The 72,089-nt window shown below is 41.1% G+C and overlaps 1 protein-coding gene across 1 annotated transcript; it reads right to left on the bottom strand.

Annotated features, from left to right (window-relative positions):
- Positions 1 to 27,705: 27,705 nt before the first annotated feature.
- Positions 27,706 to 61,674, bottom strand: TNFSF11 (TNF superfamily member 11). Its single transcript, XM_007186807.2, has 5 exons — positions 61,438 to 61,674; positions 54,504 to 54,671; positions 34,558 to 34,603; positions 34,379 to 34,477; positions 27,706 to 28,127 (listed from the first exon to the last, which is right to left on the bottom strand). Exons 1-5 carry the CDS (start codon positions 61,672 to 61,674, stop codon positions 27,706 to 27,708), a joined length of 972 nt encoding a protein of 323 aa, XP_007186869.2.
- Positions 61,675 to 72,089: the final 10,415 nt, after the last annotated feature.

Below are 72,089 nucleotides of genomic sequence, written 5' to 3'. Positions count from 1 at the left end.
AAATTACAGCTTTTGCAGGCCAGGTTTGTGGTTTCTTTGATCACATAATTCTTTCAAAGTTCTTAGCAGTTTTCTAGACTATTTGCTACTGGTCATTTCCATGAACATGTAAGGTTAGCCAACAATCTCGTCTGCATCAATCTTAAATTCATGAACACATTTGTTTACTCATCTCTAAACTTGGGCCATTTTCTCTCCAATTCAGTAACAACTTTGAGGCCATTTAAAATAACAGGCGTGGGTGAGACAACAATACGCTTAATTCTATATTTGCCATTGGATTGGCTCCTCTGGTCGCATTAACAACAGGCCCTGGAGAAAGGCTCCGAGACACAGTTTATCTCTTTCTGTTTATGGTGCTGAAACTGTTCAAATTTCCAGCTCCATGAGGCCTAAATTACAAGACTGTTAGTCACTTCAGACGGCAGCCCCAAGCACAGGGGACATCCCTATCCGGGCTGTATTTCCTTCTGTCTCGACTGGCAAACTGACAAATCTTGCCAAACTTCATCGCTCTCTACTAAAAGCAGCCAATAGAAACCAACATTCTGGTTTTGTCTCACTGTTTACCCCAGAGCTGCAGGCCTGGTAAGCATGTAACCTGTCTTCAAAGTTATCATAGGAACCAGTTTTACCAATGTTTTACCATGGTTTGACAAAGGTCATCAGCCTTACAGCCTGCAATATCTGTTTCCTTGCTGCCCATCCCACCATTTTTTAAGGATCCATTTTAACACAATTGTTAAAAGATCACACAATTGTGAAAGTGATATAGTGTACATTTTTTTTTAACCCCTGCAGGATACTATTTCTGGTCCCAGTTTATGTTTTTTTTTATGATTCCCACTAAGCTACTGTTACAAAGGACCCCAAAATACAGTATTGCAAAACAGATTGAATTTTCTCTCACAAATAAGGAGTTTGGGACGTGAAAGTGTCTCTGTTTATGACATCATCCAGGGACCCAGGTCTCTTCTGTATTTTGTTCCATCACCTGCTAGACCCCTGCCCTAGACACATGGTCTGTGTTTGCTCACGAGCACCACACCTGCACCCCAGCTCGGGGTGAGTAGAGAGCAAGTGATTCCTTTCTTTTGATGGGTGTGACTCTCAAGTTGCTCACATCATTTCTATTCGCATCTCAATTGTGAGGCTGGTGGTGAGACAGGCCTGGGACCTGAGACCCTTTGCTGCAGTGCTGCAAAGCTTGCACCTGGACACACCTCTCCTTGAGCTACAAAACACAAAGAAACTCTATGCAACTAAAATTAACTGTGTGCAGGCAGTTGGGGAAAATTCTGGACCAAAAGATACAAAAGACTAAAGACAAAACAAAAAACAAAACTCAATTGCCACTTCTGAAGAGCCAGGAGCAAAAACAGGGTGTTGGGAGCAAAAGCAGGGTACTGAGCATGACCCCTGCACGCAACACCACCTAAAGGGTGGGCAAAACACCCTCCAGTTGGATCCCTGGACACACCCCTACCCTCACCCCATATAAGGAACAAGCTTGTCCCCCCTCAGTGAGTGAGCAAGCCTCGGAAACTGTTGTTTGTTCTCGTTTCCCCCTGCTGCAGCCTGAATTTCTTGTCTGGCCTTTAGTCAATTTCTATTGATTGGGGAAGGCCAAGAACCCTGGTCGGTATCAGTTGGAAACCCACTAGCCTCGGTAAAACTTAGTGTGGTAGGGATCTGTTACTAAATGCAAGATGGATACAAGGTTGCAAATAGAGCTATTCCACACCCATGAATGACAAATCATTGAACATTGCTTCCCAGTTTGGGCTGTAATACATAATGCTTTGCTGATCATCTTTTTTTTTTTTAACATCTTTATTGGAGTATAATTGCTTTACATTGTTGTGTTGATCATCTTTATTTAACAGTTTTTATATACATCTCTGGATGATTTACTTAAGAGAGGTATACTTATAAATGGAAATGTTACATATGAACACTATAAAGAATTGACTAGTTTCCTACTAGAAAAAGTGTGGCCATTTGTAATTCCAGCCTAAGTATGTAAATCTGCCTCCCTATATAATCTCCAATACTTAATATTTTTTTTAAAATTACTGACATGTTTTGGCAGCACGTATTTTGTAGAATATTTTCCATTAAAAAAAATATGTATTTATTTACTTGGCTGTGCCAGGTCTTTGTTGCGGCATGCAGGATCTTTAGTTGTAGCATGTGGGATCTAGTTCCCCGACCAGGGATCGAACCTGGGCCCCCTGCATTGGGAGCACAAAGTCCTAACCACTGGACCACGAGGGAAGTCCCCCTAGCATTTTTATATTTAAAAAATTCCCCCAGAGAAGCATGATCAAGATAGCAGAGTAGGAAGATCCTTGCATACCCTCTCCCACAGACACACCAAAACTGCAATTACATATAGAACAACTCTCTGAGAACATGAGGACTAGCAGAACAGCTCTTCTACAACTAAGGATATAGAGGAAAAACCACATCAAGATGGGTAGGAGGGGCAGAGATCCCGTCTAGTCTGGATGCTCACTCCAAGCGGTGTAGGATATTACAAACTCGGAGGTCCTCCCTAAGGAGCAAGGGGTTGGAGTCCCACATTAGCAACCCCACTCCAGGGGACCTGCACAGGGAAGATAAGCTCCCATAACATTTTACTTAGAAAACCAGCAGGGCCAATGTCTGGAAGAGCCAAAGGGCTGTGGGAAACCCAAGACTCCACTCTTGAAGGGGCTCATGCACAAAATCATTCACTCCAAGTTCCAGCACAGGGGCAGCAGTTTGAAAAATGCCTGGGCTATAGTGATGGAGATCCATTGGCTAACTTTAGAATGAGTGTGGAGGAGCAGGAATCTGTTGGAACTTTCTCTGGGAACTGAATCACTAGCAGGCACCATTTTTAAAAATTCTCCCTCGACCTAGCTGGTCTGCTGCTGGCAAGTGCAATTGCTGACGTTTGCCATCTACCTTGCCAGCACCGCTCACCCTGCACTGGCTTTCCCCTGAAGACCTGCCCCTGCTGATGCCCCTACATGGTGACTACCACTCACTACACCTGGCAGGAGGTCTCAACCAGTTATGGCACCTCCTTCAAAGTGGCTCCTATTCTGGGGGGCCAACCATACTGCTGGTGCACCTGCACTGGTTGTAGCTGGGCCCCACAGCCAGCCACACCCAGGCCAGCCAAGCCCAACAGGGCACCTGCAGCAACTGTGGCCAAGCCAGCCTGCCAATCTGGGGGCCAGCCCCACCTATTGGTGCACCCACTGATGCCCAACTGTGGCATCTCCACAATAGGAGGGTGTATACAGCCCATGCAGGGAACACCCCAGGAGTCCCTGGCTCTGATGACCAGAGGGGATTGCTCTTCTGGACCCCACAGGAAACCTTCTACATAAGGCCACTCCTTCAAGATTGGGAGACTGAGCTGATATGTCTAATACATAGAAACGAACATACAGAGTTAGGCAAAATAAGAAGACAGAGGAATATGTTCCAAACAAAATAACCATGGGTTGGGGGGGGGAACTAGATGAAGTGGAGATAAGCAATCTACCTGATAAAGAGTTAAAAGTAATGCTCATAAAGATGCTCATCAAACTCAGGAGAAGAATGAATGAACACAGTGAGAATTTCAAAAAAGGCAAAGAAAATATAAAAAAAGAATGAATCAGAGGTGAAAAATACAGTAACTGAAGTGAAAAATATGCTAGATAAAGTCAATAGCAGATTAGATGATGCAGAAAAACAGGTCAACTATCTTGAAGTCAGGGTAGTGGAAATCACCCAATCAGAAGAGCAAAAAGAAAAAAAGAATGAGGATAGTTTAAGGGATCTCTGGGACAATACCAAGTATAGTAATATTTGCATTATAGGGTCCCAAAAGGAGAAGAGAGAGAGAAAAGGACAGAAAGTCTACTTGAGGAAATAATGGCTGAAAAGTTCCCTAACTTAGCAAAGGAAACAGATATCCAAGTCCAGGAAGCACAGAGACCTAAACAAGATAAATCCAAAGAGGTTCACACTAACACACATTATAATTAAAATGTCAAAAGTTAAGGAGAAAGAGAAAAATCTTAAAGGCAGCAAGAGAAAAATAACTAGTTATGTACAAAGGAGCCCCCAAAGGCTGTCAGCTGATTTTTCTGCAGAAGCTTTCAAGCCAGAAGGGAGTGGCATTATATATTTAAAATGCTGAAAGGAAAAATCTTACAACCAAAACTATTCTTCCCAGCAAGGTTATCATTCAGAATTGAAGGAGAGATAAAGAGTTTCCCAGACAAGCAAAAGCTAAAGGAGTTCATCACCACTGAACAGGCTGTACAAGAAATATTAAATGGACTTCTTAAAGTGGAAAAGAAAAGACCATAACTAGAAATAAGAAAACATATGAAAGGAAAAAAATCTCCCTGGTAAAATAAACCATATAGTAAAGATAATGGATCAACCACTTACAATGCTACTATAAAGGTTAAATAACAAAAATAGTAAAATCAATTTCAACTACAATAACTAGTCAAGGGATACTAGTTATAAATAGTATAAAATAAAAAGATGTAAAATCTGACATCAAAAATGTAAAATGTGGAGAGGTGAGTAAAAATATAGTGCTTTTGAAGTGCACTCAAACTTAAGTGACCATCAACTTAAAATAAATGGTTATATACATATTTTGTTACACTTGAATCTCATGGTAACCACAAACCAAAACCTATAATAGATACATGAAAAATAAAGAAAAAGGACTCCAAACATAACACTAAAGTCATCAAATCACAAAGGAAGAGAGCAAGAGAAGAAGAAAGGACAGAAAAGAACTACAAAAACAAGCAGAAAACAATGAACAAATTGGCAATAAGTACACACTGATCAATAATACTTTAAATGTAAATGGACTAAATGTTCCAATCAAGAGACATAGGGTGGCTGAATGTATTAAAAAAAAAAACAAAAAAAAATACCGGCAAGACCCATCTATATGCTCACTTCATAGCTAAAGACAAGAAGAACGAAACTGAAGGTATGCTTCCTGAGTTCAAACGATACTACAAAGCTGTAGTATTCAAAACAGTATGGTACTGACACAAAAACAGACACAGAGGTCAGTGGAAAAGAATAGAGAGCCCAGAAATGAATCCACACACATATGGTTAAATAATCTATACAAAAGAGGCAAGAATATACAATGGGGAAAAGACAGGCTCTTCCATAAATGCTGTTGGGAAAACTGGACAGCTACATACAAAAGAATGGATCTGGACCATTATCTTATACCATATGCAAAAATAAACTCAAAATGGATTAAAGACTTGAATGTAAGACTGAAACCATAAAACCCCTAGAAGACAACATAGGCAGTATGCTCTTGGACATCGATCTTAGTGGTACTTTTTCAGATCTGTCTCTTCAGGCAAGGGCAAGAAAAGCAAAAATAAACAAACAGGATTAAATCAAACGTAAAAGCTTTGCACAGCAAAGGAAACCAGCAACAAAATAAAAAGGCAACGTACTGAATGGGAGAAGATATTTACGAATCATATAACAAATAAGAGGTTAATATCCAAAATATATAAAGAACTCATACAACTTAATATCACAGCCACAATGAGCTATCACCTTACACCTGTCAGAATGGCTGTTACCAAGAAGACAACAAATAACAAGTGTTGGTGAGGATGTGGAGAAAAGGGAGCCCTCATGAACTGTTGGTGGGAATGTAAATTGGTGCAGCCACTAAGGAAAACAGGAGATTCCTCAAAAAATTAAAAATTGAACTACCATACAAGCCAGCAATTCCACTTCTGACTATCCCCCCCCAAAAAAAACAAAAACACTAATTCAAAAAGATATATGCACTCCTTTGTTCATTGCAGCATTATTTACAATAGCCAATATATGAAAGTAACAGAAGTGTTCATTAATAGATGAATGGATAAAGAAGATGTGGTATGTGGACTTCCCTCGTAGTCCAGTGGATAATACTTTGCCTTCTAATGCAGGGGGTGTGGGCTCGATCCCTGGTCGGGGATCTAGGACCCCACATGCCTCATGGCCAAACAACCAAAACATAAAACAGAAGCAATATTGTAATAAAGACTTTAAAAATGGTCCCCGTCAAAAAAAATCTTTAAAAAAAAAATGTGGTATATATATGTGCAATGGAATATTACTCAGCCATAAAAATGAATGAGATCTTGCCATTTGCAACAACATGGATGGACCTAAAGGGTATTATGCTAAATGAAATAAGCCAGAGAAAGAAAGACAAATACCATATAATTTCATTTATATGTGGAATCTAAAAAATAAAACAAACAAACAAAACAAAACAGAAACAGCTTCATAAATACATAGAACAAACTCGTGGTTGCCAGACAGGAGGGGAGTGGGGGATGGGCGAAATAGGTGAAGAGGATTAAGAGGCACAAATATCCATTTATAAAATAAATAAGTCATGGTGATGTAATATAAAGAATAGGGGACATAATAATATTATAATAACTTTAAATGGTGACAGATGGTAACTAGACTTATCGTGGTGATCATCTCAAAATGTATATAAATGTTGAGTCATTTATGTTGTATACTTGAAATTAATATAATATTATACTTCAATTGAAGTCAATTATAATTCAATTTTTAAAAAATAACCAAGCTGAAAAAAACCTCCCCCAATTTGATATATTCTTGCCTTTAGAAGTGGTTTTTACTGCAAGAAATGAAATCATCAACCACAAATATTTACTGACCACCTATAACAATACATTTGCTGAAGAAACAAGGTAAATAGAATGATTTTTTAAAGGTCTCTTTGTGTTTTAGCAGAATATTTAGGGAGGAGAGAAGAGTCAGGTTGGAGCACCTTAAACAAGTTTTAAACTATGTGTGTTTGCTGATAAAACTCATTTTCTAATTAAAAAAATTAATACGATCTCATTGGGAGATACTGGGGAAAAATCAGAAAAATGTAAAGAAAATGAGAGTCACCCCTAATTATACCACAATAAAAAAGCATCTTTTAACAGTTTATTGTATATCTACCTATTCTTTTTCTAACTACTTATATTTCCATTTATCTTTATATTATTTACAAATTTGTTCTCTTAATTTATGTATAATTTCACATCCTTTTTTCTTCATTTAAAAACATATTTACATATTTTCCCATGATATTAGAAATCCTTCAAAAATCTAATTTTTAGTGGCTACATTTTGTAATGACTATGTTATATGGCTATATTTCATTATATATTATATAGCCATTATATTATGCTATGGCTACATAATAGAAGCCAGCATTTATTCAACATACTAAAATAGCAGCAATTGAATTTTTTCTCATGAGGAATTCCTTCTACTAGGATGTTGGGCCTTGTGGATGGATCATTTGATTTTGTCTTCTTCTTTTTTTTAAAGTTTATTTTATTGAAGTATAGTTGACTTACAATGTTGTGTTAATTTCTGCTGTACAGCAAAGTGACTCAGTTACACACATATATACATTCTTTTTTGTATTCTTTTCAATTATGGTTTATCATAAGATACTGAATATAGTTCCCTGTGCTATACAGTAGGACCTTGTTGTTTACCCGTTCTATATATAATAGTTTGCATCTGCTAGTCCCAAATTCCCAATCCAACCCTCCCCTGCCTCCCCCTCCCCCTTGGCAACCACAAGTCTGTTCTCTATGTCTGTGAATCTGTTTCCGTTTCATAGATAAGTTGATTTGTGTCATATTTTAGATTCCACATATAAGTGATATCACATGGTATTTGTCTTTCTCTTTCTGACTTACTTCACTTAGTATGATAATCTCTAGGTCCATCCATGTTGCTGCAAATGGCGTTATTTCATTCTTTTTTATGGCCAAGTAGTATTCCATCTACACATCTTCTTTATCCATTCATCTGTCAGTGGACATTTAGGTTGTTTCCATGTCTTGGCCATTGTGAATAGTGAGAAAAAGTTAAATTTAATCCTCTGAAATCAGTATAAGTTCAATAATATTATAATCCTCACAGGAGCAGATCTCATTACTGTACCTAGCTCTTTACCTCTCCCTACAGACTAGTGGTTCTCAACCAGGACCAGTTTTGCCCTCTAGGGAACATTTGTCGATGTCTGGAGACATTTTTGATTGTCACAATTATGGAGGGGCTTCTAGTGTGTAGAGGCCAGGGCTGCTGCTGAATATTAAATGATTCATAGGACAGCCCCCCACAAAGAAGGATCATCTGGTCCCAAAGGCCAAGAGTGCCAAGGTTCAGAATTCCTGCCATGGGGTCAAAACCTTCACTGTGTGATTTGTTTTACTCCTTGACTTGAGGTTTGGTCTATGTGACTTGCTTTCGCCAGTAGAATGAGGTAGAAATTACAATGTGACATTGTCTTACGCATCTTCGCGTTTTCTTCTTGTGGCTCTTCTAGCACCACGTGAAGAGCATGCTTGTCGATCCCACTAGGATCAGAGAGAAGGATGGAGGACACATGGAGCAGGGCATCCACAAGACATACCGACCTGCGGGGAGCTGAGGCGCCCAGCCCAGCCTCCATCAGGCCAACCCCAGCCAACCTGCACATGTGGAAGCTACGATAATTAATGATTGTTGTCTTAAGCCACTGAGCTCGGGGGCAGTTTTTAATTTAGCAATAGCTAATTAATACATTAGGTGAAAAAACTAATTTGCTCCGGCTCACAAAGTTAGTAAGTCAAAGAGCTGTGTTTCAAACTCAGTCCTGGCCGACTGCAAAGTCCATTCGTAATGTTGAGACTATACTGTTTTTCTGATACCATCATTTATGTAATCATTCTTATGTTAGATAACTAAGTAATTTTCTGTATTTTGCAGTTGTAAAGAATATTTCTTTGGTTAACATCTTTTTACATATATGTGTACCCTCCCATTCTGGTTTCTCTAGGATAAAATTTCTCTGTCAAAGGATATGGACTTTTTAAGGAACTTGATGCATTTTGACTGCATATTTTTAAGAAATTTGAATCATCCAAAGAATAATACTAACTTTAAAAATTCTAGTAATAATTTTACAATACATACATGTATGAAATCATTATCTTGTACACTTTAAGCTTACATGTTATGTCAACATCTCAATAAACCTGGAAATAATAAAATAAAATGACACCTCCTCAAATTCTAATAATTAATTAAGAATTTAACATGTCCCAGAGCCAACATTAATTTTAGATAAAATATACAATGCATAAGGAATGCACTCTTAGGCAATGTTTATAAAATTTAAACTGTATGAGGAATGCTTCTATTACAGACAGCTGTGGGATTTTATGCAAGATGCAATATATCTGTGCTCTTATATTATATATCATTGGCTGCATCTTATAGTCAGATATAAGTTGATTCTTATATCTGGAAATATTGCAACCCATTTCTATAGCAATTTATTTTGAGCAGTCATCTTTAACAATGAATCAGTTCCAAAAAAAAAAAAAGTGGCCCTGTCTAAACAAGGCACTCCCTGAAGGTGAAGTTAGCAGCAACTGTGTGGCAGCAGAGGAGTTAAAGCTAGCTGAAGGGTGATGTTTTTCAGCGGTCCTACGTCTAATAAAATGCATGTCGAACTGTGACATGTGAATAATGTTACTTCTCCACTGTAAGCCTCGGTAAAAAAAAAATAGATGGATGTAAATGGCTCCCTAAAGCCAGCATGTGACCCCAGTGCGGAAGGCAGGATTTATTAGTGTTTATTTTCACTTAGCGTAACCACTTCAGCCCTAGAACACCAGTGTCCAAACCCTCCTCCCAATAGATGGTAGTCAGCAAAAACTAAGGCAAACAAAGACCATCCTTGGTCTCCCTAAACGGAGGGCGGAGGAGGCTGAGACTGTAGATCTGAGGCAGGGAACAGAATAAAACGACCCTTTGTGTTTTCAAACTTGTGATTTGACGTTGCCTTTAGAAGACCTCCAGGCAGAACCGACCCCACCTCCTCCGCCAAGCCCACCTGGCTTTGCTGCACAGAGTCTAGCACCCAACTGCGGCTGCACAGAGCCCGAGACCAGTGCGGTCTTCGCAGCCCTGCAACCTAGGGGTTTAAGACTCTGCCAGCACTGGCTTAAAGTTCTTAGTAATTTTATCTTTTAATTACTTGCTTTACAACTGAAGTCTGTTAGAACAATGGAGCGTGAGCTGGGATCTTGGAGTGTCAGCTCGCTGGCAGTCCCACCTGCCACTGCCTCTCCCATCCCTGTCCCCATCCCCTCCCCGCCCCCAACTGCTCCCCATCCTCCCCAGAGACAACTGTACCCCCCATCCTATGGCGACCGGGTCAGGGGGGTGGATTGGGAGGAGGAGAAGCTCACTCCCAGCCCTTGGCCTCTGCCCCCAGCAAGCACAGGGAGGGGAGAGAGGAGATTAACTTCCCCCTCGTCATTGTGTCCTGTCCCCTTGTGCACCTTCTCACACACTCCACCGCATTATTTACTAATTCGGTATTGTCGTGGTCAGAGGGGTCTATGTCTGAATGCTGTCTTCCTCTGGCTGGTTGCTGCCATGCCTCTCCCAGCAGTGGGGCTGTGCCTGTTCACTCTTTCTTTCTCTCCTCTAGTTCCATAGTCATGAAGATAATAGTCATCATTTACAGTCTTAGTATCTTCATCTTAGTAATGAGGAAACTTTACACTGAGAGGTCTCATGGCTTGTTCAGGGTCACAGAACTAGCAAATGGCAGAGCCTAGACTTGAGCTGGATCTTGTGACTAAATCCAAATTCCAGATACAGCCTCCCCCCACTGTGGTCACTGGGGACCTTGATTAGAGGACGTAATAAACGATGGTGAAGCCCAATTCCTGCCCGACCTCTAGAGTCTAAAGGAAATGGCTGCATTTAGCTCTCAGTAACTGCTGTTGCCTGGTGTTTAGACAGGATGTGGATAGAAAATGGAAGACAGTGTATATCTGGCCCATTGTATTGTATATAATACCATGTTGCCTAGTGGCCTATGAAATATAACTGCCTGGATTTGAATTGGGGCTTTGCCACTTACTGTGTGCCCTTGGCCAAGTTGCTGACCTTTCTTGCCTCGTTTCCAAATCTATACAGTGAGGATAATAATAGCAATTTTTTTAAACATCTTTATTAGAGTATAATTGCTTTACAATGGTGTGTTAGTTTCTGCTTTATAACAAAGTGAATCAGTTACACATATATATATATATCCCCATATCTCTTCCCTTTTGCGTCTCCCTCCCTCCCACCCTCCCTATTCCACCCCTCTAGGTGGTCACAAAGCCCCGAGCTGATCTCCCTGTGCTATGCAGCTGCTTCCCACTAGCTATCTATTTTACATTTGGTAGTGTATATATGTCCATGACACTCTCTCACTTTGTCCTAGCTTACCCTTCCCCCTCCCCGTATCCTCAAGTCCATTCTCTAGTAGGTCTGCGTCTTTATTCCCGTCTTCGTCTTACCCCTAGGTTCTTCATGACCATTTTGTTTTGTTTTGTTTTTTAGATTCCATATATATGTGTTAGCATACGGTATTTGTTTTTCTCTTTCTGACTTACTTCACTCTGTATGACGGACTCTAGGTCCATCCACCTCACTACAAATAACTCAATTTCATTTCTTTGTATGGCTGAGTAATATTCCATTGTATATATGTGCCACATCTTCTTTATCCATTCATCTGTTGGTGGCAATTATTTTGTGGGAATGTTAGGCTTAATGGTACCTGGTAATCTCTCAATAAATGTTAATTATCATAATGTGATAATATATAATTATTGTTACAATACAATCTTTCACTTTTTTTTTGCAGCTTGGCATGGGGGTGGAATGAGGTGTGTGCTCATGTGTCCTTACCGTCTTTGAACGTCAGTATTTTGGGTGCTGAAATCTGACCCTGCAGCAACAACCTTCTGACTGTTCTCCCCACACTCTTACTTTCCCACCCCCTCGTCCCCATAATCTTTATTTAGCTTCTAAAGTGACACCATGTAGGAAATTCAACCACCCTGAGGCAGCCGTGGTAGAAAGCACCTCTAGCCAACAGCATCAACTGCCAGCCATGAGGGAAGATGTCTCTAGATGATTCCAGCCAAATGGTTGCTTTATGCAACCGTTAAGTTTTGGGGTGGTTTGTTATGTAGCAATAATAATCAGAACAATGACACAAATATTGAAGTTATCAAACATATCAAACACAGATTAATCAGTTCAAAAGTAGATGACAAAAGGGAGAAGTTCAGCAAAAAACTACTTATGAAAAAAAATCAAATAGAAGTTCTAGAACTGGGACTTCCCTGGTGGCGCAGTGGTTAAAAATCTGCCTGCCAATGCAGGGAGCTCGGGTTCGAGCCCTGGTCCAGGAAGATCCCACATGCTGCAGAGCAACTAAGCCCGTGCACCACAACTACTGAGCCTGCACTCTAGAGCCTGCGTTCTGCAACTACTGAGCCCACACACTGCAACTACTGAGGCCCACTCGCCTTGAGCCCACGCTCTGCAACAAGAGAAGCCACCGCAATGAGAAGCCAACACACACAATGAAGAGTAACCCCTGCTCGCAGCAACTAGAGAAAACCCACACGCAGCAACGAAGACCCAACACAGCCAAAAATAAATAAAATAAAATAAATAAATTTATATAAAAAAAGAAATTCTAGAACTAAAGAATACAATAATTGAAATCTATACATTAAAAGGAATTAGCAGCAATAAGACACAGTAAAGGCTAGGATTAGTGAGCTGGAAAACAGATCAGTAGAAAATACCCAGACTGAAGCATGGAGATCAAAAATGATGGGAAGTGCAGAAGAGAGTGTGGGATGCACATGGAAAGAGTGAAAGGTCTAATATACGTGAAATTGGAGTCATAGAAAGAGAGGAGAGAGAGAATACTGTGAAAAGCAGATTTGCAAAGGAAAGCCCAGAGAAACAAAAAGAGGCCAATCATCTGACTTCTGCATTCAGGTTCAGTGAGATGTGAAAATAGGGGCGTTCTCGGGACCTTGTGCAGCGACATCCAAGGTTTAGAAACAACAGAGAACTAAAGAGCAGGGAAAGTTTATGAGGTGAGAAAAGAGGGTGATGAAATCTGAGGTACCCAGAAGAGAAGACTGAGATAACTAAATTGTAGACCCCTGAAGGCCATGTCTAATTCTTTTCTTTTTTAATGGCACTTGGCACATGACTGGCACGGAAAAGACTCTCAGTATAACATTTGCCGAGTGAGGAGCATCTGTTCCACAGAGAGAAGGCTGTTGCTCGCGCTGTTTAGGCTGGCTATTGAAGAGCTGCCTGGGGCAGCTAGACACCCTCCAGATGCTACCTTCAGATCTTTTCATTACCTTCAATCTTCATTTGTATTCTTGGCCAGAGATTAGACCTGAGACGGGGATGAGGAGTACTAGGATTTAGGACAGCAAGTTGACCAGCTTCCTTCATTCCTGCTCCCTCCCTCCCTCCCTCCCTTCCTCTCTTCCTTTCCTCATTAAATATTCCTTGGGCAGCCCCTAGTTGCTGTTCATCGGGCTGGGTACCATGCCCACAAAGATGAATTTAAAAAAAGTCCCTGCTCTAGTGAGGGGAACAAACAGTAAGTAAATAATTACAATTTAATCTTTGAGCACTAAACCAAAGCACCACAGGGGCCCAAAGAAGGGACCAACTGGCTGATGGTCATGAGAATAAAGAAAGTTTCATGCAAAAGATGATGTTGGAGCTGTACATTCAAGGATAAGGGACAGATATGAGGCAGAGAGGGGGAAAGCCCACCCAGAACAGCGGGCACAGTCTCAGATGTGTGAAAGGCATGTGTGGCCAATGAGGTAACAGGTGGTATTTTGGGTTTTTTCAGTTTTTTGTTTTGTGGCCACACCACGGGGCTTGTGGGATCTTAGTTCCCCACCAGGAATCGAACCCGGGCCCTTAGCAGTGAGAGTGCAGAGTCCTAACCACTGGACCGCCAGGGAATTCCCAACAGGTGGTATTTTGGTGTGACTGGAGCATAGCCTGTAGAGGCCAGGGGACAGAGGTTTCAGGAGAAAAGCTTGCAAAAAGAGGTTGATGCCAGTAGATGTTTTGCACATAGTCTGTTGGCATTGAGAAATGATGTACGGCTCCAGTGAGTGACATGACTGTGACTGTGTTTTAGAAAATCGTCCTGTCAAGAGAGGACTGTGAAGGGGGATTGGGAACCAGCAGAGGTGGGGGTCGGGTAGGAAGGGCAGACGGGGCTTTGGCCGCATCAACTGGCTGACACAAATTCGACTGTTGTTCAGTTGAAACATGTTTCTCCGTCATCTGAACGACCAATTTCTGCAGTCATTTGGGCCAGTCGTGCAGTTGATCCAAAGCAATTGTTAAGTCATCTCAGAACTCAAACTGACTACTGATCTCGTGTTCTGAGCAGCCAAACAGGTTTGGAAGAACAAGCCTCTAGCAAGCCAGGAAGGGCTCATGTTAAAAGAACAGAAAGCTTCCATATTACATCCTTAGTGTATTGGCTAGAGCAGGACATTTAAGGGGGATTTCAGATTTCAGAAAAAATGTGTGCGTGCTGGAAATCCAGCCCCAAAGCATTACTTTTAAGCCAAGTAAGCATGGAGGGAAAGGTTCAGGTGAAGGTCACACAGCTGTGAGTGGATTAGTGCTCAATGGGGTTTTGCTGCAGAGAAATCCTCCAGTTTGCCTTCTGTACACAAAAGTGGTATAAAAAATCCTTATCAATATGGCTTTCCAGAAGCTGCGCATACAGCTCTCTCTGCTCTCATCTGGCTTCTAGCTAGGAGCCGGCTTGTGGGAATTGCAAAACTTACTCCCTTCACTGCTGGGAGCCCCTCAAGGGCACTGGCTGAGACTGGGCTAGCCGTGCTTATTATTTTTTCCTCTCAACATTGTTGTATCCGGATTTGATGCCCGGAACTGCTGTGACCATTTTGCTAACACCAAGAGGGTGAAGCCAACACATGAAGGAGAACAGATCAAAGGGAACAGTAAGAAGCAGACCTGGAGCCTTGACATATTATACCTGTAGCCTGATCGTCTGCTGGATTTCTTGTTATGCAAAAAAAAAAACAATTTCCTAATTCCCCCATTGTTTGTTTAAGTCACTTTGAGGGTGACTCTCTTACTTACAGATAAAAGCATCCTGAGTTATACTTTCCAAATACACATGGACACAACACACATATGCACACCCCCCAAAATATCTCTTTTCTAACCAACCCTTGCTGTCTGAAATGCTTCTCCTTATGAGCCATTCTTTTTTTTTTTTTTTTAATTAATTAATTTATTTATTTTTGACTGTGTTGGGTCTTCGTTTCTGTGCGAGGGCTTTCTCCAGCTGCGGAGAGCAGGGGCCACTCTTCATCGCGGTGCGCGGGCCTATCACTGTCGCAGACTCTCCCGTTGCGGAGCACAGGCTCCAGACACACAGGCTCAGCAGTTGTGGCTCACGGGCCCAGCCGCTCCGCGGCATGTGGGAATCCTCCCAGACCAGGGCTCGAACCCATGTCCCCTGCACTGGCAGGCGGATTCTTAACCACTGCGCCACCAGGGAAGCCCGAGCCATTCTTTTTATCGGGGAATTTTCCTTCTATTGCAACACACATATCTCTTGGAGATCCTCTCTAAGAATTTCTATTTTTCTAAAAATTGGCTTAAATTTTGTTCTGTATTTTATTGAGTCCTTATTAAGTGCTAGACACTCTAGGCTGTGAGGATTTTAGATGGAGGTGGTCTTTAAATGCTCTATTTATTTATTTTTTTAAATTTGGCCATGCCACGCACACCATGCGGGATCTTAGTTCCATGACCAGGGATTGAACCTGCGCCCCCTGCAGTGGAAGCACAGAGTCTTAACCACTGGACTGCTAGGGAGGTCCCTAAAGAATCATTTTTTTAAAAAATGGAGAATTATCTCAGATGCCATCTCCATGGACTCCCCTCATTTTTACCGCAAGGCTGATCAGCTCCCCCAGGCTGAGAGTGAGAAGTATAGAAGTGCTCGGTGGATGGGGAGGAGAAGATGGATTTGGTCCTGAGACTCTAATTCGTTGCTACTTCAAGGACATTTTTACTTTGCCTGCAGGAACGAGAAAGTGATCCATTGTAACTATGATGAAAATGCACTCCCTTCCTGCCTTTCCTCCTTTCTCTTCTTTCCTTTAGAAAAAGGAAAGTTGGAAAGAGATGAGCTCAGCCTCTGGGATGGGAAACCAGAGCTCAACAGGAGAAAAACCACTTGAAATGTCAAATCAAAATAGGATTCATTTGAAGATCTGGCTCAACATAGAGACCAGCACATGAATTGATCCCATGGACCCCTAAAATCTTCCCCAGAAATGATTTCTGGTTGGGAGATGGTACCAAAGGGGGTGAAGATGAGCTGGACTTCAGGACAGCTCCTAGATGCCAATCAGGTCCAGTTGAGTAACTGGTCAGACTGCCTTCAAGAATTATGACACGATTCAACCCAGAGTATAATTTATTCCCTTTGACACGTTTGCACGTTTGTTTTACTTGAACTCTCAAAAACGCAAGGTAGGTGAAGTGGCTATTATTATCCGTTGGTCAAAAGGTTCTTTCGGTTTGTTCTGTAAGATGGCTCTAGTAGCACTTAGTTGTCTTTAACTTAATTTGAAACAATTTTGTTAGATTGTATGTGACAGCTGTCATATCAGCATACATTTTAAAAGACATCAAAATTGGTGAAATCTGTGTAGCCTTTTTAATATTGAAGATGAAAGAAAAAAAAGCAACATTTTCAGCATATTATGCTTTATTATTTCAAGAAAGGTAAAAACGCAACTGAAATGCACAAAAATGTTTGTGCAGTGTATGGAGAAGGTGCTGTGACTGATTGAACGTGTCAAAGTGGTTTGCTAAATTTTGTGCTGGAGATTTCTCACTGGACGATGCTCCACGGTCGGGTAGACCAGTTGAAGTTGATAGTGGTCAAATTGAGACATTAATTGAGAACAGTCAGTGTTATACCACGCAGGAGATAGCTGACATACTCAAAATATCCAAATCAAGCGTTAAAAATCATTTGCACCAGCTTGGTTATGTCATTCGCTTTGATGTTTGGGTTCCACATAAGTTAAGCGAAGAAAACCTTCTTGACCATATTTCCTCATGCGATTCTCTACTTAAATGTAATGAAGACGTTCCATTTTTAAAACAAATTGTGACACGCGATGAAAACTGGATACTGTACAATAATGTGGAACGGAAGGGATCATGGGCAAGCGAAATGAACCACCACCAATCACATCAAAGGCCAGTCATCATCCAAAGAAGGTGATGTAGTGTATATGGAGGGATTGGAAGGGAGTCCTCAATATGAACTCCTTCCAGAAAACCAAATAATTAATTCCAACAAGTACTGCTCCCAGTTAGACCAACTGAAATCAGCACTTGACGAAAAGCTTCCAGAATTAGTCAACAGAAAACACATAATCTTCCATCAGGATAACGCAAGACTGCACGTTTCTTTGATGACCAGGCAAAAACTGTTACAGCTTGGCTGGGAAGTCTTCATTCATCTGCTGTATTCACCAGACATTGCACCTTCGGATTTCCATTTGTTTCAGTCTTTACAAAATTCTCTTAATGGAAAAAATGTCAATTCCCTGGAAGACTGTAAAAGGCACCTGGAACAGTTCTTTGCTCAAAAAGATAAAAAGTTTTGGGAAGATGGGATTATGAAGTTGCCTGAAAAATGGCAGAAGGTAGTGGAACAAAAAGGTGAATACGTTGTTCAATAAAGTTCTTGGTGAAAATGAAAAATGTGTCTTTTATTTTTACTAAAAAACCTAAGGCACTTTTTGGCCAACCCAAATATTTTAATTTTGTGAATATAGAAGGTAAACTACAGAAAGATTAAGTGTCTGATCCAAAATTTGAGACAGTTATTGCAGGGGCAAGACCAGCTCTCTGATCTCAAAACATGAAATTTGCTCTGCTTTCCACTCTGTTGCATCTCCCTGCCATGGGATTTGATGTAAGGCACTATACCTGAAAAAAACGCATAAACGTGGCCCCATTGGTTCCATTCCCTCTCCCACCACTCACCCCATTCTGTGTAGCCTCAGCAGGAAGTTGGGGCCAAAATTCAAGGGGCTCTTAAGAGCTACACACACAAGTTGGGCTGTGGATGCTTACGACTGACAGAGGACATAGGTGAATTCATCAATCATGTAACTCAACAAGCCTATATCAAGTTCTTTTCACCTGCCCCCCTCCCTTATCTGCTTGGCACATTTGGGAGTACAAGAGAAGCACAGAGAACAGCCTCCCTGGTACTGAAGCAGCTCACACCCTTCTTGGAAAGCATGACCACGACTTAGGAGACAATCAAAAGTTGTAGGAGACGAGATAACTGAGTCTTAGATTTGGTTAAAACACAAAGAACAGTGCTAAATAACTCTTGGTTAAATGAATGAATTATTAGACTGGATACTCACGTTAGTTGACTTGGAGAGTATGTATATCAGTCAAGGTTAAAAGGAGAGAAGCAGAATCACTAGAATAGACACACATACCACACACACACACACGCACACACACAACCACAGAGAACAATAGGAATGCACAAGGAAAAGACGACTGATGGATTCATGGGGAATGTGGGGCTTACACAAGGTCTTGAAGGATGGTGAGAATCTGGTCAGGGGAGAAGTGGCAGGACATTTCAGGTAGAAGGAATGACAGCAGTCACATTGTCTGTGACTGCAGGAGTGCCAAAAAAAGCCTACTACATTTTCACATTCAAATCCCAAACACAAAGACACACACACACACACACACACACACACACGCACTCCAGATGTCACTTATTATTTACGAGTCTATAAAATGGGATCCTAACAGTCATTACATTGAATTGTAGTGAGGATTATAATAGATTATGTATGAAAATAGCCTAGCATAATGTTCAATATATAGGAGGCTCTCAAAACCTGAAAAGAAACATGTCTTACTACTGCCCGATTCACAGTTTTTAACCATGGGACCAATGCTGGCATGGATTTCGTAAAAGAGAAGAAACAAATGCAGGTATTTCTTAATCATTGATCAAGGCAAAGAAAAATGCATGAAAATGCATTAATAGACTTGATTTTTGACAATTGGATTACTATAGTTCATAAGCCCTTTTCTGGGATAAGAAGGGAAATTTTTTTGGGGGGGGAAGATTGGTGACTGCAGTGTACATTTTACAGAGCCAAATTGGGTGGGCTGGAGGGGCTCATGGCTGGGGCACTTGAAATGTAAGAAGATAGAGATGAAAAGGGTATATTTGCTTCTCTGTGTGCCAGGAAGGAATTCATGTTTGTCCCCTGGGGCATCCATAGTGATTTGGCTCCTAAGGGGTGTGTTCTTCTAATGACAGGGAGCTGCTGTGCTATTTACGGGGGTTCTGATGAACTTCAGGAGTCCTTTTACTGAGTGATATGCAACTTTGGGCCAGATGTGAACTGTTCAGGACAGCCAAAAGGAGGCTTAATATTGCCACCAGCAGCTCCCTTCTCTGCCTTTACATATTCATCACTCTTCTCTCTTAAATAAATCTTGAACCGATATTTTAAAATATTCTTTTTAAGTGGACTAAATTGGTCTACAACTTCTGGGTCAGGACCTGCATTCTGGTAGACCCAGGACATTAAATGACTCATTCCTTCCAGGGGTACCAATAACCACAGAAATCTCCCTAAGCCCCCTATAGAAACAAGATTATGTCATATTATGGCTTTTTAAAAATAATTTAAAGGCTATGATATTAGCAGTGCACAACAAATTTCAAAGGATTTTATTGTGAAGCACAGATAAGAAAGGCTTTCTGGGACTTCCCTGGTGGCACAGTGGTTAAGAATCTACCTGACAATGCAGGGGACATGGGTTCAGTCCCTGGTCCGGGAAGATCTCACATGTCACGGAGCAACTAAGCCCGTGAGCCACAACTACTGAGCCCATATGCCACAACTATTGAAGCCCGTGTGCCTAGAGCCCGTGCTCCGCAACAAGAGAAGCCACCTCAATGAGAAGCCCGTGCACTGCAACAAAGAGTAACCCCCACTCGATGCAACTAGAGAAACCCTGTGCTCAGCAACGAAGATCCAACACAGCCAAAAATAAATAAATAAGTGTATTTAAAAAAAAGAAGAAGAAAGGTTTTCTACCCATGTTTGCCTGTTTTCCTCCCTTTAGCCAGTCTTTACTGATGGAAAAGCAGAATTTTTACAATGGTATAGGGCCAGAAGCTGAACCCTCTTTTCAGGCCAGTACATGCTCTATAGACACCATAGCTTGCAGGTTTGGACTTCTATGGGCCAATATTTCATAATTAAATAAAAATTCCTAGGTTTTGAAACACCGAAGTTTCTGTTTTTAACAAACGCCTTTATTGCCTTTATCACCAATCCTTATTATGTCACAAACAAAAGTGTTCAGCTGACTTGTTGAGTTCCTTTTAACAATCTAGTTAAAAAAAAAAACACAACCCACACACCTTATTAAACAACCATGCCACAGGGATGCCATCTTTCCATCTTTATCCAAGGAGCTTGCCAGCTAAGGGGACATTTCAATTAACTTGTCTCTGTCTGTCAAGCTTAGTCCCTTGTTGAGGGCAGAAAACAAGGTAAACAAGTTGTCAAGTCATCTTTAAAAATTTAACTCGGAGCCTCTTGGGTTTAACACATTCAGGAAAAATTCTTCTTTGAAACTGTGCTGCTTCCTCATCTTGTCCTCTAAAATCAGGAGAATGGTGGAAAAACGTGTATCAGAAGAGAATGAGGGAATGTTGGATGATAAGCCCATTCCTGTTCCTAATTTCAACACTGGAGAAAGGTCACTTCTCATTCTAAAACACACTTTCCCCAAGTTTCTAGGGTATTCCATTTCAAAATCACAGGTCCATGGACCTAGAGATTATCATATTAAGTGAAGTAAGTCAGAAAGAGAAAGATAAATATCATATAATATCACTTATATGTGGAATCTAAAAAAAAATGATACAAATGAACTTATTTACAAAACAAATACACTCACAGACATAGAAAACAAACTTATGGTTTCCAAAGGGGATAGCGGGGTGGAGGGTGGATAAATTAAGAGTTTGGGATTAACATATACACACTACTATATATGAAACAAACAACAAGGACCTACTGTATAGCACGGGGAAATATATTCAATATCTTGTAATAACCTATAATGGAAAAGAAGCTGAAAAAGAATATATATATGTATATATATGTATGTATGTTTGTATGTATGCATAACTGAATCACTTTGCTGCACACTTGAAACTAACACAACATTGTAAATTAACTATTCTTCAATTAAAAAAAAAATAGCACACAGGCTTACATCATGGAGCTCTAGGCTTATTTAGCACCAAAAGCTTCAATGTCGTTTCTCTATTGAAAAGATCAGCTTTAATGCTCTTTATGATTGAATTCAATGGTAGTGTTATAACAGGAAAATTTTGAAATGAAGAAAATATCCCTAATTCCATCCCTGTAATACAGCAACAGTCTCATATTTGTCTGTTCCCTCTGGGATCTGTCTCCATGCAAGTCACAGATCGAGGGATTTTTGGATCATTCATTCTTTTACTTACAGTTTCCCCAGTCCCAGCCTCTTCCCTGGAAGCCATTGCCGCCGAAAGGAGGATACCAGGGTGGCTGGTCCAATTAATGGTTGGGATTTGGAAAGTTTAGTAAGTTGAATGGTGGCCCCCCGAGGACACGTCTACATCCTAGCCCCTAGAATCTCTGGATGTCACCTTATTTAGGAAACAGGTCATTGCAGATGTAATTAAGGATCTTGAGAGATCTTCCTGGATTATCCAGGCAGACCCTAAATCCAACGACAGTTGTCCTTATAAGAAACAGAAGGAAAGAAGACATGGGGAGATGGGGAGAAGGCCAAGGGAAGACAGAGTCAGAGACTGATGTGAAACAGCCATAGGGGACTCTTGGAGCCACCAGCAGCTGGGAGAAGCAAGAAAGGAATCTCCCCTAGATCTACCAGAGCAAGAGCAGCCCTGCCCAGGCTTTGATTTTAGATTTCTGGCTCCAGAACTGTGGGAATAAGTTTTTTTGTTTTAAGCGGCCGAGTCTGTGGCCATTTGTCCAGCAGCTCCAGGACACTAATATGGAGGGTAACAGCCTCTATCGGTTTCTAGGTCAGGATTGCATGGAAGCTTCCTGACCTTTCCCAAAAGGAAGCCTACCAGCCTGTCAGGCCAGTTCTCCCAGGAACATGGACACTGGGCTTTCTACCCAGCCTAGGGCTCCCCCATGTCTTGGCAGCAGGCACCGCCCGTACCTCCAGATGGCTGGGGCCAGACCCACTTCTGGGTATCCTGCCAGTCTTCTTTCAGAATTGAACCCCTGCTTGAGCCTTTGGTCACACACTACTCATCCCTGAACCAACATGGATTCTCACCCACAAGTTGCTTTCCTATTTCATTCCCATAGGCCAGACACTCCTCGCGGCTCCCTAACTATTGACTTGGGCCTAGTAGGGGATGGGACTTGCCTTTTGGATTATGGGCCACCTATTTGGTGATTTTGTAGAAGAGAAGGCAATGGAAGGTGCCGCTTCTGTTTCTAGTGTAGACCTGACACGCTGTGGGCGTCTCTTTCTTCCTCTGCTGCAGTGTCTCTCTGCACCTTGGGATTTAGGTAAACTCCTCTAGATGCCCCTTGACTATTTCATGACATGTTTCCTCACTTGGACATTCTTGGTAAGTCTCATTTATTATTTGTGCTTTCCCTAGAGTTGTGTGTGAACTTTTCTCCTTTTACTTATTAGGGTCTAGGATGTCTTCCTTCTAAATTTGAATACTCCGTCTTAAACCTGAACAAGTGTCCTCAGCACAGGTTTCCCCACCCAGAGAAGGTTCAAGGACCCTGCCTCAAAGCACCTCCACCCCAAGGTCATGGCTGTGGCCCCGCACTTCTCTCCTTTCCTGCTTCTGCAGGGTGCTCTGTTCTGCATCTCACAGTGTTTGGGCAAATGCTGTCCTTCCACTGGCTCCCACCAGAAATGCAATAAAAACAAACACATGAGGATGCTGGTAACTTACCAAAGATTTCAGGGTCCCAGGTACAGTTCTGATCTCTCAACCCCCCTGCCCTTCCTGCCACCAGCCACGTGACCATCCTGCAGCCCCAGGAAATTAATACCATCTCTCTCCTGGTGTCCCCCGCAACTCAGAGCATAGTGCTTTGCTCAACACAGGCAGTGCCGGGCAGCTAGAGAAAAAGAGGACAAACTGTGTGCGTGACCTGGGACTCGGGATGTAGCAAATGGGATGAGAGGTTAAAAACGGTGGCTCCTGTTTGAGCACCTCCCATTGCTAATCCTCACAACTCTTCAACACAGACAGAGAGACTCCTGCTTTACAAGAAAGGAAACTGAAATCCAAATGGTGGCTATCTGCCCAGGGTTACCAGGCAGCAGAGCTCAGATTCCAAGCCTGAATCTGGCTGATGCCCAAATCTGCGATCCTTCTTCCAAAAGATGTTCATGTCTCATGAGGTACTTTCATTCCACCAACGTGGGATTGTTGAGATCAGTCTTTTGAGGCAACACAGCTTCTTCAGAATCCATAGGAAAAGGAAGAAAATGGATTTTTCCCAAGAGAATGACATCCCTTGATTTTAAGACCCTGATAAGGGAGATTGAAATATCTATTATCTTTTATCGGGAGAACTTCTTGTCTCTGAAACCAGCCCTGATCCCCGGTATCTTAGCTCTGGCTGCTACAAACGGAGCAAGTGACCCCTAGCTCATTCCTTTGCCAACGGAAAGGGCTACCTCTTTGAATTTTCAAAGCAGATGATTCTACAGGATTTTTCTACAGATATGGAAAGCCAGTAGCATATGAATAATGTTGTAAGTGGTCCACATCTGATAATATCAAAGAGCTTGTCACTGCAAATAGCCAGAGCACTGGTCAAGATGCAGTAACAACAGAAAAAAATCAGTCAGCAAAGGAGAAGGGAGGTGAGGGTAGATGATTAGGAAAGAGAATTTTTAAAATACAAGACTAGAAGAGTAGCAGTATCATAAAAGTATTATTAATCAAAAGGATAGATTTTTGTTTTATAGCTAACATCTAACACTCACTGTGTACAAATTTTTTATTGTACAAAGGGACACAAGGCTAAGTCATAATAATGTGACTCAATAACTAATTAGCATTTATAAATGCAACTACTGGGGGACATATATCAATTTCATTGCAAGGAAGTTAGAGAATCCATTAACAAAGCCAAGCCTGAAGCCAGCACGTGCTTGGAGGGCCCCCCAGTGACTCCACAGGCTAAACGTGGAACTGCAGGTTGAGTCAAAGTTGGGTCCCTAAAATGTGTACGTATGACCCCAGGCCGCTACCTCTACCCCAGGCCGCATTGATAATTATACACCCAGAGAGAGGATGGAGTGTGAGGTGCTTAGGTTCCCACCTAAGTCACTGGGGAAATGGATCTTCTCTGGTTAGTTCTCTAGGATGGCCTGATGGAGATGAATGAGACAAAAGGAAGCAGGAGGAAAGGGAGGAAAGCAAATTTGCTAGACAAGGATGGCTGCGCATGTAGTGTTTTGGGAAGACGCAAGGATTCATGGACCTGGTATAGCTGTCAAAACCGACTCAAGAAGAGAGATGACTTCAAATTTGGCACGCTTCCCTTGCTTCAGATGTGGCAGGTGTTGGGAAGAAGATTGAAATGGAGTAGGTAAAATAAGCAAACAGTTCCATTTGCCCTAGCATCCAGTATGTGTTGGTTTCCTGACATATTTTGTCACTCCTCAACCTTCACTTCACCGTGCTGAGGGCTGACATGGTCGGGTACTATTACCATCAGATGCAGCAGCCTTCTGTTCCACGAGGGTCATCGGAGAAACTAAATGGTCCTCGGAGGCAAAAGCCAGGCATTAGGGGAAAAGAAAAAAAAAACAGGATTGAAACACTCAAGAGTGGAAGTGGAAAAGGGGGTGAGTGAGAAGAAAAAGCAGGAGTAAAAAGTAGCATGTGAGTGGGAAAAGTAGGGTTTGGATCCTGTTTTGGATTCTGCTATTCAGATCCTGGAAAGCCTTGAGTGTCATTAGAAAAGAGAACAAGCCTTTCCCAGACCTCCTGGCATATCCATTTGCTACAGTTGCCTCCTTCAAGGCACAGGCCAGTTCCCACCAACATTTCATTGTCATAGATTCATTCCAGCGAAGCTCTAAATACCCCTGACCTATCAGGTTGTCAACATACATGAAATTCACATTACGGTCAGGCTGAATATTCAAGGTCTTCTCTAGAGGATCTCTCTTAGCATGGCAGACCATCCACCGTGTTAGTTCTCCAGTCTGGCTAGTGCCACCATGTATTTTCTCACTAGATTCCAGGTTTTTTCCATCCCTAGGCCTTGGGTTTTAGCTTATTTTTGAGAGACTGCAAGTTAGTTGCCTCTAAGTTAAAAGTGGGAATGGATATTCAGCCCACCTCCTATCCAGTTTTGATTTCATTTCTAGACCTTCTGTGATCCCCATTATTGGGTTCAATGGCCTCCTTTCTGTTCCTACAGCATTCTGTAGATGCCCAAGACTTGGAGATTACCACACTCTTACTAGGCTGGCTCCCCACTGAAATGAAGTTTCCTACAGGGCAAGAGGAGTGCCATAGTATCCCCAGTGCCTGGTACAGTGCCTAGCACATAGTTGATGCTCAATAAATAATGTGCAGCAAACAAGCAAATGAATGAATGAATGTTATTCACCTTTGGAAATGATAGAATCATATTCTAGAAGCCAGGGTAGCTAATAAGGCTCTCTATGTAACAAGATTTTGTGTCAGTGGAGAGTAGAGAAATTCTCCAGTGGCCCCTCAAAGTTAATTTTTCCTTAAACGAAGAATATTTGGGACCAGCAATTGGGATATGTAACAGACATTTTGTACGAATCTACCTCAGATTTACTGATAATTTGAAAACAATAGGTGTATTTTGGTCAATGATCAAGTCCCACCCCAAAAAAGAATTGACAATTTTTTTCTTTGTAACCTCTGCCATTTTTCTTTTGTCCTGTTCCAACCATCAAGAAACATTTATCCACAAATGGCAAATGCCTTGAATTATAGCTTCCTGTGTCTTCCCAAGCTGTTCATTTCCTTCTGTCTCATGTGGAGTAATCAACATGGGCTAGATGGCTCCCTCACATAAATTTCCATGAGGACGAGCATCCATCCACTGTTAATGCTTCTTCACTAGTAAGAGATACAACATTCAGGGTTTCCGCCAGGTCAAATGATTGTTCTGCAGGGCCTTACGAACTTGTGCAAAGCACTATTTTTTCTCACGATATAGGCATAACAAACTTTTCTTTTTTGAGTGGTGAAACCTCTGCGTTCTATCTGGCTACATTCTTGCATACAAATCCCTTGTAAATTATTTTTCAAATTCCGAGGTTCAGCAATTTAATTGAATCGGTTCCTAATTTTTAATTAAATCTGCATTTCTCCCGGTAACCTTTGGAAAGATAGAAGCCACATTACCATATTGGAGAGAAAGGATCACACAGCAAGACAGACATAAAAGAGAAGCACAAAATCACAAGGCAGGTTTTCCTATAAATTTATTTTCATACCAAAAAAATAACATTCTAAGGCAATGTTTTTATTGTATAGTATAAAGTAACTTCCACTAAATTAAAAATGGAATTTTTTTTTTGCTATAAGCCACTGATAACTTTTCCATGAAAAAAATTTACAATTTTCAGCACCTGTAGAAAAAAACACCTGTTCAATAATTATATAAATACTCTTGACAGATCCCAGTAGCCTATTATGTATCCTTTTTGGCAATGTCAGCTTTCTAAAGTCAATTAGCTTCTAAATTTGAAAGGCACCTGGTGGCCAACATTCTGCTTATTATTCAAGGCATCCATTTTAATTTTTTGGAAACAGACTTGAGAAGTCTGAAAAATCTATTAAGTTAAAAAGAATGAAGAAGTATCATACAGTTGATATTAGCAAACAACATTTTTCCCCTTAGCTGCAAGTTTTCCCCAGGGGATTTACAAAGTGCACCAGTTAAATACGTCTGTACATTTAAAACATTAAATATGTCAACAGCAAGACATTTTTAAATATTTTGAATCAAATACTATAGCACAAATATAATTTACAATACTTTGCACAGAAAACATTACATCTGAAATATAACTTTAGATATTATATAAAAATACATATATTTTTTTCTCCTCATTAGATAAAGTATTTATTTGCAGGTTCCAGGATGACGTAACAATTCAAAAGAATTTAACCCTTCAGATGGTCATCAGTTTGCTGTTAGATGACACCCTTTCCACTTCAGCTGCATCGTGGCACCTAACCATGGATTAGAGACAGAGAATTAACCCCTCCCATAGCCCAAAGGCAGTTTTTCATAAAGGGAACCATAATTGCTCCAATCTGCTTTAATTCTAGGAATTCATTACAAAATTTAAAAACCACTGTGTAAGAAAACCCTTAGATTGTAACACACCTTGAGTCCAACATCTCCCATTGGCTGTAAATACATTCGCTCCCTACAGAGTCAAAGGCACGGGTCTTCTTGTACCCTGTGGGTCATAGCTCTTAGTAGTCTCACACACCTACATATATCTTTCTTGGCTTGTTTTTAAAGTTTTCTATACATCCTAGGAAATACGTGAAAACGCTTCATAAAATGGGGCTCAATCTATATCTCGAACTTTAAAAGCCCCAAAGTACGTTGCATCTTGATCTGGATCCAGTAGTGAAGGGTTGGATACCTCAATGCTTATTTTCTCACCAGACCGTAGTTTAAAAAATCCTCCAACGTTTATGGAGTAAAAATGGAATTCAGAATTCCCCGACCAGTATTTGGTGCTTCCTCCTTTCATGAGGGTATGAGAACTCGGGATTTTGATGCTGGTCTTGGTGACATACACCATTAGCTGAAGATAATTCGCAGTGAGGTTTCCCGAAGTTTCATGATGTCGAAAGCAAATGTTGGCATACAGGTAATAAAAGCCATCTTGGTTAACTATTAGTTTTCCATTGCTGAAAGTCATGTTGGAGATCTTGGCCCAACCTCGGTCATGGTACCAGCAGGACAGACTCACTTTATGGGAACCTGAGGAAAAGAGAGGCACGTGATTTAAAACCCACCCCTTCAAGGAGAAGGACATCCTCACAATTCTATGAGGTTGGAGAAAGACTTACTATAACAGTCATTGTTCCAATGGGAGAATAATTTCTCAGAATTTATTTTCTAAAAGGGGAGTACAAGTACATTAAGAAGTACTTGTGCTCTCTGCTAGGCACCTGAGAGGGGACAAAGACAAAATCTCAATTTTCCTGCCCTCAAGGAGCCTATAGTACACAAGGGATAAGTATGATATATGTTCAGACAGGAAGCAAGGCACGGGCCCTGATAAGAAAGGTGTGGATATTGCAATGGGAATTCAAAGGAAAGAGATTACTTCTTCCCAGAGGGCTCAAGAACGATTTTGCTGGGCTACTGAGCCTGATAACTTAAAGGAGGAATTCAGCCAACAGAAGCATAAAGGTCATTCAAGGTTGAAGGAAGAGAATCAGCCAAAGGCAGTTGAAACAAGAAAGCAAGAAACAAGTATAGGAAGAGAATATCCAGACTTCACATGACCCCACCTTCTCTTTTAATTCATGGAGACAGGTATATAGAAGGAGCTGAAAATCTGGGTCACAGCAACTTTGACCAAAAAGTCAAACTCTTAAACTCTATATTCTCATCACCATTGATTTTCCCCTCCTCCAATAGCCCAAATGCCTCCCAAGGTCACACGACTGAAAAGCTGCCCCCAGAGAAGTTCACAAAGAACATATCCTTGGCATTGCACTCCCCAGCTTCACAACTTCATGCAATCCTTTGTGCCCAAAGGATGGTAAAATCTCTTTTAATTATTAGACCAGAATTCTCCTTTAGCTCCTTCTCACACCTGAGCTTCACAACTTCATGCAATCCTTTGTGCCCAAAGGATGGTAAAATCTCTTCTAATTATTAGACCAGAATTCTCCTTTAGCTCCTTCTCACACCTGAAATGTGACAACCGATCTTCATGTCACTGTTTCTGGAGCAGCAGAAGTTTCTAGAAAATCTTCTAAGTCAGAAAAGTGTCCAACGCTTTGAATATTTCAGGTCTTTAGTGTACTTTATTAGGTCTTTAAAAATTGGGACTACCTCCATGATAAACCTCATTAATCAAATATTTATATTTATATGGCTACCTATTAGCCAACTGGAAAAGATGTCAGCTAGTGGGGAAAAAGCTGTTATACTGTGGAAAGTCCAGAGTTTTCCTCCAGAGGATTTTGTAAACACTTATGCTAAGTTAAGGTTGTCATCTGCTAGGATTTCAACAAGGCAAAACAGAGCTGAGGAGTCTCAGAATGGGGTTGGGAGTAGTTTCTGCAGCCAGGGAGAAGTTCTTTGCTGCCTGTCACCCAAGAGAAATCCCCCCACGGAATTTAGACTTAAAGTGGATTCCACGGATCCATCAGAGCTAACAACACTTCGGCTAGAGTGGGTCCTTGGGAGATCTTTGTAGAACCAGAAACCCACACTGGCTAACTTTCAAGACTGGCCTGAATCCTGGGAAAACTTGAACACCTGCATCTTTCTCTGGAGAGCCACGAAAAGGAGAATGTTCTGTTGTCCCTGGAGGGCTACTGGGCAGCTGGGATATGGTCTGGGGACCTCAATACCAGGCTGTTCCAGAACCAACTAGATGGTAGGGTAAGTGGAAGAAAAAAAAAATGCAGCGGGGTCCAAGCTATGGTGGGGCAACCCACCATCCTTAGACATGCCTGCAAAGGCAAAGAAGCCAATGGTTCCAATCCTCGTGCTCAGGGACAGGACAGATTTCCTGAACTGCACATCGTATCCACAGGAGGGCGCACGAGCGAGCCTGAGAAGCCATCACAGGCACTGCTGCCTCCAGAACCCAGCACAGCGCCCTGCCCTTTTTCATCGGAGGTCCTACCTCAGATCATCCTAGATTAAAGCATCCCAAATGTAAATATCATTCCATGGTCCCAAGTGAGTCAAAATGAGACTGTAAGACTCTATGCATCACATCCTCATGAGCACCAGCAAAGTAACTTCTCCAGGCTGGTAAACAGCCACCTAGTCCATTGACAGAGCTAAAAAAACTCAAGGTGTTTCCTTATCTCAAACCATTCCATGGTTACCTCCTTCTTCCCCTACTCTTGTACTCAATCCTTTATGCAATCAATTATCGGTCTTATAGTTTATCTCCTGTGACGGCCCTTAACAGATAGCAGCAGAATGACTAAGGTGACATCTACCCTCTCGACAGGTTGGATCAGCTAGCATTAGACCAAGGGCTCAGAGATACAGTCCAGGGAAGGCAGGGAAGGATATGAAAGAGAGAGAAGAACACAGAAACCCTGACCGCATACCACTCCCGTTGTTAGCTCAAGTCAGGTGGAATGAGTGTCCTTATTTCCTTCTAAACATGCCTATATTTATCCATTCGCTGATCAATTTAGTCATTTAGTAAATATCTGAATGGTGCTTTCTATGGGCATTCACTCTATCCACAGTTAAGAATTGCACCAAGCAGTATACCGTCAAGGCACTTAGTAGTGGAGAAAAGAAGAAATGGGCACACCAAATGAAAAATATAATTTTCATTTCTGCATGTCACACAGCACATGGTTGAAATTCAGATAAAGCACCTGCCAAGTGGAAGCTGCAGAAATTAGTGGCGACCACATGAACTCAGCCCAGTGACAGAGGGCAGGGACGACTTGGGTCAAATGTGGACGGGCTGAGAAAAGGGAGAGGATTGTGAGTGAGGGAAACTGCTCGAGCAAAGAACGGAATGCACACAGCACGCAGAGGAAAAGGGAGAAGAACCGTCAGTGTGAACTGGAGAGCTCATGAATAGCGATAGTGGGAGAAAAGACGAGAATAGCGCCCCCATCAGGTTGGAGGACCTCACACAGCAAGCCTGGGTTTCCATCACTAGACGACCTTCAGCCTCCCCAGCCGCCCCAGCCCCTAGGGTCACTGCTATTAGATATTAGAGAAGAAGTTTCTCCAGATATTTAGTCTGAGCTGCCCTTAAGAAAGCCATGAATCCTGACCTCACAAAATACTCCCCAATGCATTTTATTCAAGAAGCTCTGAAATACAGTCAGTATAAGGCAGATTCTGATTTCTTTCTTATGTGTAAATAAGTACAAATAGGTATGAAACAGAGGCCCCGAATGAACATGCAAAATTAAAGCCATCTTCCTCTGAAGTATCCAATCCTGGCTCAAACTGGGAGATAAATGGACTCAAGGAGTCATTGGCCAAGTCAGAAGAGCAAATTCTATTTTCTTAAACAGAAGCATACACTAACTCATTTCACTCTGTCTCAAGCTCAATAACCATCAGAAAATAACCAGGAGTTTTGCCTTCTTTTTGGCAATGATTTGATGCAAGGTGCCCGGAGGGAGAGCTATATAACTAAAACATGCTTGCTATTGCCAAATAGACTTTGGCGCACAGTCTAATGCAATATTTATCATATGCCATTTAAAATGAACTGAAAAGATAAATGCAGACTACATTCACAGCACACACAGCTGATAGATCAGTATTAATTTGATTGCCTTTGCTAACATGCAAAATAGTTTTCCACTCAGAAAATTAGTGTAGTTCCACCATAAGGCACACACATACACACACACACACACACACACACAGAAAGAGAGACAGAATTTGTTTATGAAGCAAATATGTGGGACGGTATAGATAGTTTAGGAAAATCTAAAAATCAAAGAGTTGGTTTCTCCTTTCTATGTCTGCAGTCAGGAAAAATTCCTTTGTGGCCCATACTATATTAGTAGCTTCAATACTGCTTATTAAAACTTGGATTTTTTTTAACTCTAAGAAGAACTTGCCTTGAATCATTTTTGTGAAACAAAAAATAGAATATATAAAATTATTTAATTAAACTTTAAATAATGACAAATTACATTCACTAAGTTCTTACTATATGCCCACTTCCATGTAAGCATTTTAGTATATAACCTCATTAAATCTTCATAGCTGCTCCATGTGGTACAAACTGTTACCACCCCCACGAAGAAGCTGACACACAAAAGATTCCAATAATTTGCACAAGGTCACCCAGCCAGGTGGTACAGTGGGACCTCAAACCCAGGCCGTCAGACTTGAGACGCCCTGCTATTAAAACCACATTCATCGGGCTTCCCTGGTGGCGCAGTGGTTGGGAGTCTGCCTGCCAATGCAGGGGACACGGGTTCGAGCCCTGGTCTGGGAAGATCCCACATGCCGCGGAGCGGCTAGGCCCGTAAGCCGCCAATTACTGAGCCTGCGCGTCTGGAGCCCGCGCTCCGCAACAAGAGAGGCCGCGATAGTGAGAGGCCCGCGCACCGCGATGAAGAGTGGCCCCCGCTCGCCACAACTAGAGAAAGCCCTCGCACAGAAACGAAGACCCAACAGCTAAAAATAAATAAATAAATAAATTTATTAAAAAAAAAAAAACCACATTCATCTACTTCTTTCACGAAAAGAGGAACATAAGCGCTCTCAATTTATTTCCCTCTGACAAAGCCAATTGGCCACAAGGTACTTATGTGATAACCTATAGTATAAAAAGCATGGGGCTTCCCTGGTGGCGCAGTGGTTGAGAGTCTGCCTGCCGATGCAGGGGACACGGGTTCGGGCCCTGGTCTGGGAGGATCCCGCGTGCCGCGGAGCAGCTGGGCCCGTGGGCCACGATTGCTGAGCCTGCGCGTCTGGAGCCTGTGCTCCGCAGCGGGGGGGGGGGCCGTGGCGGTGGGAGGCCCGCGCACCGCGATGAGGGGTGGCCCCCGCTTGCCGCAACTGGAGAAAGCCCTCGCACAGAAACGAAGACCCAACACAGCCATAAATAAATAAATAAATAAATAAATAAATAAATAAATAAATAAATAAAATTAAAAAGCTTAAAAAAAAAAATAAATAAATAAAAAAAATAAAAAGCATGGACTTGGGAATCAACTAGAGTGGAATTCAACTTCTAATTCTACCACGCTGTAACCTCGATCAGATAACTTACACTAGATGGACCTTGGTTTCCCTGTTTGCAAAATCTGAATGATAATCACTACCTTGCAGGGTTGTAGTAAGGTTTAGAGATAATGAATACAGAGCAAAATGCCTGATACAAAGTGTGTGTATAAATGGTATAAGAATAATAACAACAATATCCCATTGTCACTCCATCATAATGTTCTTTGTGATCTTTCTGATGCTCACCTAACGCAATGTGAAGTAACCAGTGGGGATTATATGATGGAAATCACTGGTACGTTAGGTAGATGTAGACATAGAGCTCTGGGTTTCCTCATTTCCAAAAGATAATGAGGTCTCCAGTCTATTGAGCTAAATTCTTAGCCAGAAAAAAACGATAACTCCCTGGAGAAGGAGTATGTCTCATTTTCCAGAGGGCTATTGCCTCTTAAATATCACTCTGTTGAGCTCCTGCCTGGAACTCTGCAGGAGATGGCTGAGTATATGACCACCTGGAGGAATTCATGCACCTCACAGGCCAGCGATGGGGATGTGTCAACTTTTGCTTGGAAAAATAGAGATGAGTATAACACGGGATTATCCTTCCTAGTTATGCAACCTCAACTAGCAGTCTTTTAAAATAAACTCACTCTGATGATCTGAAAATGAATATAGTGATGATGTCCATTCCGGCATGATTGAGAATCACTGTTTCCATGATGTGGATGACTAACTGAAGAATAGATGATTTTTCTTCTGGTCTAGAAGTTAAGGGCTCTCAAAATTTTGCTAACAGGCTAAGAATAGGTCTGAGTATTCAGATGGGCTGATAAATGACTCTTTTTTTAAACATCTTTATTAGAGTATAATTGCTTTACAATGTTGTGTTAGTTTCTGCTGTATAACAAAGTGAATCAGCTATTTGTATACATATATCCCCATATCCCCTCCCTCTTGCGTCTCCCTCCCACCCTCCCTATCCCGCCCCTCCTATCCCACTCCTCTAGGTGGTCACAAAGCACAGAGCTGATCTCCCTGTGCAATGCACCTGCTTCCCGCTAGCTATCTATTTTACATTTGGTAATGTATATATGTCAATGCTACTCTCTCACTTCGTCCCAGCTTACCCTTCCCCCTCCCTGTGTCCTTAAGTCCATTCTCTATGTCTGCATCTTTATTCCTGTCCTGCCCCTAGATTCATCAGAACTATTTTTTTTTAATTCCATATATATAGTGTTAGCATACAGTATTTGTTTTTCTCTTTCTGACTTACTCTTGAAATATTTTTCAGGCTGGATATAAATGGAACTTACCTGATGGGATGTCAGTGGCATTAATCGTGAGATGGGCAAAGGGCTGTGTCTCAGGCTTGTTCCTTCTGGCCAGATCTAACCATGAACCTTCCACCATGGCTGGAGATGAGAGAAGCCATGTTAGCTCAAAGAGGAGTCACCCTAAGGGTTTTCAAATATTTATACAGATCCATGCTTACCTTTTTCTGCTCTGATGTGTTGTGATTTAACAACATGCTGCATTTCCTGCAATAAAAAGAAAAAAGAATCTTATTTATACACTCTTTTGATAAAGCAGTTAAGAATTCAGGACTGTTGGACATACAATAAATTAATCTTCTTTCCTTCAAAATATGCCAGAAGTACATAGGCAGTAAAATTTCTTGATGTTCTAAGTAGCTATCAAGGGAAGTTCACCCCAAAGAATTATGTTGATGTGCTTAAAAAGCAGACTACACACATACCATCCAATAAAATACTCTGGACAATAAGAGGAAATAAAAGACAATGTAAATTATAAAACACAGAATCACTGAACATAATTAAACATTTGTAGCAGGTACACAAATGGAGATGAAGTTAACTAGGAAAATAACAATTACCACAGAATATATGACCCTCTTAAATCTTTAGAGTCTCTTTTTATGTCTGTTTCATTAGTGAATTCCTGTTATAATGTTGAAGCTCAGCCCATAAGAAAGAGAAAGATGTTTGGCTCCCAGTGGTTAATTTTTTATTTTAAAAAGTCACAGTGTATTTAAATTACTACATGGAAGTCTAAGAGCTTTTAGATTACCAATCATTAACTTAAAATATTGCCACAAATAGAGGTTTAGAAGTGCAAGCCAGGGCTTCCCTGGTGGTGCAGTGGTTGAGAGTCTGCCTGCCAATGCAGGGGACACGGATTCGAGCCCTGGTCTGGGAAGATCCCACAGGCCGCGGAGCAACTGGGCCCGTGCGCCACAATTACTGAGCCTGCGCGTCTGGGGCCTGTGCTCCGCAACAAGAGGTCGCGATGGTGAAAAGGCCCACGCACCGCCATGAAGAGTGGCCCCCGCTTGCCACAACTAGAGAAAGCCCTCGCACAGAAATGAAGACCCAACACAGCCATAAATAAATAAATAAGTAAGTAAGTAAGTAAGTAAGTAAGTAAGTAAGTAAGAAGTGCAAGCCAGTAAAAGAAAGAACTCAAGTACATAAAGAATGTAGGTAATTGCATATCTCAATTTGAGCCCTGACAATGAAGGGTCCAATAAGTAACTGCAGGCCCACCTGAATCAAGACCTTAGCTACCATTAAATAGTAAAGTGATGTGGATGGAACTTCAGGCTTTGACTTCAGCTCAAATCCCTTCTCAATCACCTAAAAATACTGAGGATATTAACAGCACCTTTATCATCGGTGGTTGTGAAGACTCAATGAGATCATGCATGTAGGTACTCAGCACAGGGTCTGGTAACTCCATACATCTAAATACTACTAGAAACACTCTGGAGAGATTCCTAATTTCTCTGTTATTGGGGTGACCATCCATGCTAACTACCCCACCCCCTCATGATGTTTGAAAGGTAGGCCAGATAGCTTAAGTTCTTGGAATGTCTGGAGAGAAGGGCTTTGAGATAGATGATAGTTAGATAGATAGAGGCTATAACAAAACTTCGACTGTTAACAGTTGGAAGGGTTCTAGTGGTAAAATTACATTGATTCTTCTCTCTGCCTTCAAGACCCCCAAGAGAGAAGAGAATCAATTCTATTTTTAAAGACCCTTGGAGGATAGCACAGCTGTCTTCAGTTACCTATTCTAACATCCTGAAGAAGTCACAGCATGACTGACTTTTAGAAGGAAACTTTACAGCCTCATCCAAGGCTACTTCCTGCCCTTGCCTTGACCCAGGGCACTGCCCTGCACAGCTCTGGGAGCACCTCTGCAGGAAATTCCAGGCAAATGATGGCTGGCTCTTTTGGGTTGTGCAATGCAGTGGCCCTTACCAGGCTTTGTTCCTCTCCCCACACCATCCAAGATTTATTTCTCTCCGCTGCTGACTGCCAATCTCCCAAGTCTTTTCTCATGATCTTTGGATTCCCAATGGTACCCTGATTTCTGGAATTTCCTGGTTTAGTCTTCCCTGAATTCACAACAGAGATTTATATATGCACAATGTACCTATTATACATTGTGTATACCTTTATACATTTATATATACCCAGTGTATCTTTTACCTTTATAAATACATAATACATTACATATATAATGTATATATAGTGTATCTTTATTCACTGTATATATCTTTTCACATTTATAATGGTGATATATACACACACACAATGTTTACTATACATTTACTATACATGTATATAGCTTTATACATTTATGATACAATATATCTTTATACATTGTATATCTCTTTATATACTTATATATTTGTATATAATGTAACTTTATCTGATTATTATCTCTTAAAAGATTGGAACAAATAGGAACCTGGATGACAGTAATTCAGAGATTTAAAGCTACCCCTCATTTTCCCTCTAGTCCCGATCGGCCTCATCATCAGAAGGAAGAGGGGAGAGGGAAGAAGGAAGCAAAGCAAAGTATGACATATGCCTACAAACGCCTGCTTGGTGTTTTTCTATTGAGAAAAGCACACTTATTATTGAGAAAAACAAGGTAAGATCCATTTTGCTAGCTCAGTGGTTCTCAACCTTGAACATGCAGCACGATCTCCCAGAGGGCTTGTTGAAATACAGTTTCCGATCTGCTTGGTCTGGGGCGGGACCTGAGAATTTGCATTTCTAACAGACGAGCTGGTGTTGCTGACCTGGGGCCTCCATTTGAGAAGAGCAATCCCTCTCACATCCCAAAAGATTTCAGAGATGAGCAAATCTGAGATTTTCTTGAAGCTTGAGACCAGGACAAAGGAGCAGCAGACAAAAGTCACTGATTAAGTGGGCAGGGGAAGTTTGTTCTCTCGTACCTGGGAATGAACTTCTCCTGCCCATTTAATCAGCAGGTGCTAGGTCAGAGCTGTCACAGAAACTTTTCATGTCAAGAAAATTCAATAACCAGTGCCATTCAGAAACACTTTCAATGTCTGCTTAAAAAAGAAAAAAAAAAGTGTGTCATGACCCAAGATGAATTAAAACTTGAGCTAAAGACCCATGAGGTAATGCTGCTTTCATGTTATATATTGTTGGGTATCCAAGAATTGCAATTCCTCTCAGAAACCCTATAGGGAAGTTTCCACATGAAAAGCAAAGTACGTGATGTGTCTATAGCCTCAGGCTACAAAAAATGTAGTCTCAATATCTGTTCTTATATCCCTACCCCACCCCAATCTTTTGAACTCAAGATCATTGTTATTTATGCGCACAGATATCAACCACGAACATAACATTCTTCTAAGACTACAGTTTTAGGGTACCCTGGCCCAACTCCAGCCAGTCTAACTCAATTAGTCTGATATTGACTTGGTAGCTTTTTACAAGAATCTCCCCAGGTGATCCTAATATGCAGCAGGCGTTGAGAAGCATTATTACTAATTGAGCGTTTCGGTGAATGGTTGCTTGGTGACAGCTCTATTTAGTCCTAGATTTATTATATCCTCACGATTTATATATATTCCAAGTGTTGAAAATTAAATCATCCCTTACATTTGCAGCCAACAAAAAGCCAACTATCTCCCCTTGTATTATCCTGTTTGATTCATGTTAGAATCAGAGGCTGGGTAACTACTACTAAGCTCACTTTTCAGACTGGAAAATCGAGGCCAAGAGAGAATAAAGATGCCCCTAATAACTCTGGGACTTGAGCCTACGCCTTCCAAGTCCTCTTCTAGAGCTATCAGCCCACCCCCCTTCACAACACGTGGTCATCAACTCTACGCCTGGAAGCTGGCGGGAAAGTATCAGTGGCCTGTGATGGGGTTCAGGACATGCTACCCCCAAATATGGTGCTTTGGCAAGTGGAATATTATAAGCTAAAGGACTTTGGGAAATGGCAGAGGCAGGAAGGACTACCTGGCTTTGTCCTTCTCCCCTGAAGCAGGTCACAGACCCTCACATGAGAAGTGCCTTACCACTGGGAAGAAAGGAGCATCTTTATCTCTTAAGATGGGAGAACGCCTAGAGGAATCTGAAGGAACAGGCCTTGCTCCGTTTCCCCCAGTTTACCATCCTTAGCTCAGACCCTGTCCTGTCCTGTCCTGTCTCATTTTTCTACACCTTTCCGCCCTTCATCGAACTGGGTATAAAAACCACTCAGCTTAACTATTCCTGTGGGTCTCCATTTCCTAATGAAAGCTCCTGCGTCATGTAAAACTTACATTAAATAAATTGGTATGCTTTTCTCTTATAATTTATCTCTTGTCAGTCTAATTTACAGGGCCCCTGTAAACCCCTTAGGTTTACTGGTGAACCTAAGTGGGGAGAGGGAAGAAATTTTTTTTCCCTCTCTATACCTGTCAGGAAATTCTTAGAGGGTGGTCCCCTCCCTGAAGTAGAAACTCTGAAAGGAGGACCACCTTGACCAGGGATCTGACAAAAAGGAACCTCAACATCAGGAAAGATGGACTCAGAATTCTTGGGGGGGGGGTGCTTCAGAAAACAGCAGGCTCAGAACCTGCCGAGACTTGTTCAGAGCTTGGCTGGTGAAGCCTCCAAAGTAAGCCATGAGGGCCCTGGACATGGGGGCCTCACGTCTCCAAACGTGACTCCATCAAGGCCATTCCACAGAGCAGGGCCACTCTGTTTGGTCATTTTTCTCAAAGATCAGATACTTTGCTATGTACATACCAAGCACAGTTTTCTCTTGAATGGCCCCCTAATATTTTTAATTTTCAAAATTATAAGAAACTCTTCTAAAGGAATACCCAAACTTCACCCCAACGGACAATTCCATTTATTTCCTAAGCTTTGAATTTACAACTATTTTCATCCACAGTAGTCCTCTTCTTTTGTCACATTAATTAGAATGTTTTAAAATTTGCAGAGTTCTTTAGTCCCAAATTTAATCATTCAGACATTGCTTCTGGTTTCTTTGAATGCAGAAAGTTCTGATTCATCTATTAATAATTTGGGGAAGACACTACAAAGAACATCCTAACTCCTTTCCTCTGAACAAATTATTCAGATGAAAGAGATCTTTTAAAAAATGTTATATGTGTTTGATCTTATTTTATATCCAGCTATATTAGAAAAAAAAACTAGAAAAAAAAAAAGTTAACTCTCTGGATACACATTCAATGCACTCATATGTTGTCTACACTCTCAGAATGCCCACAGCTCTGCATAAAGAAGTATAGGTAGTTCTGATACACCTCCCAGCAAACAGCCTCCAAAAGAAGCCAGAAGCAGTTTCCAGGGTGAGGAAGCTGGGCAGACAGCCCTCCGTGTGATCTTCTCTTGGCTGAAAGCTACTAAAGAGGACCCAATGCCCTGCTCCCCAGGAAGATCAGCGATCTACCTTCTCAGAATACAGCATGTTTAGCATCTGTCACATGCAAGGACAAAGAGAACTACCCCCTGGTTTCCAAAACCTACTCATGACCATTAGGATCACCTGTAAGTTACTAAGAAAAATCCAATGAATGAATGAACTTATTTATGGTCACACTGTAACAAGTAGGCTTTTCAGCGAATTTATGCATTTCTTAAATAAGCATAATTTGCGCCTAAATTATGAGAGCTTCATTTAACCCTTCAAAACAGGACAAAAAGGAAAACCGACCCACTGGTAGACAGCCAAAAAAATCGCTGCCAATTCAAGGATAGAAGAAATCCTCTGACATACTGCCACCTGGTGGACACTGTCTAACATTGCCAAGCCTGGGCTTCCACAGCCAGACCTCGCAGATTTGAAACTGCCGTTCGCCCCCAACTCCAAAGTCTAAAAACAAGAGAGATGCGGAAGTTTCACAACATTTGAAAATCTGCTCCTTGTGGTATCTTCCTATTTAGACTGCACTGACTCTTCATCTTTGCTGTCCGAGTACATTTGAACAGACAAGAAAACAACTGGTATGATTTTTCTTTCCTTTTTTTTTTTTTTTAAATTTCGACTTTTTATTTCACTCATAGAAAAACTGTTGGGATTTCACAATTTCTCCTCCAGGAAAGAAAGTACACAAAAGATCAATATGATTGTGTAACTGTGGTCTCTAGGACTGCTTCTCTTTAACTTCTCCTGAATTCAACATCCCAGAAGTACAATTCCCAGGAGTGTGACAGGGAGACTGCTGGGACAGGCTCCCTTGATCATCTTTTAAAAATATTTTTGGATCTTTTTCCAAAAGAGGGAGGAGGGAGACATCCCAGAACTGGCTCAGTCTTGATGTATCAAAGCCACTTAGGAGAGATTGTACTCCGTAAGAATAAATATAAACACCTATCAGTACTTTCAACTTCTTTTGAGTAATTACGGGAATTTTGCTCCAGGTAATTTAAACATTTACAGCAAACGCTTAAGCCAGCCTTTGCAAACTCAGCTGGGTAACTGCCCCAAACAAGACTTTGATAGCATACCAATTCAAGAGCGAATGTTATTAAATTGGCCTTAGTTTGTTTGACTGAAGTGGTTTTTTTTTTTTTTTGGTCTTAAAATATCATATGTATGAATAGATTTAAATTTCCACTGAGGACACTCCCAGCTGTAAAGATTCCCTGAAAAAAGGTCAAGTTCCTGGAGTCTGGCCTTATCAGACTGAAAATCCCTCCTGTTCATTGTGATGTGAATTGTGTGATCCATGTGGGACCTGTCAATCGGCACAGGAGAAGCAATTTGTCTAGCCAGATGCTTCCGGAAACCACTGGCACCAGATCCTACCTGGTGTCTCAGGTGGCTGGCTCCGCCTGCAATCCCAATAGCAGCTGCAGGGACATCTGGCTGGTTGAACAAGGATTTAACACCCCGTTTGCCAGATATAATACAGGGTTCATACACTTGTTAACATGTGTAATGCATTCATTTTAACATCTGAATCATACCCTTCCTTTAATTCTTCTCCAACCTACTTACAAGAATAGTGTTTTCATCAGCTGAGTTAGCACATAAATGCCACATATGGGTTGCTTCTGAAAATGAATAGCCAGTTTCCTACTCTTGCAGAGAAATCCTGCAGACTTCCACCTTGTAAATAGCTCAGAAATCCATCCTCTCCTCTCCAGCCAGAGGACCACTGCCTTCCTTCAAGCTTTCATCATTTCTCATTAGGATTACAATAATAACCTCCTACCTCCTCTCCTGATCTGCTTTCCTCCAACTGGTCCATTGCTGCTAGAGAGAGCATCAGAAAGTCCGCATGGGAGCAAGCCCCTTCTCTTCTTTTTTGAAAGGTTTTTTAAAATTCTTATTGAAATATAGTTGATTTACAATGTTGTGTTAGTTTCAGGCACACAGCAAAGTGATTCAATTATATAGATAGATGATAGATAGATATATTCTTTTTAAGATTCTTTTCCATTATAGGTTATTACAAGATATTGAATATAGTTCCCTGTGCTATATGGTAAGGCCTTGTTGGTTATCTATTTTATATATAGTAGTATGTATATTTTAATCCCAAACTCCTAATTTATCCCTCCCCCTACTTCCCCTTTGGTAACCGTAAGTTTGTTTTCTATGTCTGTGAGTCTATTTCTGTTTCGTAAATAAGTTCATTTGTAGTATGGCAATACTACAAATACTACTTAGTATGACAATCTCTGGGTCCATCCATGTGCTGCAAATGGCATTATTTCATTCTTTTTTTATGGCTGAGTAATATTCCACTGTGTATATATACCACATCTCCTTTATCCATTCCTCTGTCAATGAAGTCCCTTCTCTTCTGAAAACCCTCCAGGGGCTGCCTGCAGACTTCAGGAACAAGTCTACATTCCTTACCTGGGCTTATAAGGCCCTGCATGACCAGGCTGGTTACCATTCTGGACTCTCCAGCTATTCCTCCCCTGCACCCCCAAACTCCATCACCCCTGAGGACACTCTGGACGCTCAAGCCACACAGAACTACTTAGAGTTATTTCTCTCTGCAGGTCTCCTGCCCTCCCATCCATGCAGACTTGGCGTACAACTGCTCCCCTGGAGAAATGTCTTACTGTCTTATCGATAGCTCATCTTTAATTGTAAAGATTCCTTTTCCATGGCATTCTTGGCTCACAAGGCACCAAAACAATAGCCACCAGGTGTTGTGGAGCAACTAAAGAGACAGGATTAGAATTGATGCCTTAGCTTCGCTTGCCTCCTCTCCGAAAGCTCACATGGAACTTCCAATCCACAGGACGCGGGGAAACACTTTGTATGCACCTGGATGGAGCTGGAGGCCCCCCAGCTTGTCATGAAGAGTCAATGGTGACAGTTTGAAAACACCTCAAAGAAAAGAACTTTAAGAGCAGGAGCCATTAAAGGTTCTGTCACCTAAATACATGTCATTCAGGTATAGTGGAGCCTGTGCTTCTCAGCCCAGATACCCTGGAGCAGAGCCCTACAGGGTACTGGGTACCAGGATGCAGAGGGCAGGAGCACAGGGAAGGGGGAAGGGCAGCTCCCCCCCAATCCCCACAGGGGAGGGGGTGGGGAGAGGGAGATAGGAGGGGCCCAGGGTCCAGCAAGTGTTGGGGCAGGGGAGATAGTAGATAAGGCGTAAGCCCCCCTAATCCTGAAGGTAAGAACCATCTCGGACTTGAATTTGTAACTTTACCCTCTCATCCCTAAAATTCTTTATTTCTTACTATGAACTACTGATTTTAAAAATTCTCTCAAAGCCAAAGTCTTCTCAACAGGATTCTACCTCCCCCACCCTCATGCACCCCCCGCTGTGAATCTCCTCATCTCTTTGTCTCCTCACTGAATCAGCCACCAACCCATGACCATCTCTGGAAATTCTCAAGAAAGAGCTTTACCAAGAAAAATGTGGACCGGCCTCCTCCTTCCACCCCAAGTACAGTCAGTGAGGGCTCACTTCTTCTCAGCAGAAGAAGTCTGCTGATTGGAAAAGACATGTCTTTGCACACAGATAATGTACCCTACCCACCGAAGGGCTAAAGAATACGGTGCCCTTGTTTTCCTAAAGCAGAGTGATGCTTTCCCGGCAGGGCGATGGCTATGCTGGGAATAGAAAATTAGTTTTTATTGTTTAACCTTCATGGTTTAAATGAGGAAGTTTCGCTCTAGTTAAAGGTCCCTTTGGGTTTTCATGAAGTAGCCCTATGACAGCAATATTAGTCTTCATAAAGAGCCCAATTTTAGTGTCTTGTGCTAGGGTACTCATTTAAAAAGTTTCATCTAAGGGCTCGGCAGGGTAACTGCAGTGGGGAATCTTGGGCTAACTGCGCTATCTACCACGTCTCTGCTCTCTTTTGCCACTTGAAATGTAATTATGCCACCTCACATTAGCAGAGCTTCTGACATTCACAAAGCCCTATCTCCTCTGTAGAAGGCTTACTCTCACAGACTCTTCCCCAAAGTATTTCTGACTGCTACAAATGGAACTAAAGGGGGACAGAGGTACCAGGCCAGCCACTGTGGACCAGTGAGGCCAGGGAGGGAAGGGGCAGGATGGCCCTGAAGGTCCTCCAGACTCAAAGTCCCTATGGTGTTCATGCCCCAAAGAGGGAAGACGCTCCCTCTTGAAGATGCAGGAAAAACACCACACATGGGAGCGACCTCCACCCCTTGATGAGACTCTTCCAGGCACTGGCAAGGTGGCTAGCTTCCGACAATATTAAACAACCAGCCACCTGATGACACCACGAGCAGGGATGAGCACAGATCACTCACATATTCGTTAAAAGTGTTCTTTAAACATCAACTGAGCGCCTACTCATTGTACCTGTCATTGGCTAGAGAAACCAAACATCACATAGTCTCTGTCCTTGGAAAGCTCACATCTGGGTGAGTCAGACCCGCACCCGGCTCCTGGGGTCAATGCTATGACGGGGTGAATACAAGAAGCCCTAGGTGTGCACAAAAGGGGCCCCTAACCCCAAAGGTGGGCAGGCGGGCATCATTGGGGGACTCTTTGGGAAGTAATGCCTGAGCTAAATTTTGAAAGACAATTAGAAAACTGTACACAAAGAAGAGCCTGGAATGCCACATAAAGAACATGCACAAAGACCCATAATTCATCCATCCATTTCATCCATCCATCCATCCATCCATCCATCCATCCCACAAAGCTCACTGATGGCTGCTAGGGCCAGATGTTCTGCAGGATGCTAAGATGCTGCGTGTCCTGGACGGATATCCTCTCTGCCTTCACTGTGTTTATGGCTGTAGCAGGGGGGCAGGGGTGGGGTGGGGAAGGGCACAGCCAGGTTAGGGAACTTCTAGCACTTTCCTGAGGTGGGGCCACTGAGCACAAGCTGAGGTGGGGTGAGGAGATGGAGCCACAAGGTAATGAGCCTGGAGAGGCTGACGTTGGAAGGAGGGTTCCAGAACACAAAAGGCTTTGTGTTATGTGTTCGGCAGCTCAGACTTTATCCTGATGACTACAGGAGGTCCACCAAAGGATTTCCTTAAGTAGGAAAGTAAGATTTGAATTTGAGAAGTCACTCAGCTGTGGAGAGGATAGGCTAGAGGTAATGTGAGTAGGATGGGGTGCCCACTTGCAGTGGTCCAGATGCAAAATGGCAATGGTGATGGCGACACCTGTATTCAGGTGGCAACAGCAGTGACACAGAGTAAAGTATGTGAAGGTTTAGTAAGGAGGTAGAATTCCCAGGATGGGGGTGAGGTGAAAAGTCAATGAGTAAGTGTCTAAGACCATCTTCTGGCTTCTGATTTGGGGTGATGGAGACAATATCATAGTAATTCACCACCAAGGGGTAGATCAGATGAGAAGCAGGTACAGGCACCGAGGAGAAGAGATTCTGAGCTCACCTAAACTTTCTGATGAAGATAAGCCTTACAGTTGATAATTATCAAGATTGTTTTTACTGCTGCTACTGCTGCTATTCCCACCCAGTGTTCTCAAAGGGCAATGACTAAGGACTGGGGTAGCACCCTCGTGATGAGGAAGCTACGAGAGAATGGGCCTCTCAGACCCTGAATCTCAAAAAGTTCAAGCAAACATTTATTGTCTGGTCATCTCAGATATACACTGTTCTCTGCAACTTCCAAGACCCATCTTCTCCACAACACAGGCTGAATCCTACTTCTTAAATATAGTCATTCATTCATCAATGGCTTCCCTGTCCTCCAGTGGCCCTCAACTCTTCTTAGGATGCTTAGAACACCTCTTTGGTCAGTATCCACCCTGAAGCCTTCTTGTAAAGATGGACCAGTCCCCAGCCCTTCTAAAAACGGATTTCCCACATCACAAAGTCTACTCCTAAACTACCAAATCAGAATCTTTGTAACAGATCTGGGAACCTTTTTCTTTCTTTTGTAAACAAGGTCCCCAAGTGATTCTTAAGATCAAGCAGGTTTGGAAAATGCTGCTCTAGGGCACGCCATTCTCTCCAGTTCTACAGGCTGTACTTCTCCTAGGACGAGCCACTCCTGGTGGAGCAATCCAACCATCCTTTACCAAGTCCCCTCCAACTGAGGACCCTCAGTCTTACTGACTTCTGGAGCCTTAGCTCAAGATCCCCACGCCACATAACGAGATGCTCCTCTTTCAGGAACGTCCTTCTTCTTCTCTCTTTCTTTAAAAATGTCAAGCCAGAATATCTTTCCTTCCACCCTGGAGTACTTCTAGCACGAAGATAAGCCCACCTCTGACGACATCACTCCCTGGTTATTTCCCTCGTGCAGACCCTCCTACCTTTTGCCCTGGGTCTCCCCTGAGATTGAGCGCATCACGGCCAATGGCCCGTTGTTGGGCAAAAGGCAGTAGATGGCCTTGGTTTTGTAGGAAAATTCTGTGGGTCATACTTTGGCTTTCCCATAAAGGCAGCTTTTATAAATGCTAGATATGATTGGGGTTGATTGAATTGCAGTTCCCAAAACTGTTATGGCAGAGATGAAATCCCATTGGAAAACCACTACATGACTAACATCTTGATTTGGGAACGTCAGTGCCCCCAAACCCCAAGTTGCCTTGTGGGTTTACAAGAAACTTTCTTGGGACACATACTCTTGTATACAAAGGAAAAGAGATAATGAATGGGGTTTAATTTTCCCCCTTGTTTCTGCTGTGTGTGTATTAACTAAAAAGCAAATGAGAAATAATGGCTATGTAACAACTCCAGTGTTTACAAGTTCATAAACAGTTAAGATCTACTCAACTTTTAATTGATTTCTTATGTACTTTAGTTTTAAAAATGGGAATAGGTTTCCTGTAATAATTGACATTGGAATTCTAAGGAATCAGCTTTACAGATGAAAAAAAAAACCCACTCAATCTGATGAGCTTTCTGGTTTTAAATTAATGTTCTTGAATCCACAAAACCTACTAAAAACTGGACAAGTGAGAATCAAGGTTTATTCACAGATCACAGATGCATATGACTCAATGAATCTTTGAAAGTTCCTCAGAAAGATGCATGCTGTTCAATCTACCTTCCAATTTCTCTCTCTTCTGGAATCTAAATAATCTTAAAGTACTTTAACTTTTAGAAATAAAATCTTGACTGTTCCAATTTTTCAAAGACTTGTATATATATACAGAGTTACCTCTTGTTCATACAGTGAATCCACTTTCTTGCCTAAATAGGGTTTAGTGAGTACCGGAGACCACTCACTGTCCCCCTAGGATCCATCCTCTCCTCTCTCCAGTTAGTTATAGGCAATGCCTTTCCTCAAGCTTTGGTGCAAATGGTTGTCCCGCTAGAGACTACAATGTGTAGCCTACTTTGCGTCCATGTGTCATTCTATGAGTAAGCTCCAGCCAATAAGATGCTACTAGAAATGACTGACGTCTCAACTTCCAGGTACCACCTTGACTTTTTCTTTCTCCCTTTCCTCTGTCTGGAGATGACAATATATGGAGAAACCAATTTGGATCCAGAGATGGAAGGTACCTGTTGAGGATGGAGGTGCTTTCCTGCCAGCCCTGAACTGCCACCTCTGGATTATTGCACACGAGAGAAAAAACTTCTATCTTATCTTGTCCAATGAGTGATGAGTCTCTTTGTTAGGGCAGCATAGACTATATGAAATAACAGTGACTATATGACTGAGGATCAAAGGACTGTGAATCTTTGGGTACATCATTCTTAGTACCAGGAGACAGTTTCATTCCTATTGTGAATCCTGCAGGAGATAAGGCCAACTATGCACTGATTCCCAGGGAATAAAATAAGAATTCCAGGTAAGAATTAATTGTTCAGTGGTTATGGCTCTGGTCTTACTCCCCATTTTCCAGTAAATCTTTGGAGGCTCAGAGACTTACTGACTCCAGGAAATGGTTAGTCAAGAATATGCTAACAACATAGCTTACTGGTAGTCATCACCATTGGCTTTTCATATTCTGGGATGAAATAGAGAGTTTTACAGAAACATAAAAGAAGCCAGAGCTGTGTTTTTAGTTCACATTGTAAACCTGCCTCTATATAGTTTATAAGCTATGAAGAAGCAAATAGACCTGGGGAAAACATGATTAAAGCAAGAAGTCCAGATGAACATAACTTTCAACAAAAATTAACCTGTAGTATGATTATATGGAGGCATTATTGCTTCAGGCTATAATATTAATAATCATCAATTATAACACTGGTAAGACATCCAATAGATGAGAACCAGGCTTATAACATTCTGAATGGCTTTGTGAGTTGGTCAATGACTCATGTTTATTTAAAAATATTAGTTTACGGAGTTCAAGAAGTCATCAGTCATTTACTTGTTCTTTTCCTTCAATCTTGAGTCTAAATTAGATGTGATATATTCAAATGTGAGCAAAGTGGCTGCAGTTCTCGTCCTGATGGAACTGCAAATTCATTCCAAGATCTCTAAGCATTTCTGACTGTGCAGCTTCTTCAGGGAAAAATTTTTAATGCTCCCAAACGTGCATGTTTATTTATTTAAGTATTAAATTAAAACGTTCCTGTATATTAGCTACCTTATAAAATATTCACAAAAATATTTTGAAGCCAATAGTAAAATATACATATACATGTAAATCACCTTGCTTCCTTCCAGCAGCCTAGGGAGGTCACCTTGAATGCACTGAACACCCCACGTTCGAGAGCAAGGTGATTGGTGTGATTTGTATATTGATCTCTCTCCTCCATATCACCCTTTCAGGTACATTTCAAAGTAAGTTTCAGGAAGTCTTTCACCAACAGGTACCCAATGTGAAATCAACAAGCAGGCATACTAACATCAAGTAGAGTCACATCCCAGGGCTCAGGATGTATAAGTATGTATAAACAGATGGCTTTCCACTGAGACTGGTCGGGAGGTCTGAAGGCCAAGTGCTCCTGTTCAGGCCTGAGCCCCCCGCACTGCTCCTCAGGCTGGCAGAGGCCAGAGAGGCGGCCAAAGCTGGAGCAAGAATTGCTTTATAAATCGGACACCGTATTTGTACTAGTGTTCTCTTTATTGTCATAGACTGTTATGAGAGACTTTGTAAATTGTGGTTGGTAGGGTTGGATCACTAAGAGGCTTTCAGAGTTCTGTGCTAAAGGGAAAAAAAGCCAAGAAAACCCAGCCACAAACAAAAAAGGCGGAAAAAACAGCATTACTTGTCTGACCAAAGACGGGCTGGGTAAACACCACTTTTTGCACACATAGAATGTGATATTGTGCTTATGTCTAGCATTTGTTACCATTGGATGGGGAGATCTCTCAGTAATGATTGCAGCCACAAAAGTAATTGTGTTTTATGGGTTCACCCAATATCTATATTAGAACTGAAGCTAAGATACAAACCTGCTTATGAATGCCTGATACATCCATCCTATTTTTAGCATCAGCAAGAGAAATGAGAAATCTGATTATTCTGGCAAGATGTGTAGACTGTCACCTTAACCAATAATCCTCATCAAAGGATAACACATTTGGCATTATTTGGCCAAGGTAAGAGAAGGGTAAATCCTTGGTTAAAGGACAAGTTATAGCAAAGTGCCTAGCACAGTGTGTGCACTGAATAAAATTGCTTGAGTCTAATGATAAGATGAATAACGTGTGTCTCCTTCCTAAAGAGTCCCTTGTCTGGGGGAAGAAATGGCGTCTTCTACCTCCAAACACACAATGGTATATTATAACAACTTCTTATTCCTTAAAAAGAATGATCTGTGTGTAATATTGTTACCCATGAGTAACAATCCTATATAGCACAACAAAAACAAATATTAAATTAATGAAATAAAGTTCTACTCATCCTGTGAGTCACACTAGTCTGTTAGTATAATTAAAGCTGTGTGTCTTGGGAACTCCCTGGCGGTCCAGTGGTTAAGACTTCACCTCCCAGTGCAGATGGTGCGGGCTCATTCCCTGGTCGGGGAGCTAAGATCCCACATGCCTCACGGCCAAAAAACCAAAACATAAAACAGAACAACACTGTAACAAACTCAATAAAGACTTGAAAAATGGTCCACATCAAAAAATCTTAAAAAAAAAAACAAAACCTGTGTGTCTTTAATAAGAGCAGTTGACTATTCTTGTCTGCCCACAAATCTTTCTCCTTCTGGCTTCCCAGGCACTGAATCTCTCATAATTAGTGTTACTCATGTGGAATGAGGCACCCTGTCTCCAACAGGCTCCTAAAATAGTGAAAATTCTGTCATTATTGTTCATCAACATCTTTAAGTAAAACTGGCTTATCATACTCTCTAGACAGTCAGTCAGAAAGCTCAAAGGAAATGGGACAATGAACAAGTAAGTTCTGATGGGGGAGTTAGCGGCGGAAAGTTCACCGAGGGAGCAGAAGTGAGGACTGCCAGGGAGCAGCTATTGGCCACGTCTCTCCATCTGGCATTTGTTTTCACTTAGGACGTGAGATAAGGCTATCACTTGAAAAAAAATAGCAAACAAACTGTCCTAGTCCCATTTTTGAATAACCCAAATTACACCCACTTATTCAAAATAATTTTCTATTATATTAAGTTATACACACACATACATTCACACACATACAATGAGGTCTACTCCAAGGTGTCTGTTCTTGTTCATGGACTATGGCTTTGCCTAGTTCCGTCTTTACATTATCCAATCCTATTTTAAATGCCTCTATAGAGTTTTCTAGCTTTGTACATTCCTTGTTAAGCTAATTTTTCAGGCTTTTTAAAAATTATGAATGAAATCTTTCATTCATGTTTTCTAATTATTGTTTGAAATGGGGGCAGCTAGTGATTATTACCTATTAACTATTTTTTTTAAATAAATAAATCAATTTATTTATTTATTTTTGGCTGCATTGGGTCTTTGTTGCTGTGCGTGGGCTTTCTCTAGTTGCGGCAAGCGGGGGCTACTCTTCGTTGCTGTGCATGGGCGTCTCATTGCAGTGGCTTCTCTTGTTGCGGAGCACGGGCTCTAGGCACGCGGGCTTCAGTAGTTGTGGCTTGTGGGCTCAGTAGTTGTGGCGCACAGGCTTAGTTGCTCCACGGCATGAGGGATCTTCCCGGACCAGAACTCGAACCCGTGTCCCCTACATTGGCAGGCGGATTCTTAACCACTGTGCCACTAGGGAAGTCCCTACTTATTAACTTTTACAAACTGATTCATTTTGCTTGTAGCTTTTCAGTTCTTTTTAATTTTCCCAAGTATACAATCATATCACATGCAGATTCTACCTTCTATATATTTTATTTCATTCTCATATGTAATTACATTTGCTGGCACATTCTGAACAATGTTAAATAACATGGGGACGGTGGGCATCTTTGGTGTATTCCTCATATTAAGAGAAATGCTCCTATTTTTCATCATTAGCTAACTTTTAGTTTGAGCTATTTAGGATAACATCAAGAATCCATCTCGTTCTGTTTTCCAATGGATTTTAAACATCAGAAATAAGTGCAAAATTTTGTCAATCACTTCTCAGTGTCTATGAGATGATAACATTTTTCTCCTTTGACCTGTTAAGATGAACCATCCTTGCATTCTCATAGGTAAATGTTAATGGTATCTGTTCTTCTTAATATTACTTATTTTCCAAATTATCTTGGCTGATCTTGCATACTTATTCTTCCAGAGGAAACCCAAAGTATAATTTTTAAGAACCAGAACACCATTGAAATTAAAAGTTTATCTCTTTTTCATTGTAAGGATATACACTATGGCTTGATTTAAACAGAAAATTAGGAGACAGTCATTTACCTAACCAGAATTACCTTAATTAGAGGTTCAGCTTTGAACTAACAGATTACCTCTGGTACATGTCAATGTTTATAGATAGACCACTCAGTATTTAGGAGGTGGGATAAGAAGCTGACTACTGAAAATGAAACATAAAACAAAAACAATAAAAAATGAATTAGAATTTGTCTTTCTCTGTCTGACTTAACTTCACTAAGTATAATATTCTTTAGGTCCATCCACGTTGCTGCAAATGGCAATATTTCATTCTTTTTTTTAATATATCACTTACATGTGAAATCTAAAAAACAATACAGAAGAATGTATATACAAAAACAGAAACTGACTCACAGACAGAAAACAAACTTGTGGTTACCAGAGGGGGAGAGGGAGGGAAGGAGGGACAAATTAGGAGTATGGGATTAACAGATACAAACTACTATACATAAAATAGAATAAGCAACAAGGATTTACTGTATAGCCCAGGGAATTATATCCAACATTTTGTAATAACCTATAATGGAATATAATCTGAAAAAAAAATAACTGAATCACTTTGCTGTATACCTGAAACTAGCACAATATTGTAAATCAACTATACTTCAATTAAAAAAGAATAGCAAATTGAGTATTAGATTTCACAATATATAGCTCAGTAGATCCTCTTTTTCCCAATGTAGATCAGGATTTTTGATGATAATTTTAAATTGAGGGTCTTGCAAATGTTATGTCTTTCTCTCCTCCACTAATACACTATCCTTCAACATGTAGCTTAAAATGCCTTAAGAATAGGCTGTTTAATTACTTACTGTATTAATTAAATTAATTAATTATACATCTTAAATAGACCTAGAAGTTTCCTAAGGATAGTATATAATCAACATGTTTATTGCTGCTGGTGATAAAAATGTCACAGTGGTTTTCTGCAACTTGCTTCAGTGTCCTATTGTTTTGTCCTCTTGCGTGTTTAGAAAAATGATCAAACCTGCTCTATCTAAACTTTTAAAATATGCCTTTGATTAAATCATCAACAATGACAATGAATTAGTAATAATGGTGATAAAAGTAATATATAAACATTTAATGAGTGCATACTATATTTCCAGTACTGTGCTTAGGTCCTTTACATCTTTTATTTCAAATCAGCCACAGTCCTGCTACGGAGGGATTGTGAGCTCCACTTTTTAAAGATGAGGAAGCCAAAGCGAAGAAATATTAAGTATTTTCCAAGATCACATTTATTTAATCATAAGTCTATCTGACTTCACATGCCACGATTTTTCCCACAAAATATATATGAATTAAGATGATGTGAGCAGAGGTAAATACAGTATAGTAGCCATTCAATTTCCAATTTCTTTCCATAGTAAAAAATCAGAAGTTACTCATTTTTCTCTTATTTTTAGTAGTTTAATTTTTTGCAAAAGCAGAAGAAGAAAATGTTATAGAACTTTAAAAAATGAATTAGACTAGTGGAATTGCTATTGCTATAGCTCAAAAATTACAATGTAAGATAAAAAGATCAAATTTAAAACCACATTTTAAAATATGCATCTACTGTGTAAAGCTAAGCACCTACACACTATAATGAAAATGTAATATTTTTAAGCAATAGCTCTTATAGATATTAGAACGATATGTACTTCCTTGATTCTATGATGTATTTTTTTTATATTTCAGAATCTCTGAAATTGATGCAACTAGAATCTATAATGATCATGTTTAATTCTTTAGTTAAAATTTTTTTTCTTTCTTTGTGATGCATGAAATAAAGTAAGCTTAAAATTCGTGGTATCTTAGATTTGTTGAAATATAGCAAATATCAGTTTTAAGGGTTATACAAAACAGCTTTATCGCCCTACTTCTATGTCCAATACATATCCTCTTTTTAAAAAATGCTATTACTATTTGTGAATCTTTAAGAAAGAAACTAATTAAATTTTAGTTTAGATTTAAGGCATTGGAGAACTTTAGTATTTACTCTAAGATGATCAGAGATAGCCCAGGGAGTTGCAAACTAGAGGTTGGGATGTATGAGCGGATGCAAGAATCCATGCAGATGTGCACGCAAGTATGCAATGTATACAGATGTGCATGCACTGGAGTCATGGGATTCTACCCGGTTCTTGGGTAGAAGTAAAATAATTGCAAGGCTGCAGAATTCTCAAGTGACTTTATCCAGGAAAGTAAAACAGGCAGTTATTACAGGGTTTCTCAATTGAGGGTGTCGGTGTAGAGAAGTCATTCGTTTTCTCTGTCCTCATCTCCTCCCTTCTCACCCAGCTCTCCCGAAGAATGAAAAATGAACAGAGAATTTCCATCTCACCCACCACATCAATTCTTGCTCTACTCACTTACCCCCTCACTTCGGATGACAACAGTGGACCAGCTATAGTTATTCTCAACAGAGACCTGGATCCACAGATGTGGAATAGAGGTTCCTACCATTCTAAAACCAAATATAAAGGAAGTAGCCAGCAGAGAATCATGTGAGCTGAGGGAATGTCTTCTAAGGCAGGGAATTCAAACTAGCAAACTGACCCACTGACTACCACAAACCATATTTGTCCCCCTTCCAAGTGTGAATGTAAATCCCTCCTCCAAAATAAAAGAAAGAAAGATAGAAAGAAAGAAAGAAAGAAAGAGAGAGAGAGAGAGGGAGGAAGAAAAGAAAGAAAGAAGGAAAGAAAGAAAGAAAGGAAGGAAGAAAAGGAAGGAAGGAAGGAAGAAAGAGAGAGAAAGGAAGGAAAGAAAGGAAAGAAAAGAATATTTGCATGAATGTTGCTGGTCACCAAAACTAACCACTACCAACTTCAAAAGAATTCTGCTAATCCCACACAAAAAAATTCTCTTTAGCTCTTTTACAAATTATTAAAATAAAAAAAGAACAAAGTCAACAGCACTTAGCCAGTTTTAATTTTCAATATTAGGAGAGTCAGTGAGGGCCCTTGACTTATCTCAATGTGTACTCACCTTTTGCACAGCTGCTTGAAAGGCCTGTTTAATTCTCTTACACGAATCAGGTATTAATTTTGAGTCTTGACTCTCCAGAGTTGTGTCGTGCAAATCCGTGTTTTCATGGAGTTTGAAAATTCTATTAATGCAGTGAGTGTCATCTTCTGATATTCTATTAGGATCCATCTGAGGGGGGAAAAATGTGAGGACGTCAGAGTGGTTATCACTGATCATTCTGTTATTTAATAAAGTGTGACTTAAGGACAAAAGAATTCATTCTTGCAAGAGTCATTATGTCCCCAACAACTAATAGTTAATACAATTACCATCGAGTCGGTGAAAAAATTGACTTCTAATTCATTTTTATGAGTAGCTGACTACCATCCACAACACACCTGTACACATGTGATTCATGGGGAAATTATCAAAATCGTCTGACATTGTAAAAGTGCTCACTGAGGGGAGGGGAATCAAAGAAATTACATGTGTTCAGTACAGGGAGAGAAAGCCTTTTATCCTTAAGTCCCCCCCATGCAGCACGCTACGTGGGATTATGAAGCCCACTTGGATATTCAAAGCATGAAACCTATATAAATCAGGTGAAATTAACATCATGTTCAGCTGCCATGTTTGCCTGGCCTTTTCCCTTAATCAATGTGTGTTTTAATCAGCTGAAGAAGGGAGGGAGAAATCCATTTCCTAGCTCTAAAGAAAATCTAAAGCCAGAAGCATAATTTCCCTTTTCGTTGAGCCTCTCATCAGTTTTCTTAACCTGGAGTGGTACGTCTGTCAGAGGGTGTGTGTGGTGCTATTTGGTGTCAGCTGGGATGACGGGGGCTCATGGTGTGAGCAAGCTCTATGGATACATGCTGAGGGGATGCTAAAATTCTTGTAGTGTACGGGATCGTCCCACCCACAATATCCCCATCAAGGTATTAGCTGGTCCCCTGGTTAAAACAGGTGCCAACATTAGCACTTCTTTAAGTATTACTCTTTTATTAAAATTGTCTGCCAGCTCCTCCAAGTCTTTGTAGTGGTTTCAACTGCCAAGTAAATAGTAGAGGTAATTAGCTACCTAATTGTTTTAATTGGTTTAATTTTTAAGTGGTTTAATTTATGGTCCTCTTCTTTCAAAAAATTCAAGGTACTTCATGTGCATTTGCTTATGACTAGGTACAGGCTAGATGAAAAAAAGGGAAAATTATGTAAGTTTCCAATAACCAAAGCCCAGTCAATTAATATCAAGTCTCTCGTTCCCTGGTTTAATCATCTTTTTGAAAGTCATCAGAAGATGTGCAGGTTTATTAACCAGCTGTCAGAAGTAAAGTAAGAAAGTACCCTATCCATACCTGAGATTCTCAAAATGAAATAATAGCCTTTCAACAAATGTGCACCCACTAATACAAATTTTATCATTCCACTTTTGCATGGTGTGCCTCAGGAAGCAAAACTATTTGCAATCCAAGTTTATTATTTATTTCTTTAAAATAATTAGTATGAATCAGAATATCTGAGATTTTATATAAGGCAAGTGTTCAATTCCATACTTTTTTTAAAAAGCTCACTTATACCAATAAGTTTCGCAAAAAACCAGAGAAGCCTGGACAACTGATATGAAGAGTCGTTGGATTCAGACCTCAAGAAAGAAGAATCCTGCAAGGGCCTCAGCTATCTCACCACCAGAAAGCCGCTGAGCTAAAGGAACAGTGTGGTATTAGTGGGGAAATACCTGGGTACTCTAACATTGGTTAAGCCCCAGTCCCACTGACAAGCTAAGTGCTATCAACAGAAGCAGCAGTACCAGCAACTCTTGCTATGGAAACTATAGTCCAATCACTTGCAGCGTTACAGGCTCACCCAGAATTTGTTAGGAATGCAGACGCTCAGGCGCCACCCCAGGCAGTGCCTGTGAATCTGCATTCTAACTAGATCCCAGGTGATTCTGACGTACGTTAAAGTCTGAGAGGTAATGCTTTCAAATACCAAAGATACAAATATCAACTGTCTGCTATTAAAATGTCTCCAAATTTCTTTGGACACCAATTTCAAAATTTTTTCACAAGTAATACCAATTAATATTAATACAAAATTACTGAAATGGTCAATAATGGCTAAGGGTTTAATGCAAAGAAATATAACGCAAAGATTTTTGTCTCTTCTCTCTTAAAAAAATGTCCATGCCCAGGTCCCACCCTTGGCCAATTTAATCAATATCCCTAAGGGGAGGGGTCAACTGAGTCTCTCTCCCCAAGTGTTTCTAATGTGCAGGTGAGAACCACTGTTTCAGAAAGTCACATTAGAGCTAAAACATATATAAAATGTCACCAATTGTTTTCCCAAATGGAAGTATGGCATAATTAATTTTGATACACTCAATTAATTTTGATATACTATTTTGTTTATTTAAGGGTCATATGTTAGAATTTTATTTTTATTATTTTTAAAATTTTATTTTATTGAAGTATAGTTGATTTACAATGTTGTATTAGTTTCTGGTGTACAGAAAAGTGATTCAGTTATACATATATACAACAGTTTGCATCTGCTAATCCCAAACTCCCACTCCATCCCTCCCCAACCCTGCCCGCCCTCTTGGCAACCACAAGTCTGTTCTCTATGTCTGAGTCTATTTCTGTTTCATAAACAAGTTCATCTGTGTCATATTTAAGATTCCACATATAAGTGATATCATATGGTATTCGTCTTTCTCTGACTTACTTCACTTAGTATGATAATCTCTAGGTCCATCCATGTTGCTGCAATGGCATTATTTCATTCTTTTTTATGGCTGAGTAGTATTCCACTGTGTATATGTACCACATCTTCTTTATCTATTCATCTGTCAATGGACATTTAGGTTGTTTCCATGTCTTGGCTAATGTGAATAGTGCTGCTATGAACATAGGGTTGCATGTGTCTTAGAAATTTATTTTTAACCTACAAACAAATGTCTTTCTTATTCCAGTGCCCTTGTAGCTCTCCTTTCCTGAAGGTGGAGACCAGGAGAAAGGGTGGCGTAGAGGTGCAGGGGTGCAGGGCCGCAGGGCCAGCAACACACACAGGCAAATGATGGCCTCTGCTCCTGTGGTCTCAGCACTGCAGGAGCTGCAGGGCAGGGCGTCAGACTGATGCTGGACCCTCCACATTACTCACCGAGCGGCTGGACAAATGTAACCTCTCCCCTAACAACCCATCCCCTGACACAGCAGTCTGGATAGAAAATTTATATGATGGAAAAATTACACTTTTTAGTCTATTTTAGCTACTAACCAGATCATTTACACATCACAAATTAGAAAAAGGTATATTTCTAGTGCTGCAAATCATTTGAAAAGCTTTTTCAGTAAATTCAACATGCAAAGCACTAGGCTGGATGCTGTAAAGGAGGCAGTGAGCAAAACAGGCAGTCCTGACCTTCAAGGAACTTACACTCGACAGAGGAACGAAGAAACTCATCCAAACATCAGAGTAAAAAAAAAAATCACAGTAAACAGTAAATGAATTCATTGTATCTAGAAATGACTGAAAATATTAAGTGAATCTTGAATAACTGATTTAAACTGGACTTCAAAAATACAGTGATCAGATGATGTAGTTCATGTGAAAGGAACTCAATCATTAAAAAAAAAAAACTTCCTTAAAACTTAATCATTTGTAGGGTTAAATGAGGCAGGATGCTAGACATTTGTGCTACTTTGTTTTCTGTTTTTTCAAGCAGGCAGCCTACACACCTCCACATCAGATTTTCGGTAATGACTGCTCTCGTGTTTGGGTAACAAACAGCCCAGGGAGGTTGGTGTGCATATTGGGGGTTTCGCGGAAGGGGTTAAAAGGGGACAGAGATTGAGTTTCCTGAAAAGCTTATCTTGTAGCTAAGCTCTAAACTTTGAATATGGTTATATGGATGCTTAAAAAAAAAAAGGGCACATAAATTTTAAAAGCAATTTTTTGTAAGGGTTTTTTTTTCTTTGTAAACCAAAGTATGAATACTATGTGGTAAATATATAGCACAAGCCACATGCTATTTTTTCTTTGGCAAGGTTGGTAGGGGAAAAGCCAATCTACACTGGATCTAGTACTTTTTTTTTTCTTAATCTAGGCACAAGCAATCTACAAACATTCAGGAGGCTGATTCACGTTTAGCTATTCAAACATGAGTGGAGCAGGGGAAAAGTTTTTGTCACTATAATTTTTACATTATTTGGGGGCATTTTTCTAAATGCATTTAAAACTAAATTGAATTGTTTTTTCTTGAGGATTTGCATGGCTCCCCCCTCCCATCTTTAAACAAAAACAACAAAACTGGCTCCTTTTCTTTTCTTTTCTTTTCTTTTAACTGTTAACTGCAAACATATTACCTGATATTAGATGATTGCATTCTAGTTCAAACACATTCAGAAGCCCCAAGTAGTTGACCCACAAATTTAGTGGAAATCAAAAAACTATCTCTTATTTGGTACCAAGTTCTAATCCAAGGAAGCTGATATAAGCGAAAATGTTAAATCAGTGTCAGGTCAAACTGAATCTACTCTCTCAGCTAGAACTTTGAAAGAAGGCTTCCAGCATATGTGAAAGTGGAAAGAGTTGTAGACTTGTAGAAGCTCCACGTACCCATCACCGAGCTTCAGCGATTACCAGTGCGTGGCCAATCTTGTTTCATCTATAAGCAACCACTTCCCTGTTCCCCAGGCTCCCCACCTATTATTTTGCAACGAATCCCAAACATCTTATTTCATTTGTAACTACTTCCGAATGTATCTCTAAATGATTAGGACCCCTTTCAGCATTAACTGTAGATACCATACTCAGCAAAACGTAAGCACATCTAGTGGAGTATCCTCCTATGAAAACATTGCTCCAAATGTTACTTCTTAACTGAAGGAGATGACCTTTTAAAAATGTAATACACAGTTGGGTTCAGAGTAATGGCTAATATATTTTGCATAAGTCTTGGAGAAGCCCAATCTTCATGGCATTTAGGAAAACTCTACCCAGAAAGTCGATGACATTAAATTCTCCATCTGAAAATTTTCTATCCATGTTACATCAAGATTGCTAAATGATCATCAGAAGGCTAGACCCCTCAGCCCACCAGGCCATGAATATTGAGAATCCCTACAAAGAAGCTGAGCACTTTCTTCAACAGCCCAACAGGTCATTCTTTCCTAAATGGTCACGCCGATTTCCATGGTTCCTGCCAATCTAAGCTGTTCCTGGTCCCTGGAGCTCATTCATTTCCTACTGCTCTTTCAGTGCTGAATACTCACTTCACTACTACTGCTATGAAAATGCCATAACCCCAAGGTGTTAGAAAAGATAAAAGAGAACTACTGAATCTTCTGTCCCTTTTCTGAATGCTTCTCTCTTATTTGACTAAGAATTTTAAGTCTTTTGTTATAGGCCCCTTCATTACCTGGCATCATGCAATGCACATAGTATGTGGACATTGTATGTTGAATAAATGATTCTTAATTCATATTCCATACCATTTAATAGTGTCATGTGCATTGCAGGCACTCAATATACAGACATTAAATGGCGGGGCGGGGCAGGGGGAGGAAGGGGACAGGACCACATGCTGGATGAGAAAATGGATAAATCATTTATTCTTGGCTGCAGCATACTCTAATGAAAGAAAAATGTTTCATCACTTTCATATAGATTTGTGTAATCCATGTTGCAAGTAAGCCACTTGAAAGTTGTATTTTTAGAAAAACTTCCTCTCAATAGGAAAAGATTATTTTTATTAATATACAAACACAAATTTTCTAAAGCACTGTGCATAGTATGTCTACCTTTTAGTAGATAAAGTAGTTCTATAAAATGCAAATTAGTGGATACTGAATATTTAACAAAAAGCCTATGATTACAAGTAATGGAGTTCAAGACTCTGGCACATGTCAAAAACCCATACAGCCCAGGCAATGCCTTGTTCTGATGCATTCAATTTGGTTTAGTAATCACCTTTGAATCTGAAAACCAATGAAGCCCAAACCCAAGTCTCTTTTCCCATAAAAAAAAAAAAAAAAAGCACAGTCAGCCCCCCACTTCCTTTGAGAAAGAGTTCACAGCACCAGACAAGAATACTTGAATGAATCCAACCAACTGCACTGCAATTTCCAAGAAAACACAAGAGCATAAACCACCAGAAAGCATAATGTTACAAATTTACCCCTTCCTTTCTACTATCTCTCTGCCGTTCCTAGCCGGCTTCCTCACCTTTGAAAAGCTTGATTACTTGCTAGATTGTTGCTAGGCTGTGCCGGGGGAGAGAACTTCACCACCTCCACACACACTTTGCTTCCTTCCTCCGCCCACTTTAGTGGGAAGGCACGAGGGCCCTTCTTTCTAATTTCACTCCGCGCGAGCGGAGCCCGGGTCCTAACACCAGGCTTCTCTGGCCGCGCTATGTCTTTCGGTCCATCTGGCGACTTGGGCATCGCCCCCCGGGGCTCCAGCAGCTGCCGGCAGCGCACGCACTGCGCGGTGCAAAGCAACCAACCCCAGGACCCCAAATCCTCCCGGGGGTGGGTGGGAAGGGAAAGGGTCGATTCCCAACGGTAGGCGCTCAATTTTTTTTCCTGCGTGGACCTAAGTTCATTCTTTGCTTCAAGTGGGAAGTGGAAGCAGAGAAAAGTGTGCAGTCGTTTCCCAAAGAGGTGAGCGGCCAATGCGGTCTCGCCGGGGGAAATTCAAACGCACCAGGCCGGGCGAGCTCAGCTTCGGCGCGCAGCGGGGCCGGGTGCGTGCGCGAGGACCGGAGGCCAGCGCGCCGGGCCCCGCGCCTGGCTGTCCCCCAGCCGGACGCTCCCTTTTTAGGGTCACTTTCCCCTCCCCAGATATGCAAGCTCTGGGGAGTCAAGCCGGGGGACTAGACTCCATCGCCTGCAAAGTGCTGAAGGATGAAGGCGGGTGCGCCCCGCCCGCGCGCCCCTGGAAGGCGAGCACTCACCTGCGCTCGGAAGTAAAGGAACAGGGCGACGCTGCACGCGACCTGGCCCAGCCCCAGCCCCAGCAGGGCCACGAACGTGGAGCGGGAGGCGGCGGCGGAATGGTGCGGGGCGGGCTGCGCGGGCGGCGGCGGCGGCGGGGCGTGCAGGGCGCCCTCGTGCGGGGCGCCGGAGCCGCCGCTGCCCATCTCCTCGGAGCTGCGCAGGTACTTGGTGTAGTCTCGGCTGGCGCGGCGCATGGCGCTCGGCCCGCCTTGCTCGGGCGCTCGCCTCCCTCCGGGGCTGTTCGGCCGGCGGCCAAGTCCAAAGGCGGCGCAGAGCCGGCGCGCGGCCAGGCGGGCCTCGACGTAGGGGCGCTCAGAAGCGGGCGCTGCTCCTGGGGCGCGCGGGCGAGCGAGGAGGGTGCCGGCCGCCCCAACTCTTATAAACCGCTTCGGGAGGGCTGGCCCCGGGAGCCAATCAGCCCCGGCCGAGCCTGCCTCTTCCACTCCCACCCCTGGCTCCCCTTCCTTCCTTTCGCCCTCCCTCCCTTACTCTCTCCCTGAAAGGCCTCCTCCCTCCCCATCGGGGCCCTCGGAGGAAGAGGCTGTGGGTTGTTCTAGCGGTTCCAGAGGCCACTTGCCCATCCTCAGCGGCCTTTCTGGAGGTCCAAGAGATGGGCTGGGGGAGATGCAGATGAATGCCTTGGTCAAGGATAAAGGTGACATCGCAGACATTCCTGGGGCAGTTGGCATCCCCGAGCCTCAGTTTCCCCTATAGGATTTAGAAAGTTGGACTTGGTGATGTCTGAAGGCCCTTCCTATTTGCCTCTCCTCCTCCCGCCAACCCCCTCACATTTTTTTTTTTTTAGCAAGGAACACCCTCAGAGATCCTGAGGGTGCAGCCTCTAGCATGTTTCCAAATATAGGTTCCGAAATATGTATTTTGGCAGGCTTGGGAAACCAGAACCCTCTTCCCAAACCCCTGTTTCTGCACCCTCAAAGTGGCTTTAAATGAGGCATATTTTGAATGTGGCAGCAGAGAGCTGATAGACACCAACTGTGACTTAAAAAAAGAAATTTGGTACACAGAGAGGGGTAGGACCCAGTAACTTTACATATAGGACCATATATATGAAGAGAGTTCAGTCACATGCCATTCCTACTGCTTGGCAGTTACTTTCCTTCAGTGTCCTAAAAATAAGAGAGGTATACACCCAGAGGCGGGCCACCCAGGAGCGCTCCTCCAGCTGTCAATCAGGAAAGAAAGATGTTACACAAAGCTGAAGTGGAATTAAATGTTGGTTTCCTTGCTAAGGAAAACTTTTTTAAAAGTCTGTCTTCAGAATTGTGCCCCTTGGTGAGAAAATGAGAAAACGAACATTGCTCACAGATTCTGGTACAGCTTCAGCAGGAAAGAACGGAGGTACTGGCCAATTTAAACACCTATAAAAACTTAGGATGTTTTCGCTTTTTGTTACTACGTTTGAATTTTGTGTCCTCTTTCTGCATAGTTCTCGAAAGGGCATTTCATAGGGAAGATTCTTCACAAATAGCACATCTCTGAGTTACTAAAACTCGTGTTCGCAATTAAACAGTTAGAACTCAGCACGTGTTGAGGAAGAGCAACTAGGATGGGTAAAAAATAAACAAACACCCAAATGAAATGATTTGTTCAAATTCAAAGATGCTTTTAGCATTCATTTGTGTATGTATCTCAAGTTTGGTGAGGAAAGAGGGAAAAAACCAATTTTCAAACTCCAATAGAGAAACAACAAATGTTGATCTTCTATTCTGTGCAGTCTGGGCCTCTTCTTACTTTTTGTTGGTGAACTTTGGGAAGTAACGGTTGTTCTCCCTCTCTTTCTCTTCCTTCTCCTTTTTCTTCTTTTGGGAAACAATTCTATATTTCATCCTTTTTATAAATGTCTACTAGAATCAAAGATTTTAAAAAATGTGTTATAACAACTAAACCCACAGTGACTTTACTGTATAGCCCTTTCCATTCTTTTTCAATGTTTTATACATGTCTTTTATTCCTTGGCATCTTGATCCTCAGATTAGAAGAAATTCCCTCAAATCTCTGAATCTGTTCAGTTGTGTTTGACCCAGTCGCTTCATGGATAGGACCGTATATTACATTCCTACAGAGTTCTTCATGCGACATTCCTCCTGCAAGGCAGTTATTTTCCTTTCCTATCCTAAAGGTGTCATCCCTCTGTGTTCCCGCATCCACAGGCTGGATTGGAAACTCCACTGTCAGTCCACTTGTTGCTTCTTCAAAGGTAATGAAACTTTCTGGCCTATTAATTAATTAATTTATTTGTCAACATTTCACTCCCGAATTACTCGACATTCGCTTAATAAAAGGGCTGGTCCCATGGACGGCTTCGCTTGGAAAATCCTGCGTTAAACAAAATTAGTTGTTGTTTGTTTAATGCGGATCATATCAGTGACATGAATGTACAAATGTATTTTGTAGATCTCCAGAAAAGGGGTTTGGTACTCTCTGCTTTTCAAAAAGTTTTCATCTTTTTTTTTTTTTTTTTTGAGGGGACGGGAGGTTCACATATCAAGGGTTTAAGAAACAAAATTTGGTAAAAACCAGATGAGAAACATCTGTAGAACACGAATGGGCAGTGCAGCACAAATGGCCTGAATGTCAGTAAAATAGTCAGTAGCCCGGGGAACCTACAAGGACTGAAGGAAGAGGAAGAGAAGAGACCAGAACAGGACCATGGAGGATATTGAAAACTCTGTCAGATTGGAAAAAAGCATTCAGATCCATTTTATTTAATTTTTATTTTTTAAATTTTTATCTTATATTGGAGGATAGTTGATTAACAATGTTGTGTTAGTTTCAGGTGCACAGCAAAGTGATTCTGTTATACATATACACGTATCTATTCTTTCTCAAATTCTTTTCCCATTTAGGTTATCACAGAGTATTGAGCAGAGTTCCCTGTGCTCTACAGTACCGATCCATTTTAAAGCATCATGCTGGCCATCCAAAGCATTTCCACAGACTTGCAGTTTCTGTCCTTGCCAGGGCTTCATGGAGCCCCTCTTAAACACCACTGGCCCAGCAGGTGACTCTCAAGCTCCTTACCATGTTTTAGATCAACTGCTGGTTGCTATTGCTTCATTGCCTCACTTTTTCCCCTCCAGCCTCACACTTTATGCCCCAGCAACACAGGACTGCTTGCACCCTCCCATTTCTTGCCCTTATACCTTTGGTCATTCAGTGTCTTCTACCAGGATTGATCACCCTGACTTTTTCACCTGATTATTGCCTTATCTTCAAACATTCAGTTAAGGTCCCTTGTCCTTAGGAAGCTTTTCCTGATAGCCCACCACCCCCAGGCTGTCTGTCACGCCCCACTATTTCTATCTAATTCTTTATTACATGATGTGCATATGTTTATCGTAGTTCTGAAACTTCTTTTTATGATCTTTACTTTGCTTCTCTGTCTCACCTGCTAGACTGTAAGCTCCCTGAGGGAAGTCATGACCTTTGTATTCCTTAACACAGTGCTTCATGAAGGTCTGTGAAATGAATGAGTAAGTAAAAAAAAAAAAGAAAAGAAACATTTCTGACATTCCAATAACAGAGGGCTGAACTGGGGAGAACACTAAGTGTTAAATAGAAAACTACCCCAAATAACATCATCCTCTAATTATACTGATAACTTAATCTAACTAGGAAAACATACAGCAAACTTAAGGGCATAACATGCCCAGACAATAAAGAGAAATAGATATATGTATTTTTTAAGGCTAATATTGTAGAATTTTATTATCAAGCTTATAGAACTTAAGAAAATTTGAACCTGAATGACTTTCAGATTTTATGTAATTATCTATACACTAGCAGCTCTGAAACTTTTTAGTCTCAGAATCTGTTTACTCGCTTACAATGGAAACTTCCAAAAGCTTTTTTTAAATGTGAGTTGTAGCTGTCAATATTTACCATATTAAAAATTCAAACGGAGAAACGTTTGCTCATTTGCAGTAACAACATTAACATTATTTATGAAATATAGATCATTTTAAAAATAAAAATATAAGTGAATAGGATTGCATTGTTTATGTTTGCAAATCTCTTTAATAGAAGACAGCTGTATTCTTCTGTCTGCTTCTGTACTAACTCTGATGTGATACATTATTTTTCTCAAAGTGTATGAAGAAAATACAGCCTCACACAAACATATAGTTAGAAAAAGGAGGAATATTTTAATTGCCTTTTCTGATAATTTTTGTGTTTTCCTTTTCTACTACACCAGAACTCAACAAGTGGTCACTTCTTAGCCATTATTTGCACTATGGAATCTAAAACCATCAGTGGAGTTTTCCTCCTCTGTTACAATAATATCCATTGATCTATATTTTTATTTGAATGGTTCTCTTACCCAGGGATGATTTGTAACACTGGTCATTTGGAAAATATTCATTCACTGAGTTCCACAGATTTTCTAAGTGTTGACATATTTCATTATACAATATAAAAAACCTGGGGCTTCCCTGGTGGCGCAGTGGTTGAGAATCTGCCTGCCAATGCAGGGGACACGGGTTCAAGCCCTGGTCTGGGAAGATCCCACATGCCACAGAGCATCTGGGCCCGTGAGCCACAACTACTGAGCCTGCACGTCTGGAGCCTGTGCTCCGCAACAAGAGAGGCCGCGACAGTGAGAGGCCCGCGCACCGCGATGAAGAGTGGCCCCCGCTTGCCGCAACTGGAGAAAGCCCTTGCACAGAAACAAAGACCCAACACAGCCAAAAATAACTAAATAAATAGATTAAAAAAAAAGAAAAGAAAAAAATACAGCCATTTGCTTAAAAAAAAAACCAAAAAACCCTACATTCACTAATATCACCACTGATTTTATCAGGAAAGTCTTTAGTATTGGGAAGCTGTTAAGTTCACAGAGGCAAATAGGAGTTTTTCAAAGTTCTAATTTGTCCTTGAAAACTTGAATTGTATTGGCAACAACTACTGCCAATTGCTTTTCTTGAACTGACAGACTCACTTTATTCATTTTTCAAATGAACAAATACCCAAGTCTGAAAAGCATAAATGTTTGTCATTAATTCATCTTGCAACTTGAACAATGACTTGAACGCTTTTTCTCATGACAATCCTACTTAGTTATGTAGCAGAAGTGCTTCAGTGCATACATCCCATTTTGTCCCGTGTAATATAAAAAAGATGTATATTCAAGTATTAAGACTTAATAAAAATAATTGTTTTTACTCCATCAAAGATATTATTTTTAAAAACTGTTTTAAAAATAAAACTCTGAAGTGTGTAGCAGTGAAGAATACATGACTACTAACGCAGTTTTCATGTCAACTGTACTGATTTATGCTATGCATTTCTTTTTTTTGTGTGTGTGTTGGGTCTTCGTTTCTGCGCGAGGGCTTTCTCTAGTTACGGCAAGAGGGGGCCACTTTTCATCGCGGTGCGCGGGCCTCTCACTATGGCGGCCTCCCCTGTTGCGGAGCACAGGCTCCAGACGCGCAGGCTCAGTAGCTGTGGCTCACGGGCCCAGTTGCTCCGCGGCATGTGGGATCTTCCCAGACCAGGGCTCGAACCCGCATCCCCTGCATCGGCAGGCGGACTCTCAACCACTGCGCCACCAGGGAAGTCCTGATTTATGCTATGGCTCCAGCATTTTATACATTAGTGCAAATGCCTACAAAGTAGAAAAGCAAGTTATGATCTTAGTATTACTATAAAGGTAGCTCAGATCTTGAGGGTCCCCTGAATGGGTCTCAGGGACCTCAAAGGTCTGAGGACCACACTTTGAGAACCACTAGTCTGTTGGATGGAGGCATAAGTTGGCACACTCTACATAGTCCAACCTAGTTCTGTTAGATGTGGCAAACACTTGGTCAAAAGGTCTTGGAGACATTTTTAAATAGGTAAGAGATAAAACAGATAGAACTTGATGGCTGGACATGAGAGCTGGCTCGCAGGAGTGTTGGCTTGGATGACAGGGTAGATGATGGTGCTGTGAATCCAGATAAAGAATACACAAAGTTTTAGCGGTGCTACGGAGGATGAAGTCATTGTGAATCTTTTTGTTGTTGTTGTTGTTTGGCCGTGGCACATGGACCAGGGATTAAACCTGGGCCATGGCGGTGAAAGCCCAGAATCCTAACCACTAGGCCACCAGGGAACTCCCAAGTCATTGTGAATCTTATAGAGAGAGAACACAAGAGAGAAATCAGGTGTAGGTAGACTGGGGCAAAGAACAATGAGTTTTATTTTGGACATGCTCTTCTTCCTACCCTGGGTGTCCCTGCCTCTTCTGATCTCAGGTCCAAGCTGGTTTTGCTCACTGAGGACCCATTGAAATCTCCCATCTGTGTCTGGCTTCCCTAAAAATGTAACCCACCATTTCCATTACCTTTTTTTTTTTTTTTTTTTTGTAAATTTATTTTATTTATTTATTTTTGGCTGCATTGGGTCTTTGTTGCTGTGTGCGGGCTTTCTTTAGTTGCAGTGAGTGGGGGCCACTCTTCATCGCGGTGCGCAGGCCTCTCACTATCGTGGCCTCTCTTGTTGCAGAGCACAGGCTCCAGACGCGCAGGCTCAGTAGTTGTGGCACACAGGCTTAGTTGCTCCGTGGCATGTGGGATCTTCCCAGACCAGGGCTCGAACCCGTGTCCCCTGCATTGGCAGGCAGATTCTTAATCACTGCGCCACCAGGGAAGCCCTCCATTACCTTTTATAAGCAACCTGTTCTCATCACATTCCCTTGTGCTAACAAATTAACTAATAAACTATAACAACTTAACATTGACCTGTGTCAATAGACAGTTGAATTAAGGCTTTATGTTTGCAGTCATCATGAAATATACTGCCTTATCCCTAAAGGAGTCTCTATTCCCTGAGACTCCAGGGAATCCTGAATGGGAGGTGGAGGTGAAAAAAGATCTTGATCATGTTTGAAGGAAGTCCACAGCTGTATGTCTCTTCTGTGCACAATGCTGGAACTATCTAAAGTAATTTTAACCTACAGCTTTCTAGGAAGCAACTGTGCTTGATAGGTTTTTTTGTTTTTTTGTTTTTTTAACATCTTTATTGGAGTATAATTGCTTTACAATGGTGTGTTAGTTTCTGCTTTATAACAAAGTGAATCAGTTATACATATACATACATTCCCATATCTCTTCCCTCTTGCGTCTCCCTCCCTCCCACCCTCCCTAGGTTTTTTTTTTTAATTGAAGTATAGTTGATTTATAATGTGTTAATTTCTTCTGTACATCAAAATGACTGAGTTTTATATATATATATATATATATATTCTTTTTCATATTCTTTTCAGTTATGGTTTGTCACAAGATATTGAATATAGTTCCCTGTGCTATACAGTAGGACCTTGTTGTTTGTGTTTGATAGGTTTTTAATTAATTAACATTATCTCAGACTTACTCTTAAAATGAAATCATCTGAAGTATTAGACCTTTTAAGTAAACTTTTGGGAAATACAGAAATTAATCAGAGAGATTGTAGTTGTTTCTAAAAATATAATCAAATGGGATTAATGATATTAAAGAGCCTTACTGTAGTTATCTCCTAAATGTTTTCTGAACCTTTTTCCTCTTCAATTTTGCTCAGGAAGTAATTATTATTTCTTCTTTCTTCTTCTTTCCCCTGCTTTGAAATTCCTGTTTTCATTATATTGGGTCTCTCAGATGTGTCTCTCATGATCCCTATAGTTTAACTTGTAATTTCCATCTATTTTATTTTTGCTTTTCATCACGAATATATTCTTTTATTTGATATTCTAGATCTTTATTTCCTTTTTCAGCAGTTTCAATTCCATTCTTCAGGTCATCTGTTGGATTTTTAAATGCAGAATTAAATTTTATTTTAAGAAATCTTTTTTTTTTTCCTCTCCGATTGATCTTTTGCAATACTTTCTTGTGTCTCCTTAAGAATTCTCCTTACAATCATTTTTAAATTCACCTCTACTCCTTTACTAAACCTCTTCTGACAGGCAGCTGTTTTGTTTACTTGGGCTAAGTTCCTCTTTCAAGCTTCTGAGATCCTTTCAGTGACATTTGACCTTTTGACCTGTGTGTATCAGGTTACTGGAGGTGTCTTTGGCAATAGTGGACACACAGGAAGTGATGGGTAAGGAAGGTGTTTCCTCACCTTACCAGGCGGCTGGCTTAAGGAGGGCCAGTGGGATTCTCCCAGGGCTGGGAATTTCAAGTAATTCCCAATGTCTCTCAGGATGCATGCAGATCACCTGTCCAGAGCCTCTCAGGAAGCTATGGGATTGTTTCTTTAGATTTTCCAGAGCCTGTTAATGCTTAGGTCTACTCATTGCTATCAGTAATTTTGTCCAGAAATTAGCCTGTGCTTTTCTATTTCTCTACTGAATCCTCAGGACGTGAAGCCTCAGGTAAACCTCCCATCCCCACATACTACATACTTTATTCTTTGAGATGGGAGTGAGAGGGTGACAAAGATATTTGATGCCAGCTTCCCAAAATGCTTGTTCCCTCCTCTTTGCCTCTAAATCAGCCTTTCGTCATTTCTTGCCTGTAATACTAAAACAGCTTCCCTTTTGTCCTTTTTGCCACCAACCTCCTCCTACTTAAACCTGTTTCCAGAAAAATCTATTTATCATGTGCAGCTGGCTGTATCATTTTCCCATTTGAAACTGGTCAGTGGCCTGTGATTACTTAAGATAAAATCGGAGCTACAAACCCCTTCTTAATTTTTTCCCATCTGTATCTTTAGCCTCATCTTCCATCACTCTCTCCTTGTACTTAAAGTTCTAGTTTTAGAACATAAAGAATAATTTATAATTTCCCTATACTCTGTGCTATTTATTTCAAACCCCTATGTCTTTGTTCATGTTGACAATTATTCATGCAACAAACATTTACTGAACACCAGCCACGAGTCTGGCACTGTGGTGGGCATAGGAGGTATGATGCTGAGCAAGATACGTAGTTGTCACCACAGAGCTTACACTCTAAGACGAATGTTGCACTTACACTGAAAGAACAAAAACCTAATAAGTGCAAAAAGGAAACGATGTGCACTATTTCCTGCCCCTGCAATGGGACTTTAAAGCCATTCAGTAAACTCTGCTTTTATTTATTTATTAGGTAGAAGATCTCAGGCCATTGCTAGCACCATAACCATAACCAACTAGACAAAGCCAGATAAACTTTTTAAAAAGTATCTTTAAAAAAGATATGAACAAGCTGCAGAGATGAAAATGATGCCAGGAAATTTAAAGGGACTGAATTCTATATGAAAAATCTTTCCTAGGGGAGAAAATATCACTAGCCACTTTCCTCCCCGAGAGCATTTGCCAAGCAAACACAGGCAAGTGTAGGGTCAAGTTTGCTACAGGCAGAGAGATTCTGCCGGAAAAGACATGACACATTAAAATCTGGAGGAACTCCAAATGCCTAGGTAGTTTTCTCCAACTACTTGTTTTCTCCTTCACAGGACTTTTTCTGAGTACTGGGCAGCTTACAAGGCTGGGGGACTGGATTGAGACAGTAGAGTGGGATCTCCCAAAAGTCTCACAGTGTATGTGAAAGAATATTACTGGAGAGAAAGGTTTACAATAAGCACTAAGCAAATATAACCACCAAGATATTTGAAACAAGCGTTGTGCTGAAACTAATTAAAGCTACAGCCTAGCTCAATTTCTAATTGGATTGAAGTCCTCCTCACCTTAGCTGCAAAATAATATCTACGTCAGTTCTTTAGTACACAGTGTCCGCAGAAGGCCAGGTTGGATGCACTCCACCTTACACTTAAAGGGCTGAGGTGCACCTGTGACGTGTCCTGCCAATTCTGTTTATTTGGTTGACTCTTCAACCTTGAAGTCTCAGAGCAGGTGATAACTCCTCCTAGACTTTTCCCCCTAATTTAAACACTAGATTTTTCTAAGAACCCTTCCTCTCTTGTCCCTTCCTCACCTTTATCCTATCACTTTCTTCATTACAGTGACTTTCTCCATAGCAGCGTCTTCCCCCATAGACTATAAGAACCTTGAGGACACGGAATCTGTATTGTTCATTATTTAGCCTCATCACCCAGCAAAATGCCTGGCACACAGCAGGCACTTAATTAATGTTGCTGAATAAAGTGAGTCCTCCTGAATCTTAAAATATTGAAACAGCAATGCAAATGCAAAAATATGTATGATAAGATGTTTCTGAGCAAACACACTTCAGAAATAACCAGTATGGCAGATATCATAACCACCACAACAAACATGTATTACACACTCATATGCAAAGAAGGCACTGTTAGTCTTCTAGGAAAGGTAGAAGAAAAAGACTAAAAACTGAAGGGACTTTGTTCAATCTACTATGTACTGAATGCCTGAACAAATGTCCTCTCATTTCTGTTGGACTATACATCTTATGTTCTTTCTGTTATACCAAGCTGCCTCTCATAAAACAGTACACAGGTTTTACCAAAGGTCCTCATGCAAAATAGAGGATGAATTGGTTATGACAAAGGAGGCAAGGATATACAATGGAGAAAAGACAGTCTCTTCAGTAAGTGGTGCTGGGAAAACTGGACAGCTACATGTAAAAGAATGATTTTAGAACACTCCCTAGCACCATATACAAAAATAAACTCAAAATGGATTAGAGACCTAAATGTAAGACTGGACACTATAAAA

This window comes from Balaenoptera acutorostrata, chromosome 18, assembly GCF_949987535.1.
Source record: "Balaenoptera acutorostrata chromosome 18, mBalAcu1.1, whole genome shotgun sequence".
In the NCBI taxonomy this organism is placed as follows: Eukaryota; Metazoa; Chordata; class Mammalia; order Artiodactyla; family Balaenopteridae; genus Balaenoptera; species Balaenoptera acutorostrata.
The sequence above is the reverse complement of the archived record's forward strand: the minus strand, read 5'-3'. Positions and strand labels throughout refer to the sequence as shown.

Excerpts from the sequence above, each read along its gene's own strand:
- TNFSF11 (XM_007186807.2), bottom strand. The coding sequence starts at position 61,674 with ATGCGCCGCGCCAGCCGAGACTACACCAAGTACCTGCGCAGCTCCGAG. Across the intron at positions 54,672-61,437 it reads TCCTTTACTTCCGAGCGCAG|ATGGATCCTAATAGAATATC; the intron begins GTGAGTGCTCGC and ends TTCCCCCCTCAG. Across the intron at positions 28,128-34,378 it reads TGCCACTGACATCCCATCAG|GTTCCCATAAAGTGAGTCTG; the intron begins GTAAGTTCCATT and ends TCTTTTCCTCAG.